The sequence below is a fragment of the Eutrigla gurnardus genome, assembly GCF_963514095.1.
Source record: "Eutrigla gurnardus genome assembly, chromosome: 17".
NCBI classification, from domain to species: Eukaryota; Metazoa; Chordata; class Actinopteri; order Perciformes; family Triglidae; genus Eutrigla; species Eutrigla gurnardus.
The window spans coordinates 20441727-20513815 of record NC_139928.1 but is presented as its reverse complement, the minus strand read 5'-3'; the positions used below and the strand labels follow the sequence as shown (position 1 = coordinate 20513815).

Sequence of the window (72089 nt, the reverse complement as noted above, 5' to 3'; positions counted from 1 at the left end):
CTGATTGTTCAGCTGTTTGAAACGTCTCTATATTCTGTATGTGTGTTTATTGTTTTCCTGCAGACGTCCAGCAGCTGTTGGTGACTAAAGAAGAGGTTCCCTTTGAGCAGCAGGACTGGAGCTCCAGTCTGGACCGGGAGGACCCAGACCCCCCACACATTAAAGAAGAACAGGAAGAACTCTGGACCAGTCAGCAAGGAGAGAAGCATCGAGTCCTGGATGAGGTTGGTATCAAGTTCCCGTTGACTGTTGTCCCTGTTAAGAGTGAAGAAGATGAAGAGAAACCTCAGTCCTCAGGGCTGGTTTCAGCTGCAGCCAGAGGCTCAACTGAACAGATGAAAACAGAAGCTGATGAAGAGGACTGTGGGGGACCAGAACCTGCCAGGAACTCAGATTCACATTTACAAACAGATACTGATGACAAGACTAGAGACTCTTCTGAACCTCAGACTGATGACAAGACTGGAGACTCTTCTGTACCTGAGACTGATGACGGTGCTGATTGGCAGGAGACCAGAGAACCTCCGTCCGTTTTAAAGGCTTTGAAAAATCATCCTGACAGTGATTTTAGATGTAGAACTGGTAAGAAACCATTTCACTGCTCTCAGTGTTGGAAACAATTCAACATCCGTGGAGCTCTAAAGAGACACATGAGAACTCATACAGGAGAAAAACCTTTCAGCTGCTCAGTGTGTGGTAAAGGTTTCACTCTAAATGGTACTCTGAAGACACACATGAGAACTCATACAGGAGAAAAACCTTTCATTTGCTCAGTGTGTGGTAAAGGTTTCATTAGAATGTATGATTTAAGGGGACACATGAGAACTCATACAGGAGAAAAACCTTTCAGCTGCTCAGTGTGTGGTAGACGTTTCACTGAAAATGGACATCTGAAAGGACACATGATGACTCATACAGGAGAAAAACCTTTCAGCTGTTCAGTGTGTGGTAAAGGTTTCACTGTGAATAGTTCTCTGAAGACACACATGAGAACTCATACAGGAGAAAAACCTTTCAGCTGCTCAGTGTGTGGTAAATGTTTCACTGTAAATGGAAATCTGAAGACACACATGAGAACTCATACAGGAGAAAAACCTTTCAGTTACATAAGAGTCCAGCCGTTGACGGTTAATCAACAATAGCAATGAAGTGACATTTGCACTGTGCTATCTAGATTTGCAGGAGAAGAAGATGGAAGTGACAGGTTTCACTCAATAAGAATTTATTCATTGTGTCATATAACAACAGAAGTTATCTCTGGATACTTAACACAGAGCAGGACTAGAACACGCTCATAATTGTGGTTAATATACACATAAACCAGCCTGGATTTCTAAAATGTTAGGCCAGTATTTTTGACTGATTCCTACATTTTCTATATATTTGTATAATTATTAGTTTTCATGACGTATTTTGGATGATTTATTTGATTTCTTAAATATTTTCTACTTCTGATGTTCGTATTTGTGCTATTATATGATCACATAATTGTTGTCTGATAGAAATGCATACTTATGCTTTTTGGATCTCTGTGAACACGGTCCTGTCAATATATTGTAAGTGTACATCTGCATTGATACAAATAAAGTGGATGAATGTCAGGTCTGTGTCTGCCCCATCATTACAGCACAACTTATTCTTTAATGTTTTTATTTACGTGTCTTATGGAAATGATCTTGCTGTGCATCACCTCTTCTGATACACAGAAATAAATCCAGAGAAATAATCCTTTGAGTCGTCTCTTTCCACGCCCTACCGTTAAATACAGGAAATATATTTGATCTCATTGATGAGATATCTATATCTTAACTTTAAACTTAAAGGCTTTTGATAAATACTATAGACACCGAGTCTCAGGGAAGTTAAGTTGGGAAATAATCCATGAGATATGGTGTTATTAATTTCTATCTCAGTGACGAATACGACTAATTTGATGGATAGCTTTTTTTAAATCATTTTCTTTATTATTAGAATTGGGGAATAGTAATCAGAATCATCAGCTGCATGGTGGTTCAGGTTCTTCTGTATGGAGTTTTTTTCCGGTATGGTGGCGGTTGTAGGATCCGTATGTAAGTCTGTGTGTGTTTGGTTGTGGATGTGGACACTGCATTGGTGCGTGGGTAGGGGTGTGTCACTGTGGGCGTGTGATCCGTGGTTACTTGTAATTGCACTCACCTGATTTCATCAGTTGGCGTCTGAACATGGCGTGGGGTGAGCCACGGGGGTGAAATTTTCTGTTGACCGCTACGCTGTCACATCACATTGTGCTTCACTTAGTCCTACCTTATTAACCTTGCACGGACGTTTGTAAACCATTGGAGCTCATGTACGCTGCCGTGATATGAAAATAAAGGTGCTTCGAGAGCAAGAATAAAACGAAGTGTGCTCGTCAACAATTTCTCCCGTGTTCAGCCCACCGCGGCTAGTAGTTTTTATATTTGGTCCAGCTTAGCCGTAATACAGGTCTCTAAAAGAAAAGTGGCAAAAGTCTTATATATAAGACTCATATTCTCAGTACAGGAAAGCATAAGTAAAGCCGAGTGCACTTACAGGTGCAGTAGGAAAGACTCTGTAGTAATCTCAAGACTGAGACTTGGACACTGTAGGCTAAGGAGTGGGTTGGCTCTGATTGGTAAACATCCTGATGGCAAATGTGAGTGTGGAGATAGTGAGACAGTGAAACATGTACTACTCCAGGGCAAAATATACTCCAGTCAGAGAAGGACTCTCTTCAAGAAACTTGGAGCAGATGGGGAAACTGTTTTTAACATGCGCACACATCTAAATCTCGATTCTTGGGTTAAAACAAAGAAATTGGTGGATTATCTTCACAAAACAGGATTGTACAAAAGGATTTGATGTAGTTGTTAATAACAAACTGTAGGGGGAGCATTACGCCAAAGCTGCGTCTAGTCTGCCTAACTAAAGAAGAAGAAGAAGAAGTCGCTGCGCACCCGGATGTTCTCTTTTCAACAATGGCGCCTGGTTTCAGTAGAAGAGTTCCTTCGTGGTTTTGAGAAAGTGTCTGTTAGCTTCACCAGTACTGATCCATCAGAGTCTCTGTGTGTCTGGATAAACCTGTCTGGATGGACTTTGTACTCTTCACCTTTTATTCTGAATGTTTTAACTCTGAATCATCGCCCGGGAGCCTACGAAGCTAAGCTAGTTAGCTTAGCATGCTAGCTGGAAACAGATTTTGACGGAGTTTGTGTGGAGTCAAAACGTCTCTCTCGTCGTGGGAAAATGAGTAAAGTCCAAGTGATGAGAGCTTTGGTGGAGCAGCGACTAAGTGCGGCTGTTGAAGAGATATTTGGGCTGTTTGAAAGAACGGTAGCAGAATACGAGGAGGAACTTTCTCGTTCTAAAGAGGAGAACGAGCGACAGCGGAAGCTACTGGACGCTGTTTTCCTGCCTGAAGTCCGGTTACACAGAGCAGGTTGGTGCTTACTTTTTATACGTTAGGTATGGCAGTGTTCTAATATGAGTTGCGTGAACGTGTGACAGGAGGTAACATGCAACACGCATAGGACCAAAACGTTTACTTTTGATGCATTATGCTGACCACAGGCTGCAGAAGTTAAACACAATTACAGTCAGTATGTGATGGTTTGATTTATCCAGAAGAATCAGAGGTTTTGTGAATGTAGTTTGAAAACTGGGTTTTGTGTTTACAGTTTAGATGAAAAGTTGGAAGGTTTCAAGTTATTAACAATTATGAAAAACTGTAACAAATGTATTCATCTCAAGCTGCTGATGACTGCATTACTGCTGGTGCATTGTATTTTTGCAGTTTGTCTGTCTGCCTGTTTGGTTTCAGAAAAAAAACAGTGTACTGGTGACTGATTGTTCAGCTGTTTGAAACGTCTCTATATTCTGTATGTGTGTTTATTGTTTTCCTGCAGACGTCCAGCAGCTGTTGGTGACTAAAGAAGAGGTTCCCTTTGAGCAGCAGGACTGGAGCTCCAGTCTGGACCGGGAGGACCCAGACCCCCTACACATTAAAGGAGAACAGGAAGAACTCTGGACCAGTCAGCAAGGAGAGAAGCATCGAGTCCTGGAGGAGGTTGGTATCAAGTTCCCGTTGACTGTTGTCCCTGTTAAGAGTGAAGAAGATGAAGAGAAACCTCAGTCCTCAGGGCTGGTTTCAGCTGCAGCCAGAGACTCAACTGAACAGATGGAAACAGAAGCTGATGAAGAGGACTGTGGGGGACCAGAACCAGCCAGGAACTCAGATTCACATTTACAAACAGATACTGATGACAAGACTGGAGACTCTTCTGAACCTGAGACTGATGACAAGACTGGAGACTCTTCTGAACCTGAGACTGATGACAAGACTGGAGACTCTTCTGAACCTCAGACTGATGACAGTGCTGATTGGCAGGAGACCAGAGAACCTCGGTCAGGTTTAACAGCTTTGAAAAATCATTCTGACAGTGATTTCAGATGTAGAACTGGTAAGAAACCATTTAACTGCTCTCAGTGTTGGAAACAATTCAGCATCCGTAGTACTCTGAAGAGACACATGAGAAGTCATACAGGAGAAAAACCTTTCAGCTGCTCAGTGTGTGGTAAACGTTTCATTGAAAATGGTACTCTGAAGAGACACACGATAACTCATACACGAGAAAAACCTTTCAGCTGCTCAGTGTGTGGTAAAGGTTTCACTATAAATGCACATCTGAAGAGACACATGAGAACTCATACAGGAGAAAAACCTTTCAGCTGCTCAGTGTGTGGTAAAGGTTTCACTGAAAATAGTACTCTGAAGACACACATGAGAACTCATACAGGAGAAAAACCTTTCAGCTGCTCAGTGTGTGGTAAAGGTTTCACTGTGAATGGCACTCTGACGAAACACATGAGAACTCATACAGGAGAAAAACTTTTCAGTTACATAGGAGTCCAGCCGTTGACGGTTAATCAACAATAGCAATGAAGTGACATTTGCACTGTGCTATCTAGATTTGCAGGAGAAGAAGATGGAAGTGCAGGTGCTCAGGGACACCAGGCACTCAGCTAGGAGGAGCTGGGGATCGAACCGGCAATCTTGCGATTGCCGTCCGAGCGCTCTACCTCCTGAGCTAAACCCCCCCAATAACATTTTATTCATTGTGTCATATCAAAACAGAAGTTATCTCTGGACACTTAACACAGAGCAGGACTAGAACACGCTCATGATTGTGGGTAATATACAGATAAACCAGGCTGGATTCCTAAAATGTTAGGCCAGTATTTTTGACTGATTCCTACTTTTTCTATGTATTTTTATAATTATTAGTTTTCATGACGTATTTTTGACGATTTATTTGATTTCTTAAATATTTTTGACTTCTGATGTTCTTATTTGTGCTATTATATGATCACATAATTGTTGTCTGGTAGAAATGCATACTTATGCTTTTTGGATCTCTGTGAACACGGTCCTGTCAATATATTGTAAGTGTACATCAGCATTGATACAAATAAAGTGGATGAATGTCAGGTCTGTGTCTGCCCCATCATTACAGCACAACTTATTCTTTAATGTTTTTATTTATGTTTCTTATGGAAATGATCTTGCTGTGCATCACCTCTTCTGATACACAGAAATAAATCCAGAGAATTAATCCTTTGAGTCGTCTCTTTCCACGCCCTATCGTTAAATACAGGAAATATATTTGATCTCATTGATGAGATATCTATATCTTAACTATAAGCTTAAAGGCTTTTGATAAATACTATAGACACCGAGTCTCAGGGAAGTTAAGTTGGGAAATAATCCATGGGATATGGTGTTATTAATTTCTGTCTCCGTGACGAATAGGACAAATATGATGGATAGCTTTTTTATCATTTTCTTTATTATTAGAATTGGGGAATAGTAATCAGAATCATCAGCTGCATGGTGGTTCAGGTTCTTCTGTGTGGAGTAAAGTTTAGACATGGACATAAAGAAAGCCATCGCAAATAAGGAAGCAGTTGTAGCAGTCTTTCTGGATATTGAAAAAGCATATGACATGCTTTGGAGGGAAGGGTTATTAATTGCACTTTATGATGTTGGAATCAGATGGAGAATGTTTAACTGGATCAAGAACTTTTTATGTAACCGGTCAATTCAAGTGAGGATTGGAAATGAACTATCAGATGAGTTTGAGGTGGAGAATGGAACTCCTCAAGGAAGCATGATAAGTCCACTTCTTTTTAATATTCTGGTTAACGGCATGTTTAGTAGAGTGGGGAAAGGATTTGGTTTTTCATTATTTGCAGATGATGGGGCTATCTGGAAGCGAGGGAGGAACCTCCCCTACCTGTTTGACCAAATTCAAGGTGCTTTAGAGAAAATGACTGAGTGGGCTAATGATTGGGGTTTTAAAATTTCTACAGATAAAACTAAATATATGGTGTTTGGAAATAAGAAAGGTATGCTGACACAGCAAATACAATTGTATAATAATAATCTTGAAACAGTCAAGTATTTTACATTTTTAGGAATGTGGCTGGACGAAAGGATGACAGGGAACAAACAAGTTGAAATGGTTTTGGTGAAGTGTGGGAAAATAATGAATGTCCTTAGGTGTGTGGCTGGTTCAGACTGGGGGGCTGATAGAGAATCAATGATGATGATTTACAGAGCAATGATAAGATCAGCTATTGACTATGGAAGTATGGTTTATGGATCAGCAGCTCCTTCTTTGATCAGTAAACTTGACATCGTCCAAGCAAAAGCCCTAAGAGTGTGCTGTGGAGCATTCAGTACAACTCCAATATCAGCATTACTTATAGAAATGGGGGAGATGCCGTTAGAAATCAGGAGACATAAACTTGGTTTGAGATATTTAATGAAGCTCAAAGGACAAAATACAATGTTACCAACAAAGAACCTTCTGAGTGAACATTGGGAGTTTATGGGAACGTCAAAAAGGACTAAAACTAATTTTGGAGAAAAATTCAAATCTGTGGCGCAGGAAATTGGAATTGTGGACATAAGTGTGTGTCGTCCCGCTGTGGCTTCATGGTTGGTTCCAGATCCCATTGTTGACCTAAAGCTTTTGAATAAAAGCAAATCAAGGATGTCAGAGGTCGTAGTAAAGGAGGTAACAGTCTGGCAGCAACTAAAATGGGGAAACCACCTACAAATTTATACAAAAGATCATGAGAGTGGGAAAGTGGCAGTTGGTATTAGCATACCTGAAATTGGATATAAAAAAGGATATAGAATATCAAATCATATGTCAGTCTTCACAGTAGAAATGGTGGCAGTTCTGTTGGCATTAAGATGGGTTGAGGACAATAAACAGGGAAATTCAATCATATGCAGTGATTCAACAGCAACCTTAAGGAGCTAAATCCAAGTCCAGACCTGATAAAAAGTGTGTAAATAAATTTGCAATATGGGGCACCAGAGTATAGTGAAAGAATAAACAGGTCTCTAAAAGAAAAGTGGCAAAAGTCTTAGGAGAAGGAAAGGAAAGGAAGGGCATATTTTTCAGTGCAGGAAAGCATAAGTAAAGACGAGTGCACTTACAGGTGCAGTAGGAAAGACTCTGTAGTAATCTCAAGACTGAGACTTGGACACTGTGGGCTGAGGAGTGGGTTGGCTCTGATTGGTAAACATCCTGATGGCAAATGTGAGTGTGGAGATAGTGAGACAGTGAAACATGTACTACTCCAGGGCAAAATATACTCCAGTCAGAGAAGGACTCTCTTCAAGAAACTTGGAGCAGATGGGGAAACTGTTTTTAACATGCGCACACATCTAAATCTCGATTCTTGGGTTAAAACAAAGAAATTGGTGGATTATCTTCACAAAACAGGATTGTACAAAAGGATTTGATGTAGTTGTTAATAACAAACTGTAGGGGGAGCATTACGCCAAAGCTGCGTCTAGTCTGCCTTAACTAAAGAAGTAGCAGAAGAAGAAGTCGCAGCGTACCCGGATGTTCCATCTTCAACAATGGCGCCTGGTTTCAGTAGAAGAGTTCCTTCGTGGTGTTGAAAAAGTGTCTGTTAGCTTCACCAGTACTGGTCCATCAGAGTCTCTGTATGTCTGGATAAACCTGTCTGGATGGACTTTGTACTCTTCACCTTTTATTCTGAATGTTTTAACTCTGAATCATCTCCCGAGAGCCTACGAAGCTAAGCTAGTTAGCTTAGCATGCTAGCTGGAAACAGATTTTGACGGAGTTTGTGTGGAGTCAAAACGTCTCTCTCGTCGTGGGAAAATGAGTAAAGTCCAAGTGATGAGAGCTTTGGTGGAGCAGCGACTAAGTGCGGCTGCTGAAGAGATATTTGGGCTGTTTGAAAGAACGGTAGCAGAATACGAGGAGGAACTTTCTCGTTCTAAAGAGGAGAACGAGCGACAGCGGAAGCTACTGGACGCTGTTTTCCTGCCTGAAGTCCGGTTACACAGAGCAGGTTGGTGCTTACTTTTTATACGTTAGGTATGGCAGTGTTCTAATATGAGTTGCGTGAACGTGTGACAGGAGGTAACATGCAACACGCATAGGACCAAAACGTTTACTTCTGATGCATTATGCTGACCACAGGCTGCAGAAGTTAAACACAATTACAGTCAGTATGTGATGGTTTGATTTATCCAGAAGAATCAGAGGTTTTGTGAATGTAGTTTGAAAACTGGGTTTTGTGTTTACAGTTTAGATGAAAAGTTGGAAGGTTTCAAGTTATTAACAATTATGAAAAACTGTAACAAATGTATTCATCTCAAGCTGCTGATGACTGCATTACTGCTGGTGCATTGTATTTTTGCAGTTTGTTTCTGTCTGCCTGTTTGGTTTCAGAAAAAAAACAGTGTACTGGTGACTGATTGTTCAGCTGTTTGAAACGTCTCTATATTCTGTATGTGTGTTTATTGTTTTCCTGCAGACGTCCAGCAGCTGTTGGTGACTAAAGAAGAGGTTCCCTTTGAGCAGCAGGACTGGAGCTCCAGTCTGGACCAGGAGGACCCAGACCCCCTACACATTAAAGGAGAACAGGAAGAACTCTGGACCAGTCAGCAAGGAGAGAAGCATCGAGTCCTGGAGGAGGTTGGTATCAAGTTCCCGTTGACTGTTGTCCCTGTTAAGAGTGAAGAAGATGAAGAGAAACCTCAGTCCTCAGGGCTGGTTTCAGCTGCAGCCAGAGACTCAACTGAACAGATGGAAACAGAAGCTGATGAAGAGGACTGTGGGGGACCAGAACCAGCCAGGAACTCAGATTCACATTTACAAACAGATACTGATGACAAGACTGGAGACTCTTCTGAACCTGAGACTGATGACAAGACTGGAGACTCTTCTGAACCTGAGACTGATGACAAGACTGGAGACTCTTCTGAACCTCAGACTGATGACAGTGCTGATTGGCAGGAGACCAGAGAACCTCGGTCAGGTTTAACAGCTTTGAAAAATCATTCTGACAGTGATTTCAGATGTAGAACTGGTAAGAAACCATTTAACTGCTCTCAGTGTTGGAAACAATTCAGCATCCGTAGTACTCTGAAGAGACACATGAGAAGTCATACAGGAGAAAAACCTTTCAGCTGCTCAGTGTGTGGTAAACGTTTCATTGAAAATGGTACTCTGAAGAGACACACGATAACTCATACACGAGAAAAACCTTTCAGCTGCTCAGTGTGTGGTAAAGGTTTCACTGAAAATAGTACTCTGAAGACACACATGAGAACTCATACAGGAGAAAAACCTTTCAGCTGCTCAGTGTGTGGTAAAGGTTTCACTGTGAATGGCACTCTGACGAAACACATGAGAACTCATACAGGAGAAAAACTTTTCAGTTACATAGGAGTCCAGCCGTTGACGGTTAATCAACAATAGCAATGAAGTGACATTTGCACTGTGCTATCTAGATTTGCAGGAGAAGAAGATGGAAGTGCAGGTGCTCAGGGACACCAGGCACTCAGCTAGGAGGAGCTGGGGATCGAACCGGCAATCTTGCGATTGCCATCCGAGCGCTCTACCTCCTGAGCTAAACCCCCCCAATAACATTTTATTCATTGTGTCATATCAAAACAGAAGTTATCTCTGGACACTTAACACAGAGCAGGACTAGAACACGCTCATGATTGTGGGTAATATACAGATAAACCAGGCTGGATTCCTAAAATGTTAGGCCAGTATTTTTGACTGATTCCTACTTTTTCTATGTATTTTTATAATTATTAGTTTTCATGACGTATTTTTGACGATTTATTTGATTTCTTAAATATTTTTGACTTCTGATGTTCTTATTTGTGCTATTATATGATCACATAATTGTTGTCTGGTAGAAATGCATACTTATGCTTTTTGGATCTCTGTGAACACGGTCCTGTCAAGATCTTGTAAGTGTACATCAGCATTGATACAAATAAAGTGGATGAATGTCAGGTCTGTGTCTGCCCCATCATTACAGCACAACTTATTCTTTAATGTTTTTATTTATGTTTCTTATGGAAATGATCTTGCTGTGCATCACCTCTTCTGATACACAGAAATAAATCCAGAGAATTAATCCTTTGAGTCGTCTCTTTCCACGCCCTATCGTTAAATACAGGAAATATATTTGATCTCATTGATGAGATATCTATATCTTAACTATAAGCTTAAAGGCTTTTGATAAATACTATAGACACCGAGTCTCAGGGAAGTTAAGTTGGGAAATAATCCATGAGATATGGTGTTATGAATTTCTATCTCAGTGACGAATAGGACAAATATGATGGATAGCTTTTTTATCATTTTCTTTATTATTAGAATTGGGGAATAGTAATCAGAATCATCAGCTGCATGGTGGTTCAGGTTCTTCTGTGTGGAGTAAAGTTTAGACATGGACATAAAGAAAGCCATCGCAAATAAGGAAGCAGTTGTAGCAGTCTTTCTGGATATTGAAAAAGCATATGACATGCTTTGGAGGGAAGGGTTATTAATTGCACTTTATGACGTTGGAATCAGATGGAGAATGTTTAACTGGATCAAGAACTTTTTATGTAACCGGTCAATTCAAGTGAGGATTGGAAATGAACTATCAGATGAGTTTGAGGTGGAGAATGGAACTCCTCAAGGAAGCATGATAAGTCCACTTCTTTTTAATATTCTGGTTAACGGCGTGTTTAGTAGAGTGGGGAAAGGATTTGGTTTTTCATTATTTGCAGATGATGGGGCTATCTGGAAGCGAGGGAGGAACCTCCCCTACCTGTTTGACCAAATTCAAGGTGCTTTAGAGAAAATGACTGAGTGGGCCAATGATTGGGGTTTTAAAATTTCTACAGATAAAACTAAATATATGGTGTTTGGAAATAAGAAAGGTATGCTGACACAGCAAATACAATTGTATAATAATAATCTTGAAACAGTCAAGTATTTTACATTTTTAGGAATGTGGCTGGACGAAAGAATGACAGGGAACAAACAAGTTGAAATGGTTTTGGTGAAGTGTGGGAAAATAATGAATGTCCTTAGGTGTGTGGCTGGTTCAGACTGGGGGGCTGATAGAGAATCAATGATGATGATTTACAGAGCAATGATAAGATCAGCTATTGACTATGGAAGTATGGTTTATGGATCAGCAGCTCCTTCTTTGATCAGTAAACTTGACATCGTCCAAGCAAAAGCCCTAAGAGTGTGCTGTGGAGCATTCAGTACAACTCCAATATCAGCATTACTTATAGAAATGGGGGAGATGCCGTTAGAAATCAGGAGACATAAACTTGGTTTGAGATATTTAATGAAGCTCAAAGGACAAAATACAATGTTACCAACAAAGAACCTTCTGAGTGAACATTGGGAGTTTATGGGAACGTCAAAAAGGACTAAAACTAATTTTGGAGAAAAATTCAAATCTGTGGCGCAGGAAATTGGAATTGTGGACATAAGTGTGTGTCGTCCCGCTGTGGCTTCATGGTTGGTTCCAGATCCCATTGTTGACCTAAAGCTTTTGAATAAAAGCAAATCAAGGATGTCAGAGGTCGTAGTAAAGGAGGTAACAGTCTGGCAGCAACTAAAATGGGGAAACCACCTACAAATTTATACAAAAGATCATGAGAGTGGGAAAGTGGCAGTTGGTATTAGCATACCTGAAATTGGATATAAAAAAGGATATAGAATATCAAATCATATGTCAGTCTTCACAGTAGAAATGGTGGCAGTTCTGTTGGCATTAAGATGGGTTGAGGACAATAAACAGGGAAATTCAATCATATGCAGTGATTCAACAGCAACCTTAAGGAGCTAAATCCAAGTCCAGACCTGATAAAAAGTGTGTAAATAAATTTGCAATATGGGGCACCAGAGTATAGTGAAAGAATAAACAGGTCTCTAAAAGAAAAGTGGCAAAAGTCTTAGGAGAAGGAAAGGAAAGGAAGGGCATATTTTTCAGTGCAGGAAAGCATAAGTAAAGACGAGTGGACTTACAGGTGCAGTAGGAAAGACTCTGTAGTAATCTCAAGACTGAGACTTGGACACTGTGGGCTGAGGAGTGGGTTGGCTCTGATTGGTAAACATCCTGATGGCAAATGTGAGTGTGGAGATAGTGAGACAGTGAAACATGTACTACTCCAGGGCAAAATATACTCCAGTCAGAGAAGGACTCTGTTCAAGAAACTTGGAGCAGATGGGGAAACTGTTTTTAACATGCGCACACATCTAAATCTCGATTCTTGGGTTAAAACAAAGAAATTGGTGGATTATCTTCACAAAACAGGATTATACAAAATGATTTGATGTAGTTCTTAATAACAAACTGTAGGGGCAGCAATTCGCCAAAGCTGCGTCTAGTCTGCCTTAACTAAAGAAGTAGCAGAAGAAGAAGTCGCAGCGTACCCGGATGTTCCATCTTCAACAATGGCGCCTGGTTTCAGTAGAAGAGTTCCTTCGTGGTGTTGAAAAAGTGTCTGTTAGCTTCACCAGTACTGGTCCATCAGAGTCTCTGTATGTCTGGATAAACCTGTCTGGATGGACTTTGTACTCTTCACCTTTTATTCTGAATGTTTTAACTCTGAATCATCTCCCGAGAGCCTACGAAGCTAAGCTAGTTAGCTTAGCATGCTAGCTGGAAACAGATTTTGACGGAGTTTGTGTGGAGTCAAAACGTCTCTCTCGTCGTGGGAAAATGAGTAAAGTCCAAGTGATGAGAGCTTTGGTGGAGCAGCGACTAAGTGCGGCTGTTGAAGAGATATTTGGGCTGTTTGAAAGAACGGTAGCAGAATACGAGGAGGAACTTTCTCGTTCTAAAGAGGAGAACGAGCGACAGCGGAAGCTACTGGACGCTGTTTTCCTGCCTGAAGTCCGGTTACACAGAGCAGGTTGGTGCTTACTTTTTATACGTCAGGTATGGCAGTGTTCTAATATGAGTTGCGTTAACGTGTGACAGGAGGTAACATGCAACACGCATAGGACCAAAACGTTTACTTCTGCATCCGTATTACAGTTGTTCACATTTGCTGAAAGACTAAATCCTATTCTGTGAACCTAAAGGACGGAGGTACGTTTTATTAGTCTGTTTTCTGTGAGTAATTGACACAAGCAGAAACCAGAGACGAGCCGTTTTTTGTTTTTTTTTTTCGTTTTTGGGAAAAAACCGAAAATCAGAATTTCACCTCATTTTCTTGTTTTTTGGTTCCTACTTACAAAACGAATTTATTTTGTTTCCGTCGGTGGGCGGGTCCTCTGATTGACTAGTGTGCTTCCTTGCCCTGTGCTCTTCAAAATAAAAGTTTTTCCGTTTGATAATGTCAACAAAAATATTACTGTATTGTAGACACTAGCAGACACAGAGGTCCCTAACACCCACAGTCAAGACTGACCCGGCTTCAAATAAAAATAATACTATTCATAATCATTTGAAAATGAGAACTTATGAAGTTATGATGACTTCAGGGCAGTTGATGTTTAGCCACAAGGTGGCGCAGTTGTTACATCAAGAGTAGACCTCGAGGCTCAACATCTCCAGGCTCTGTGTTCATAATCCGGCTCAACAAAACCTAAAGTCCCGGTCAGAGTTAACTGTATCACGACAGTGGTCATTGTCCGGCTCTGAGCTGAGATGAGGCTAGTTTTTAATTTCTGACAGCTGAACATTGCGCATCTGTTAACCTTTATCCATTTACAGTAAACAAATCTTTTTTTCTTGTTGAAAGATATTTTATATTGTTTTCATATTATTATTTAGACACTGACGGTGATTACAGAATATATTATTATTTACATATTATTATTTACTGACGGTGATTACAGAATGCGAGTGTGTTATATTGAAAGCGAGGCTGGGTGTGCCTATGAATATAATGTAGGCTACAGTAAGTTTTTTTAAGGTGCTGTACAAGCAAATCATACTGTCTACTCTGTACAATGACAAAGAGTGTAGCAGGCTACTGTTCACTATAAACAAATGATTTTGCTCTTTGCTCATGGCAGTTGTGACAGACATTTTTGTTTACATGTCGGCAGGCAAGCTTCACTCATTCCAGGGATGTATTATGCTTTGTCCTATAGCCTACTTAATTGTATCTCTTGGAACACATTATGAAATGGATCTATAGTATAGAAATTTGCTCATAACAGGCCGACTGGAATACAAAGCAAACTTACCTCTCTCAAATGCACATTCATGGAAGTCTTGTATTGACATCCCAGGACAAAACACAAACAATGCAGTAATGTAATAATATACCTCTTTAAATGCACAAGAATGTGTCATGCAGAGAGTTATTAAATGTTTTTATTATTTAATTACACAGGAACCACATGGCAGGTGCTATTTTCTCATCCATAGGCTACTCTAAGTACAGCAATGTGAGGGTTTCATACATGTTGGTTGGATCACTCTTCAGTAGAGAATGCTTTCCTGAAATAAGTGAGTGAGTAGCATACTTTCCCTGCTGCAAAATCTCTCTTTGCTTTTGTTTTTTTCTTTTCTTTAAAAATTACTTTTAATGGTGTTAACTAGATCTTATAAATGGCCAAACACATCAAATTTGTATACCCTATACCGTAAGACTATAAGACTTGAAGAATCTCCTCTGTGCAACTATTCATGTAGTCAGTCAATGATCAAACTAGTAGCATGAATATGAATTACAGTCCAAGCGGGTTAGGCAAGGCAAGGCAAAGCCATTTTATTTGTATAGCCTGTTTTTACAAACAGTTTGTCTGAAAGGGCCTTACATAGCATGAGCATCATAACGACATCCTCTTCCCTTAAACCCTCACATCCACTGAGGAAAAACTCCCAGGAAAACCCCTTTTAACTGGGCAAAAATTGGAGAAACATCAGGGTGAGCAACAGAGGAGGGATCCCTCACCCAGGACAGGCAGACGTGCAATAGATGTTGTATACGGACAAGAAAACAGTTTATAACAGAGAATATGGAAAAACATGGAAATGGTTGACAGGAGCTGACGAAGGCAACTTCTGGTGGGCAGGAAAGGCAGGGAGAGCAGGCCAGCTTAATGGGAGTAGTGGGTGGCAGACTGGGTCGTGAACAGGGAGGGCAGGCCAGTTTAACAGCGGGGGGAAGGGGGGCGATGCAGGCGGCGGTTGGTGCAGAGGGATGGAGCTGTGGAGAATCTGTGGAATCAGAGAGAGTGCGAGACGCCAAGGCCAAACTACAAGGTGCAAGAGGTAAGGAGAGGAGAGGGGGGGGGTCTCTCTACTTAAATGTAGTTAGAGTGTCTGCCTCTCTGACCCATGGAGAGAGCTGGTTCCACAGTAAATGAGCCCAGTATCTGAAGGTTCTACCTCCCAGTCTGTATTTAGAGATATTGGCAGTCAGGGCCGGTTCTAGCCCATTGGCTGCCTTAGGGGAGATTGATGCCCCCCCCATTCTATTATTGGCGGGGGAAGAATTATCCACTATATTTATATTTCATGCACTGGAATAGTTTCAGAACATTTTTACTAGTTAAAAAATATATAACATGTAATGGTACACAAACTGTGCAAACGATTAATTACACTGATGATTAATTACACTGTATTCTCAAACAAGCAAATATGATTAAATCAATGGATGGACTCCATAAAAAAGGTAAACAAAAGTGCTCTTTGTACTACCGGAAGGAATTTAAAATTATTAAATGGATGGATGAATGCCATAACATGTACAAACTAAAGTGCTCTTTGTACAGCAGGTAAGAACAAGTTGTAGATGATGGAGTGTCTGCAGGCTGTAGTGAAGCAGATGGTGTTGCCGTTGTTGTTTCTTCACCTGGGCAAATATACATACAAAATCAAGTGTTAAAGTTAAAGTGTTTATGCTTTCATTGGGATAAACGACGATGACAAGGCAATACACTTAGTACACACATTCTCTTAATTTTGTTCATATCTGTACTGTTAGTAGGCTACCAATTTCAGGGATTTATCAATGATCTTATAAGTCATTATACAACAATCAGTGTATAAAGCATGCATATGTCAATACTTGTACATTTCATTTTTTCAAGAATGTATTTGAAACTAATTTGGATCAAAATAGTCACACCATGAAGATTATTCAAAGGACTAACCTGCTGCTGCAGGCTCTGTGCCCGTGGTCTGTGTGGCAATGGTGTATTCAAGGAAAAACCCAACCAATGGTACATTTAAATGAATGAAAAATTATAAAATATATAGTTTTATGGTGGATAGATAACACTATTTGTTATTGTTTTATTTTCCGAATAGTTTATACTTTATCTTACCTGCTTCAGGCTGTGTAGCCCTGGTCTCAATGGTCTCCATTTCGACTTCACTGTCTGGACTGTTATAGGTGGTCCTGGATGGCCCTTTATCTGGAGCTGTTTTCAGGCACAGAATTTAGTGAGATCAGTTTTATAAACAATACAATGACCATAGTTAGTATAATAGTTTAAGTATGACATAATGTCTCACTTGCTATGGGCTCTGTTTCCCTGGTCTTCGTGGCACTGGTGCTTGGAGTGGTAGATATGGTCCCAGATGACCCATCATCTGCATCTGAAAGCATAGCATCCATTCATGCTGTTAGTTATCATTTCTTCTATCATCCCATTATACTTGCATTTTACTGTATAAATGAGGCTTATGTAACCAATACATTTACACTACTACTACTACTACTACTACTAATAATAATAATAATAATAATAACAACTATAATAATACTAATTATTATTATTAGAACTTCAAATGTTCAGATAAAGGCAAACCTGGAGCATCAGGAGTGCTCTGTCCAGCAGGTGAAGGTCTCTGAGTCAGCAAATATTTCCTGAGTGCATCTGTCCAGTTTAAAATATAGAGAAAAGTTTATAACACACATTATAGAACACCCCTACATTTACTAAATTACACACTGTATGTAAATGTAGTGTTTTCACATGCAGCTGCTTTTGATGAACTCACTGACATAATAGGAGATGTAGACAAATCGTTTGTAAGAATGTATGCATAAGCTCCAACTTAATGGATAACAGCTAACATTGCATGCTAAGCTTTGTCCTTACTAAATGTTTTAAAAGGCTACTAAAGTCACAATGGCACAACTACTATGAAAGTTTTCTTAGCTGGAAAGCTGGACAAAATGCTTAATGTCAAGAGGGAAACGAACCCTTGCCCTAGCATACTCCTGACAGGGTAATAGGCAAATAGGCTGCTATGTCAACTATACAACCAAAATCAGCCAATAATCACAGTTTACCTAGCTAGCCTACATAACATAACATACCCGAAAAATCCTACTGACATGCTTAGTTCCTTCTTACACTTAGCATCTTAGTTGGTGTTAGCTCTTGATCCCTACCACTGCTCTAGATGCTAGCGGCTAGCTGCTACCTCAAAGCCCTTTGGTGTTTTAGGATATTTGGGAACTATTTTGTATGTTTGTCATCAGTGATAATCGATGATGAGATGTCAACACCAGAGCACACGCTATCCAAATACTGGCCGTCTGTCGTGTATAATTTTGTATTGGTCTTGATAGCTTGACCAAGCTAGCTTACTACAACACTTTTAATCAATACTTTAATATTCAGGGTCAAATCAAAGTGGCACATACTGAGGGGCACCATATGTAGATATTTGTTTTTGTTTTTGTTTACAATGATGTTTAATTTCGTTGAGGTCATTGTGGTATTACGGTTTTACGTATGTATAGTTACAGAAAAATATAATGAAGGGCACCACTAGAGGGCGCCCCCGACTCATTTGGCGCCCTAGGCGAAGGCCTGATCTGCCTATCCCAGCCGCCGGCCCTGTTGGCAGTCACAACAGAACTGCATTCTGGGAGCCAAGTGGTCTGGTCAGAGTAGCCAGATTCTTTACTTGAGTAGAAGTAAAAGTACCTGTGTAAAAAATGACTTTGGTAAAAGTGAAAGTACTGATCCAAATATCTACTCAAGTAAAAGTAAAAAGTACAGGCTCTGACATGTACTCAAAAGTATTATTAAAAGTAAAAAGTATTTCATTGCACAATTCACTGCAAAGCAAATAACCACACGATAATTTATCTGGAATCCATTTCATCAATGTTATTGTTTGAACAAACATTGTTCACTTAAGTTTACCTGCCGAACACAAGATGTATCCTAATGTACTTCAGTATAGTCAATCGTAGGCATTTGTATTGTACACATCAGGTTTACACATCACACTTCTGAACATTAAATCTTGGACCAGGACTGGCTTCTAAACTGTGGTGTCACAAATCATGCTCATAGGCCCAACTCTTAACAACTTTTTTAATAGCACATCAGGCAACAGTTGCTTCTCACTGTACAGGTGGTGTGTCATTGTGAGTGGCACACCCAGGGACTACGTATGAAAATAACTAAGCTTCTCTAGCCATTATCTGGTACAAACAATAATGTGTCCCTGCAAAATAAAAAATAAAAATGAAACAAATTTGCACACTGTGCAGTCAGTGAAGCTCAACTGAAAAACCCTTCACAATTATGATGTGTGCTCCTCAGATAAAAGTAACTCACTGTTTACACTTACACGACACATACTCGACCCCCCTCTCCAAAATATATATGCAGTGTTTCCTCTAGGATTTTCCCCTAACCCTTTTTTAGTCTGTACTTCCAGGGAAAGTATGCTCTACTCACTCACTAATTTCAGGAAAGCATTCTCTACTGAAGAGTGATCCAACCAACATGTATGAAACCCTCACATTGCTGTACTTAGAGTAGCCTATGGATGAGAAAATAGCACCTGCCATGTGGTATCTGTGTAATTAAATAATAAAAACATTTAATAACTCTCTGCATGACACATTGTTGTGCATTTAAAGAGGTATATTATTACATTACTGCATTGTTTGTGTTTTGTCCTGGGATGTCAATACAAGACTTCCATGAATGTGCATTTGAGAGAGGTAAGTTTGCTTTGTATTCCAGTCGGCCTGTTATGAGCAAATTTCTATACTATAGATCCATTTCATAATGTGTTCCAAGAGATACAATTAAGTAGGCTATAGGACAAAGCATAATACATCCCTGGAATGAGTGAAGCTTGCCTGCCGACATGTAAACAAAAATGTCTGTCACAACTGCCATGAGCAAAGAGCAAAATAATTTGTTTATAGTGTACAGGAGCCTGCTACACTCTTTGTCATTGTACAGAGTAGACAGTATGATTTGCTTGTACAGCACCTTAAAAAACTTACTGTAGCCTACATTATATTCATAGGCACACCCAGCCTCGCTTTCAATATAACACACTCGCATTCTGTAATCACCGTCAGTAAATAATAATATGTAAATAATAATATATTCTGTAATCACCGTCAGTGTCTAAATAATAATATGAAAACAATATAAAATATCTTTCAACAAGAAAAAAAGGTTTTGTTTACTGTAAATGGATAAAGGTTAACAGATGCGCAATGTTCAGCTGTCAGAAATTAAAAACTAGCCTCATCTCAGCTCAGAGCCGGACAATGACCACTGTCGTGATACAGTTAACTCTGACCGGGACTTTAGGTTTTGTTGAGCCGGATTATGAACACAGAGCCTGGAGATGTTGAGCCTCGAGGTCTACTCTTGATGTAACAACTGCGCCACCTTGTGGCTAAACATCAACTGCCCTGAAGTCATCATAACTTCATAAGTTCTCATTTTCAAATGATTATGAATAGTATTATTTTTATTTGAAGCCGGGTCAGTCTTGACTGTGGGTGTTAGGGACCTCTGTGTCTGCTAGTGTCTACAATACAGTAATATTTTTGTCGACATTATCAAACGGAAAAACTTTTATTTTGAAGAGCACAGGGCAAGGAAGCACACTAGTCAATCAGAGGACCCGCCCACCGACGGAAACAAAATAATGAGTGGTAAATTAGTTTTGTAAGTAGGAACCAAAAAACAAGAAAGTGAGCTGAAATTCTGATTTTCTGTTTTTGCCCAAAAACGAAAAAACGGCTCGTTTCTGGTTTCTGCTTGTGTCAATTACTCACAGAAAACTGACTAATAAAACGTACCTCCGTCCTAAAGGTCGGTGGCCTAAACGCATGTTTTTAATTGAAGCTGAACACATTCTCACTTACAAAAACACATGTTTCTCTGGGATGTACTTTTGATGCATTATGCTGGCCACAGGTTGCAGAAGTTAAACACAATTACAGTCCGTATGTGATGGTTTGATTTATCCAGAAGAATCAGAGGTTTTGTGAATGTAGTTTGAAAACTGGGTTTTGTGTTTACAGTTTAGATGAAAGGTTGGAAGGTTTCAAGTTCTTAACAATTATGAAAAACTGTAACAAATGTATTCATCTCAAGATACTGATGACTGCATTACTGCTGGTGCATTTTATTTTTGCAGGTTGTCTGTCTGCCTGTTTTGTTTCAGAAAAAAACACAGTGTACTGGTGACTGATTGTTCCGCTGTTTGAAACGTCTCTATATTCTGTATGTGTGTTTATTGTTTTCCTGCAGACGTCCAGCAGCTGTTGGTGACTAAAGAAGAGGTTCCCTTTGAGCAGCAGGACTGGGGCTCCAGTCTGGACCAGGACCCAGATCCCCCACACATTAAAGAGGAACAGGAAGAACTCTGGACCAGTCAGCAAGGAGAGAAGCATCAAGGCCTGGAGGAGGTTGATATCAAGTTCCCATTGACTCTTGTCCCTGTAAAGAGTGAAGAATATGTAGACAACGATGAAGAGAAATCTCAGTCCTCGGGGCTGGTTTCAGCTGCAGCCAGAGGCTCAACTGAACAGATGGAAACAGAAGGTGATGAAGAGGACTGTGGGGGACCAGAACCAGCCAGGAACTCAGGTACACATTTACAAACAGATACGGACGACACGACTGGAGACTCTTCTGAACCTGAGACTGATGACAGTGCTGATTGGCAGGAGACCAGAGAACTTCGGTCAGGTTTAAAGGCTTTAAAAAATAATCCTGACAGTGATTCCAGAGGTAGAACTGATAAGAAACCATTTAACTGCTCTCAGGGTTGGAAAACATTTAGAATCAGTGGAAATCTTAAGAGTCACATGAGAACTCGTGCAGGAGAAAAACCTTTCAGCTGCTCAGTGTGTGGTAAACGTTTCACTGTGAATGGCACTCTGAACAGACACATGAGAACTCATACAGGAGAAAAACCCTTCAGCTGCTCAGTGTGTGGTAAACGTTTCACTGTGAATGGCACTCTGAAGACACACATGAGAACTCATACAGGAGAAAAACCTTTCAGTTGTTCCGTGTGTGGTAAAGGTTTCAATAAAATGTATGATTTAAGGGGACACATTAGAACTCACACAGGAGATAAACCTTTCAGCTGCTCAGTGTGTGGTAAATGTTTCACTGTAAATGATACTCTGAAGAGACACATGAAAACTCATACAGGAGAAAAACCTTTCAGCTGCTCAGTGTGTGGTAAATGTTTCACTGAAAATGGACATCTGAAGAGACACATGATAACTCATACAGGAGAAAAACCTTTCAGCTGCTCAGTGTGTGGTAAAGGTTTCACTGTAAATGGACAACTGAAGGGACACATGATGATTCATACAGGAGAAAAACCTTTCAGCTGCTCAGTGTGTGGTAAACGTTTCACTGAAAATGGACATCTGAAGAGACACATGAGAACTCATACAGGAGAAAAACCCTTCAGCTGCTCAGTGTGTGGTAAACGTTTCACTCTAAATGGAAATCTGAAGACACACATGAGAACTCATACAGGAGAAAAACCTTTCAGCTGCTCAGTGTGTGGTAAAGGTTTCATTGAAAATGGACATCTGAAGAAACACATGAGAACTCATACAGGAGAAAAACTTTCAGTTACATAAGAGTCCAGCTGCTGACGGTTAATCAACCATAGCAATGAAGTGAAGTTTGCACTGTGCTATCTAGATTTGCAGGAGAAGAAGATGGAAGTGACAGGTTTCACTCAATAACATTTTATTCATTATTATTATTATTATTATTATTATTATTATTATTCATTGTGTCATATCATAACAGAAGTTATCTCTGGACAGACAGCAGGACTAGAACACGCTCATGATGGTGGTTAATATACAGATAAACCAGGATGGATTCCTAAAATGTTAGGCCAGTATTTTTGACTGATTCCTACTTTTTCTATGTATTTTTATAATTATTAGTTTTCATGACGTATTTTGGATGATTTATTTGATTTCTTAAATATTTTTGGCTTCTCATGTTCGTATTTGTGCTATTATATGATCACATAATTGTTGTCTGCTAGAAATGCAGCATACTTATGCTTTTTGGATCTCTGTGAAAACGGTCCTGTCAAGATCTTGTACATCTGCATTGATACAAATAAAGTGGATGAATGTCAGGTCTGTGTCTGCCCCATCATGTTTTTATTTACGTTTCTTATGGAAATCATGTTGCTGTTCATCACCTCTTCTGATACACAGAAATAAATCCAGAAAAATAATCCTTTGAGTCGTCTCTTTCCACGCCCTATCGTTAAATACAGGAAATATATTTGATCTCATCTATGAGACATCTACAGTATATTAAAGGATTTTGATCAATACTATAGACACTGAGTCTCAGGGAAGTTAAGTTGGGAAATAATCCATGGGATATGGTGTTATTAATTTCTATCTCAGTGACGTATAGGACGAATTTGATGGATAGCTTTTTTATTATTTTCTTTATTAGAATTAGGGAATAGTAATCAGAATCATCAGCTGCATGGTGGTTCAGGTTCTTCTGTATGGAGTTTTTCTCCGGTTTGTGGCTCTGATGCACCACAACGTTGTTTGCCAACCGCCATAGAAAAGACCAAACGAAGAAGAAGTCGCTGCGCAAAAAGATTTGGAGTCTTGTACATACACTCAACAAAAATATAAAAGCAACACTTTTGTTTTTGCTCCCATTTTTCATGAGATGGACTTAAAGATCTAAAATTCATTCCAGATACACAATATTACCATTTCTCTCAAACATTGTTCACAAATCTGTCTAAATGTGTGATAGTGAGCACTTCTGCTTTGCTGAGATAATCCATCCCACCTCACAGGTGTGCCACATCAAGATGCTGATCTGACATCATGATTAGTGCAGGTGTGCCTTAGACTGTCCACAATAAAAGGCCACACTGAAATGTGCATTTTTTTGCTTTATTGGGGGTCTGGGGACTCAGAACCACACAGTATCTGGTGTGACCACCATTTGCCTCATGCAGTGCAACACATCTTCTTCGCATAGAGTTTATCAGATTGTCAATTGTGGCCTGTGGAATGTTGGTCCACTCCTCTTCAATGGCTGTGCGAAGTTGCTGGATATTAGTGGGAACTGGTACACGCTGTCGTATACGCCGGTCAAGCACATCCCAAACATGCTCAATGGGTGACATGTCCGGTGAGTATGCTGGCCATGCAAGAACTGGGACATTTTCAGCTTCCAAGAATTGTGTACAGATCCTTGCAACATGGGGCCGTGCATTATCTTGCTGAAACATGAGGTGATGTTCATGGATGTATGGCACAACAATGGGCCTCAGGATCTCATCACGGTATCTCTGTGCATTCAAAATGCCATCAATAAAATGCACCTGTGTTCTTCGTCCATAACAGATGCCTGCCCATACCATAACCCCACCACCACCATGGGCCACTCGATCCACAACATTGACATCAGCAAAGCGCTCACCCACACGACGCCACACACGCTGTCTGCCATCTGCCCTGAACAATGTAAACCGAGATTCATCCGTGAAGAGAACACCTCTCCAACGTGCCAGACGCCATCGAATGTGAGCATTTGCCCACTCAAGTCTGTTACGGCGACGAGCTGGAGTCAGGTCAAGACCCCGATGAGGACGACGAGCATGCAGTTGAGCTTCCCTGAGACGGTTTCTGACAGTTTGTGCAGAAATTGTTTGGTTATGCAAACCAATTGTTTCAGCAGCTGTCTGAGTGGCTGGTCTCAGACGATCTTGGAGGTGAACCTGCTGGATGTGGAGGTCCTGGGCTGGTGTGGTTACACATGGTCTGCGGTTGTGAGGCCGGTTGGATGTACTGCCATATTCTCTGAAACGCCTTTGGAGACGGCTTATGGTGGAGAAATGAACATTCAATGCACGAGCAACAGATCTGGTTGACATTCCTGCTGTCAGCATGCCAATTGCACGCTCCCTCAATGCTTGTGGCATCTGTGGCATTTTGCTGTGAGACAAAACTGCACATTTCAGAGTGACCTTTTATTGTGGACAGTCTAAGGTACACCTGTGCACTAATCATGATGTCAGATCAGCATCTTGATGTGGCACACCTGTGAGGTGGGATGGATTATCTCAGCAAAGCAGAAGTGCTCACTATCACACATTTAGACTGATTTGTGAACAATGTTTGAGAGAAATGGTAATATTGTGTATCTGGAATGAATTTTAGATCTTTAAGTCCATCTCATGAAAAATGGGAGCAAAAACAAAAGTGTTGCATTTATATTTTTGTTGAGTGTATATATATATATATATATATATATATATATATATATATTACACACACACATACATATATACATACACACACACACACTTTGCAGTCGGCTGCTAAGTCGGACACAATTCTAGCCATCATGCATCGCTTTCAACCCACAATACATCACGTAAGGTAGCGCGCTCCAGGCGGCTACATCAAGTCGAATTCGCCTAGTATGTGATGGTTCTATTTCGTCCCTACTGACCGCCAGAGGCGGTGCTTTAAGCACTGGATAACTCCGCCCGCTGTAGCGCATGTCGAGTACGAATAACAATAGGCTTGTTTCGAATCAAGCATGCGCATCCATTTGCCTCGCAAAACAAGGCATTCTGGGAAAAAAACGTCACAAATGCTGGTGATAACTTCCCTTTGCGACATGTCACATGACTTTAAAAACTTGCGGTATCTCCAGGGTACCTCCCTTCGCATGCTTTTCTCTGCAGATGGTCTGAAATAAGTGCGGACATAAGACACTCCCCTCAACATTGCCCTAGTTGGTTAGAATTATCACGTGGTATTTCCGACGTGAGAAAATTCCTCAGCCTCCGTCAACAACTGGACTTAATGCCTCGGCTCGAGTTCGTCAGCGACGAAGAAAGCCAGCGCCACTGGGCAGACCATATTCTTTATGCAAAGTCCGGGAAGTTTCCCCTGGCGCGATAATTTTTGTTATGTATACAATTATTAATAAAGTTTAAATAAATAAAAAAAAAAAAAGTCCGTGAATTGCACCTGTGTCCGACTTGACGTGGTGGGAACCTGACGTGTTTATGACGAGTTCCGGCGGATCCTCTCAAGTCTCGTGCATGCATCGGCTCAAATGCATGCGATCCGAAACGCAGCGAGTTTTTAAAGTCATGTGACATGTCGCAAAGGGAAGTTATCACCAGCATTTGTGACGTTTTTTTTCCCAGAATGCCTTGTTTTGCGAGGCAAATGCATGCGCATGCTTGATTCGAAACAAGCCTAGCGGCTGCGTTTCGGATCGCATGCATTTGCGCCGATGCATGCACGAGACTTGCGAGGATCCGCCAGAACTCATACATAACAAAAACTGTCGAGCCAGGGGAAACTTCTGTTCATATACTTTGCACAAAGAATATGAACTCGAGCCGAGGCATTTGAACTCCCCTTGTTGACGGAGGCTGAGGAATTTTCTCACATGGGAAATACCACGTGATAATTCTAACCAACTAAGGCAACGTTGAGGGGAGTGTCTTATGTCCGCACTTATTTGAGACCATCTGCACAGAAAAGCATGCGGAGGGTGGTACCCTGGAGATCCCGCAAGTTTTTAAAGTCATGTGACATGTCGCAAAGGGAAGTTATCACCAGCATTTGTGATGTTTTTTCCCCAGAATGCCTGGTTTTGCGAGGCAAATGCATGCGCATGCATGATTCGAAACGCGCCTACTGTCACCTGTGACTCCTGCATGACCCCCGGGAGGCTATATCTTCCGGTGTCAGCAGGCAATCGGCTCCTTCATTCTTCTCGCGACCGCGCGTTGAGGTGTACGTAAGTATAGCATGGCCGTTTAAATGGCCGGTACAATTATTATTGGTATGCTGCTGGCTTTGTGCAGCCTCGTGCCTCCGTGGCAGAAGTAACGGTCCTCGTCCTCCGAGAGGCCGTCGCCAGCGTTTTGCACATTGTATGTTGTGCTCTGGTGGCTTTGCTGGGTTGGTGGCGTTTCCGCCCCTCACCTTCCGGCGTTGCACACAGTTGCTGTGGGCTGTGTTACTAGCAGGTTGATGCTGCTTTGAATGCTAATAATTGTTTTTTGTTTCTCTGTTTAGTGTTCACAGTATTATTTAAGGATTCAACTGGGTTGAGGTAGGGTTTCAGTCCCTCTTCAAGCTTAGTTGTATTTGTGCTAAACTAATAAATCTTGTTGGTGAAGGTTGCGTACCTGCCCCCTCTCCCAACTTGGTATTGTGTTTCAAAGTGTTGGCGTTCCCGTCCCGGCGGCGTCACACTGTGTTGTTTGTTGTTACTTGGCTACCTCTCCACCTGGTTCCGGATGGAGCATGCCTGTGGCAGCTGTATGGCGTCCCTGGAGCCTGAGGATGGCCATGACCGGTGTGTGTCCTGTCTTGGCGTGGATCACCTGCAGGAGGCCATCACCGACAAAGCCTGCATAAATTGTAGCATTAAGCCGAGGTCAGTAAGGCTGGCCAGGTTGGCCCAAATGGATCCACTATCCTGCCTGTCTTCATTCCAGCCTGAGAGAGTGGATTCGTGTCAGGGTGCTGCAAAGGGGCGGTCTGCCACACAGGACAGGGACGGTGTCCCCACAGGAATCCCAGGCCCAGGGGTCACCACTGCCACCGGACGACGATCTCGCCATTGCAGCTTCATCTAGCCAGTTTAATGGTTCCCAGGTCAGGTTAACGACTCCGACTGCACCAGGCTCGTCACATTATTCAGCCTCAGATTCACGGCGAGGATCTGATGATTCCTCCATGGGGGCAATCATCCGGGCTTCCCTAGCACGCCTGCAGCTTTACGCTCCGAGTCAAGAAAAAGCTCCTAGCACTTTCTACAGGCGCAACCCCCCCACCGGCGAAGACCATGGTGCCGCAGTCTCCTGATTTTTTTGAAGGAGCTGCATTCCTGCTGGGGAGACACGTCAGCCCTCACCAGGCCTGGGTCGGATGAGCGAACCTTAGCTGCCATGGAGGGTGCTGAGGCAGTTGGTCTTCTCCGCATGCCAGCGGTGGAACCTGCAATTGCTTCCCTGATTGTTTCCTCAGAGGAGGCAATGAAGTCAGACCCCAGGTGCCCTTCTGCCCAGTGTAAGGTCACTGATGACTACGTCTGCAGAGCTTACAACATGGCAGCGCGCATCGGCCACCTTGGAAACACCCTCTCCCACTTCCTTTTGGCCCTCTCATCTTCCCTGCTGGATGCTCAGGTGGATGACTCCATCCGTGACATTTGCGATGCCTCACTGCAGACTTTTGCCTGTCAGTCGAGAGAGTTGGGTCGACTTATGTCGACGCTTGTCCACACTCGTCGTCACCTGTGGCTGGCCCAGTCACCCCTGACAGAGGCGACTCGTAGGGTCCTTCGCAGGGTGCCGGCGGAACCTGGTGAGCTGTTTGGATCTGCAGGCATTGGACCGCACAGCAGAAGCCGATGAGACCAGGCGGCGGCTGGCAGGCCTTCACAGGAGGGCGCCTATCTCCAGCGGGCAGAGAGCCTTTCCATCTGCCCCTGCACATCCTCCACAGCTGCCTCCCCAGGTTGGTCGGCGGCCGTCGCGACGGGATCCTAAGAACCCGGCAGGCGACTTTCGCTCCACCGTGCGCCGCTCACCACGTCAGCCCCAGGCCTCCAAGCCTGACCGCCGTCCTTCCGGTTCCTTCGGGGGCCGGGGGAAACGGCGCTAGGACCACGGGGCCGGTCGTCGGCTGCTTTTACCAGCAGCAGCTTGGTCACTGGGCTGCCTGCTGTCCAGACCCCTGGGTAGTGTCCACCTTGACCCGGGGCTACGAATTGCAGTTTCGATGCCGGCCCCCAGCCTTCGACCGGGTAAGAGTGACATCCATCGGTGACCCGGCCAAGGCCCAAACCTTAGCCCAGGAGCTGTCCACCCTCCTGGACAAGGGTGACTGGTTACCGGTGGACCCCCTCCTTCATCCCGGGGGCTTCTACTCAACCTACTTTCTCGTCAGTAAGAAGGATGGCGGACTACGGCCCATCCTGGACCTGCGAGGCCTGAACAGGTATTTAAAAGTTCTGCCATTCCACATGCTGACTGCAGCAGATGTTCAGCGTGTGGTCAGTCCCAACGAATGGTTCACCTCCATAGATTTGAAGATGCCTACTTTCATGTCCCGATCGCTGCTCATCATCAGCCCTTTCTGAGGTTTGCCTTCCAGGGTCACCATTACCAGTTCAGGGTGCTCCCCTTTGGACTCTCCCTGTCCCCAAGAGTGTTCACCCGTTGTGCTGCGGCAGCCTTGGCGCCTCTGCAGGCGGGAGGCATGAAGGTCCTGCCCTATCGACGACTGGTTGGTGTGCGCGCATTCCCGTGCCCAGGTGGTCAGGGATAACAACCGTCTTCTGCTGCATGTGGCCCGACTGGGCCTCACTGTCAACATTGCAAAAAGTTGCCTGGTCCCCACTCAGCGGATTGCCTATTTGGGTCTGGATCTGGACTTGGTCGCCATGAAGGCCTATCTGTCGGAGAAACGTGTGAGCAACATCCTCCAACTCCTCCCTTTCTTCAAGAGGGGCAGTCGGCTACCTTACATTAATTTGTGCAGTCTGGCGTGGCAGGTACGCCCAGGGACGGTGGTCTCTTCGGGACCGCACGCAGCACAGGAGCTGCGGGCTGTCCAACTGGCTCTCCGACATTTGTTACCACACCTGCAGGGGAAACATGTGCTGGTGCGTTCAGGCAACAAGGCAGTGGTCTCCCAGGTCAATCATCAAGGGGGCACCAAGTCGGCGCAACTGCTGCAGGTGTCCCAGCGCCTGCTGACATGGGCCGCTCCCCGTATGTTGAGCTTGCGAGCAATGTGGCTCCCGGGGGACCAGAATCAGGTGGCAGGTTTCCTTTCTCGGCAGAAGCCTCCGCTGGGGGAGTGGAGGCTACACCCAGAGGTAGTCCAGCTGATCTGGGGTGTTTTCGGCAGGGCGGGGGTGGATCTCTTGCCTCCAGGGAGTCAACTCATTGTCCCCTATGGTTTTCCTGGATGGAGGAGGACAGTCCTCTGGGGCAGGATGCCTTGGGGAACAAGTGGCCCAGCATGTTCCTGTACGCCTTCCCACCGCTGCCTCTGATCCTCCCGATGCTGCAGCGGGTCCTTCATCGGGGCCACCGCCTCCTCCTGGTAGCCCCGTTCTGGCCAGGAAGGCCCTGGTTTCCACTGCTGCGGCAGCTCTGCTGCAGCTCGCCATGGCGTCTCCCAGGGAGGAAAGATCTCCTGTCAAAGCTAGGGGGGTGGATTTGGCACCCCAACCCCTACCGTCTCCAGCTTTGGGCCTGGCCACTGCAGGGCCCGACACGCTTCTGACCGGTTGCACTGAGCCTGTCCGACAAACCATCTCGCATGCTCGTGCATCGTCCACCCGTCTCCAGTATGAGAGCAAGTGGAGGAGGTTCTCTGCCTGATGCGCTGACAGGGGGGACGACCCCACTTCTTGCCCGGTGGCCACCGTTCTGCACCGTTCACCGTTCTTCTGGCCATTACCTCAGCGAAACGGGTGGGGGAGTTGCATGCTTTGTCTGTCAGCGAGCCCTGCCTGCGTTGGGGGCCTGATGGTTCAGGGGTGACCCTATGGCCTAATGTTGCGTTTCTGCCAGAGAACCTGCCCCGTGGCCATATCAACCGCCCTATTCACCTGGCGCGGTTTGATCCCCCAGCGGCTGATGATGAGTTGCATGCTTTGTGTCCTGTGCGGGCCCTGGTTGCCTATATCAGTGCCAATGCACATCTGCGGCAGTCAGACCAATTGTTTGTTTGCTATGGGGGTCGGTTGTGCCCTCTCCAAACAGCGCCTTTCTCATTGGATTGTGGACACCATCTCTTGTGCTTACAGGGTCAATGGTCGAGCATTGCCGACGGGGATCAGATGCCACTCAACGCGGTGTGTCTCCACGTCCTGGGCTGCCCTGAGAGGCGTACCCCTGGGTGACATCTGTGCTAGGGATGTCCCGATCCAGCTTTTTGCACTTCCGATCCGATACCGATATTGTAGCTTTTAGTATCGGCCGATACCGGCCGATCCAAGCATGTATTAAAGATTAAAGATATTTACTTAATTTGTTGTCAGACTCATGTTGAAAAGGGTTTTACTCTTAAGAACAACTAGCCAACTTAATTAGGTTAGTTTGAATAATCCACAATGGTTGGTAATGAGAAGCTGACCTCTTTATTCTTAACAGGGTTAAATAAACACAAAATACACTAAATAATAAATAACCACCACGCTTGACTTTATTGTGGCAAGTATTGCACTCCGCATCTTCGTCTTTTTCGTCTTTTAGGGTAAAATAATCCCACACAGCTGACATTTTTATCGATAACTTTAAATTCTTAGTGGGACATCAGTGTTTCCACTAGAATTTTTTTCAGGCCCGGTGGTACCCACCGAAAAAAACCCTAAACAGACGAGACGCGTAGGATGGTGTTTTGGTGCAGTTGGATTAAGTCAGGTGGCACAGCAAGCAGTCTGCAATTCTGCAATTATTATATTTGCATTCAACATTTTTGTTCAACCAGAGTGTATTCAAGGTTTTCAAGGATTCAAGGAGAGAATGACTTATTAAGGTGCCAGAAAAATATGGCTGGAAAATGATGAGCATCACATTAATAGCTACAGATACTGTAAAACACTAACGACATATGAGTGCATATATTGTCTTATTTTATCAAGTAGATATATAAATAATATAAAAATATATATAAAGTAAATATAAGTTATAGGTTTATTCAACAGCTTAATAGTTCATAGAAATTCAGGTAGAAATAGGTTAACTCAGAGTTCCACATCTTATCAAAAACAATCCTCCCCCACAGACGTCATCACGTCCTACACACAATATGGCTTGATGCTGTTTTGAAGGAGTGCATATATTTATCGACAACACTCGACCTGCATCAGCGCATGTGCGCACGAGCGGATCTGTGCGAGCAGGCACCGCGGAAGCCGGTCCGGTTCCGCTCACACCACGAGTCTGAAGAGTGCAACAGCTTATCAAAATACAGTGTCAACTCCGTGTTTTCAAAGTAGAAAGCGACATCGTGGTGGTTTAACGAGGCAAAGCGGCATCAGAACAACATCAAGCGCGTAAAATACACGAAGAAGAACGTAGCGGGAGCGCGCGGCTAGGATTGTTGCGGCCGCGCGTATTGCGGAGCAAGTCTACTGTGCTGTGCGGAGGCGCTCCTAATGGACAGGTCGCGAGGTGTGCGCTAGGTGTGCTGGAAAACGCGGACCGGACTTTGGGGAAAAACAGAAAAAAACTGGAATGGATTACCTACGTCAGTGCGCTGGAAAACACGGGCCGGAGTTTTGAAAAAAAAACTGGATCGGGAGTCCGGATCGGGATTTTCCCGTGCAGGCCGATCCGATATCGATATGCATTTTTTGCTAATATCGGTGGCCGATCCGATCCAAATATCGGATCGGGACAACCCTAATCTCCTGCAGCCTCTTGGTCGTCGCCGGGTACGTTCCATCGGTTTTACCGGCTTAATGTTGCTGCTCCCCACCCGTTGGGCGTAGTCCTTTGCCCTGGGTCTTCAAACTCTCATCAATAAGGTGGGTTAGGGGATTCTTCATGACACTGTTGGTATATGTCATCCAGTGCTTAAAGCACCGCCTCTGGCGGTCAGTAGGGACAAAATTGAACGAAGAGTTACAGTTGTAACTACGGTTCTATGAGTCCAGGATGACCGGCAGAGCATTCAGTCACTCAGAATCCTTGCGCGTTCGCGAGAATATTTTGGGAGCCGATTGCCTGCTGACACCGGAAGATATAGCCTCCCGGGGGTCATGCAGGAGTCACAGGTGACATTGTTGTTATTCGTACTCGACATGCGCTACCATGGGCGGAGTTATCCAGTGCTTAAAGCACCGCCTCTGGCGGTCATCCGGGACTTATAGAACCGTGGTTACAACTGTAACTCTTAGTTTGATTTATCCAGAAGAATCAGAGGTTTTGTGAATGTAGTTTGAAAACTGGGTTTTGTGTTTACAGTTTAGATGAAAGGTTGGAATGTTTCAAGTTATTAACAATTATGAAAAACTGTAACAAATGGATTCATCTCAAGCTACTTATGACTGCATTACTTCTGGTGCATTTTATTTTTGCAGTTTGTGTCCGTCCGCCTGTTTTGTTTCAGAAAAAACAGTGTACTGGTGACTGATTGTTCAGCTGTTTGAAACGTCTCTATATTCTGTATGTGTGTTTATTGTTTTCTTGCAGACGTCCAGCAGCTGTTGGTGACTAAAGACGAGGTTCCCTTTGAGCAGCAGGACTGGAGCTCCAGTCTGGACCAGGAGGACCCAGACCCCCCACACATTAAAGAAGAACAGGAAGAACTCTGGACCAGTCAGCAAGGAGAGAAGCATCGAGGCCTGGAGGAGGTTGGTATCAAGTTCCCATTGACTCTTGTCCCTGTTAAGAGTGAAAAAGACAACGATGAAGAGAAACCTCAGTCCTCAGGGCTGGTTTCAGCTGCAGCCAGAGGCTCAACTGAACAGATGGAAACCGAAGGTGATGAAGAGGACTGTGGGGGACCAGAACCAGCAAGGAACTCAGATTCACATTTACGAACAGATACGGACAACACGACTGGAGACTCTTCTGAACCTGAGACTGATGACAGTGCTGATTGGCAGGAGACCAGAGAACCTCGGTCAGTTTTAAAGGCTTTGAAAAATTATCCTGACAGTGAATTTATATGTAGAACTGGTAAGAAACCATTTAACTGCTCTCAGTGTTGGAAACAATTCAACTTCCGTGGAAATCTGAAGACACACATGAGATCTCATACAGGAGAAAAACCTTTTAGCTGCTCAGTGTGTGGTAAAGGTTTCAGTGAAAATGGCACTCTGACGAAACACATGAGAACACATACAGGAGAGAAACTTTTCAGCTGCTCAGTTTGTATGATATCTTTCAAAAGAAGTCAACATTTACAGAAACACATTAGAACTCACACAGGATAAAAACCTTTCAGTTACACAACAGTCTGGCAGCTGACTGTTTTCACTCTTACATTTTATTACCGGTACCATATTACAATAATGTGATCTCTGGACACGTTAAACAGAGCAGGACTAGAACACGTTCATGATTTTCAGAGTCGATGAATTTCAAAGTCTCTACAGCACCTAGGATTTATTTTTGGGGGGGGGGATTAAAGCTGAGATTCAAGCATTCAGTAAATATCTTCTGTTAGTCAGTCTGGTGACCGGTTGCTTTTTCCAATTCATAACTAAATTTATAAATATCTTTTGAAATGAGCTTATAACCAAACCTGTTCATATCTGTATCCCCAACAACTTTTTGTACGTTTTACAGACTCTGCATATCGACATGTTTGGGACACATTCATGGATTTTTTTTTCTTTTCTTTGTTACATATTGATGAATGTTTATTGAATTGTGTTGAGATACAAAGAGGCCTCGGTGTACAGATCTCATCAACTGTCATTTAAAAACATGAACATGAAACCTTCACACAACAATGTTGAAGCAACAAAAACATGAAATATTAGATTTTCACTCAGAGGAACATTTCGATCTTTTATTTAAGACTTAAACTAAAAGGAAACGAGCTTCTGTTGAATTTGGTTCACTGTTCCCTCAAAGCTCTGAAAATGTAATAACATATTTGTCTTTCTTCAAACTGAGTTGGACAAAAAGTAGAAAGAAGCCAGTGTTTCCCAAATTGAACACAACTGTGACAGACCTTCCTCTCCACTTATACATGTCTTCATCAACACAAGTACAGGAGAAAAACTTTTCAGCTGCCCAGTGTGTAGTAAACCTTACACTGCAAATGGAGCTTTGGAGAGACACATGAGAACTCACAGGAGAAAAACCTTTCAGCTGCTCTGTTTGTAAGAAATGTTTGCACATGCAAAATCACACAGAAGCGCAAACTTTCAGCTGCTCAGTGGGTTCTTTCTGTGTACTCCGGCTTCCTCCCACAGTCCAAAGACATGCAGGATAGGTTCATTAAATGGTTGTCTGTCTATGTTTTTGCTCTGGTCTATCGGCCTGTGTGAGAGCTTGCCTTTTACCATTATTATCTTGTGAATGAATGTTTTTGGAACATACATGCTGGTCTATTTGAGTTAATGCTGCCATACATAGCTATGTAAACTATTGATACGGTGATATTTGGTTGTATTTCTTAACTCGATTATTTATCAGAAGTCCATGTTGATCGTTTAGTATATTCTTCAACATAATTAATCATGATCATTCCTAATTAGTTACGATAGGCATTGAGTCCCTGTTATGAGCTACTGCACCTATGTCATTTGTGGCCCATTATTATAATGTCTGTTCTTGATTTAAATGAATATTTGTGTTGATGTTCATCATTTTACTACTGGACTATGCATGCACTATAATAAACCGTGAACTATTAAACATGTACTAATGTATGATCAAGAGGAGGGACTTAATGTCGGGACAAAATAAGGAAAAAAGCAATGTTACAATGGAGAATATGCTCGGAAAGACATCAAAGAAAATCTGAAATCATCCAATTAATTTCTTAACAGGAATAATAGCGAATTTTGTTTAATTGTCATTTAAATTTTCTGCTACTCTACTGATCAACACTTCCATCCTGTAGGTGGCAGTAATGTACCGTCAACTGCCATTAAACTCACAGAAGAAGAAGAATTCATCACCGCCTCGGCGAACATGAACAATGCCGTGTCTGGCTGAAAAGGTCTGTTCTCCATATTCGTTCCCCTCCAATCGTTTGTATCAAGTTAGTCCGGCTCTTTACGCCACGTAGTTAATCGGACACACCCGAACAGGACCCGTATGTTTGGATAAACTTATTTAAGCGGATTTTGCGCAGTTTCAACTCAGACTTGTCTATCTTTTAGCCACAAATGCTAAATGAAGTTAGCGTAGCTGCTAGCGTTACATCGACGGAGACGCAACTCGGCCAAACTGAGCTGCAATCCGATAGTGACCACATTTTTTTTATAGAGCCAAGATGTCCGGATAAACTTCCCTGAGTTGACTCTGTGCTATTTCACTTTTTTTGTTGTTGAAAACGTCTGGGTTATCTCCCGATGGCCCTACGAAGCTAATAAAGTTAGCATGCTAGTTGAAATTGGACGAGCTCGAACGCTTATGCTGCATTCATTCGTGCTTGCCGGAAGATCCCACTTCATACTTGAGAATGTCATAGATAGCTTACTTTAGTCATCTCCCCAAGGGGAAATTGCAGTGTTACAGCAGCAATGAAACATTTAGACATTAATTACAACAGATGCACTTCACGCAAGACAAACATGAGGTAGTTTAAAAGAACACACTTACAGATACACGTACATAATGATACTAATAATACTAATAATAATACTACTACTAATAATAACAATCATATCAACAAAATAAAGTTAAAGAAATATACATGTGGAGAATCCTACTCTATTACTGTATAGATAATAAATGGCATGGAAAGTGTATATAGAGATAAGAACTCTCCAGTTGTGCAATTAGATGTCATGTTCAAGTGCTTAGTTAAAAGTGTGTACACAAGCAACTTGTTGCTTCTCCGACCATGTTGAAAGGTTCTGGTCACCCCACGTCAGGAACTCGTGTATCAAAATTATGAGTTGGCATCCTTGTGCAATTCAGCGTTAACAACTCATATTTACCATACTTCCGAGAACCCCGTGAAGGCAGCAACGTCACAGCACACGACAAAGTGACCAAACTGTTTTTTTTTTAACAGAGGTTTTGTTGTGATTTGAAATGCCCCAATTTCAGATGCAGTTGGTGAAGCAGCGACTAACTGCGGCTGTTGAAGAGATATTTGGGCTGTTTGAAAGAACGGTAGCAGAATACGAAGAGGAGCTTTCTCGTTCTAAAGAGGAGAACGAGCGACAACACAAACTACTTGACGCTGTTTTCATCCCTGAAGTCCGGTTACACAGAGCAGGTTTGTTCATTAAACATGCAGGGAATCTTCTTCTCAGTCAGATCTGTTTTTCAGCATCCATATGACAGAAAGTGTTTCTACTTTAAGTTTGTTCTCTCTGATAACACTGACATGGATTTTGCAGCTCAGATGTTTGCTGACTCATGACTTAGTTTACCCCAAAGATGAGAAAATGCACACAGTGCATCGCAGTTTGTTGCGTATGTGGCTGTGTAGCCGTAGACCAATCAATCTATTACATTATTTTCCTGATGTCTTAGATTTGTTTACCCTGGTATAATTTTAGTGTCTGTATCAAGGTAATTAAGTTTTATGAAAAATCGTGACATCACTAGTGGTAGACAGATTGGTTTCATCCTCAGTGGATCTGTTGCTGGGTGTTGAGACTGACTGGAATGCAGTTTTTATGACGACATCATGACAAGGGTGGATAGTGTCACAGGGCCACAGTCATTCAGGCAGGACACTAGGGACTTTTTAGTTACATGGTTGATGGTTGTTTGGAAGTAGGTGTTCTGAGGGCTGTTTTGTTCAAATCACCAGCTACAAACATCCGGTTGTTTTGCTACATGATTACTGATGACCTCATTACTCCTGGTGCTTTGTATTTTTACACTTTGTGCCAGTCTGCCTGTTTGATAACTGTAAACAGGGAGTGTAAGACAGAATGATGTCAGAAAAATAGTGTATGTACAGGTTCAGCTGTTTTACTGAAAGTGTGTTTACTGTTTTCCTGCAGACGTCCAGCAGCTGCTGGTGAGTGAAGAAGAGGTTCCCTTTGAGCAGCAGGACTGGAGCTCCAGTCTGGACCAGGAGGACCCAGAGCCCCCAAACATTAAAGAGGAACATGAGCAATTCTGGAGGGAGGGAGAGCAGCTTCAATGGCAGTTCCCATTGACTCTTGTCCCAGTGAAAAATGAAGAAGATGAAGACAGCAATGAAGAGAGTCATCAGTCATCAGGGCTGGCTTCAGCTGCAGCCAGAGGCTCAACTGAACATATGGAAACAGAAGCTGATGAAGAGGACTGTGGGGGACCAGAACCAGCCAGGAACTCAGATTCACATGTACAAACAGATACTGATGACAAGACTGGAGACTATTCTGCACCTCAGACTGATGACGGTGGTGATTGGATGGAGGGTTTTAAGGCTTTGAAGAATGGTGAAGTCCCTGACAGTGATTTGAGATGTAGTACTGCTGAGAAAGCATTCAGATGCGTTGAGTGTAGGAAAACATTTGGTACCTGTGTAAATCTGAAGAAACACATGAGAACTCATATAGGAGATAAACCTTTCAGCTACTCGGTTTGTAAGAAATATTTAGCAAAACGAGTAACTTTACAAAAAAGTATGAGAATTCAAACAGGAGAAAAACTTCCCAGCTGCTCAGTTTGTAAGAAATCTTTTACAGTAAGTAGAGCTTTAAAGAGACACATGCAGACTCATACAGGAGAAAAACCTTTCAGCTGCTCAGTTTGTAAGAAATCTTTTACAGTACGTAGAACTTTAAAGAGACACATGATGACTCATACGGGAGAAAAACCTTTCAGCTGCTCAGTTTGTAATAAATCTTTTACAGCAAATGAAACTTTAAAGAGACACATGAGAACTCATACAGGAGAAAAACCTTTCAACTGCTCGGTTTGTAAGAAATATTTTACAGAAAGTGGACATTTACAGAAACACATGAGAACTCATACAGGAGAAAAACCTTTCAGCTGCTTAGTTTGTAAGAAATCTTTTACAGTAAGTTTCACTTTGAAAAGACACATGAGAACTCATACAGGAGAAAAACCCTTCAGCTGCTCGGTTTGTAAAAAACCTTTTACACAGAGTCAACATTTACAAAAACACATGAGAACTCACACAGAAGAAAGATCTTTCAGTTACGACACAGTCTGCCCACTGACGATAAAACTGGAGCAATGAAGCCACGTTAGCGCCGTGGTGGACTCTGCAGGAGAACTGAAGACTGAAGTTAACGGTTTCACTCAATTTACACCATCAGAACACAACAGCAAAGACTGCATTTAACACTCAGAGCCACAACTCTTGTCTTTGACTCTTTACGGACTGTTAACCAAATGGTAACTTGACATTAGCATAGCATAACAGTACAGAGCCAAGAACAGGACTGTTCAGCTTTGCCATTGTACATGTATTGATTTGATTCATGTTTTCACTGAGCTTTGTTTGGACTGTTTGTTGTAGTCACGATATTTGGGTAGTTGGCTTGAGGGTAATGCCGATAGATGAGGATCTCGGGGATCGATGATGGTCAGAGCAATGGCCAATGTCAAGATATTTGTCTAATTTTCCCATTAAAGGTCATATTGATAACATTTTTATTCAAACGAATAATTAAAAAATAACATCCACAGAGCCTTTAGAAAGGTGCAGTTCAGGATCACTTGTTAAACATTTTTTTGATTGTGAATTAATCATTTAATTTTTTTTATGACGGGTCCATTTACCTTATCCTTTAGCATATCATACAATGGGACCTTATATGAAAGGAAAGGAGATCACGCCGACCCACAATTCTTTGCCAGAGCAACATTTAAAGTGCCCAGACCTCGGCAGTTCATGAAAACAAAAGATATGCTTATTTGCATATTTAACAATTACTTTCACGCAGACATATAGTAATTGGAATTGTGTTGATAAATGCGTGTGGACCGTGATAATATTTAATGGTATTTTTATTTATTTAAATAATGTTTGACAGAAACTAAACTAAAACCACAAATGAAATGTAAATACAGCAAACGGTCAAACAGGAAGGAGGAGCTGCTGGACCTGAAGCCGGTCAGTGAACCAGGGGTGCAGTCGAATAGTCTTTTTTGCTTAGGAAGGTTCCTAACTGAAGAAGTGACCCGGAAGTAAACAAGTGGCCGCCATGATAAGAGCCGTTCGGATTCTCAGGGTGCAGTCGAATAGTCAAAAAATAAGGTCCTAACTCCTATTCCTATCTCCTATTCCTTGACCTCTGGGGAAAACGTCACGGGGTTAAGGAAAGGCGATAGGAGAACTCAAAAGGACTTAGGAATAGTCGACCGCGGTGTTCAGAGAATCCGACCGGACTTTCACTAAGCTACGTCATTATATCGCGGCCGCTGATGATTGACAGCTGATGATCGGCACCGGCGATTGACGTGCGTCTGCGCTGGAGAAACTACAATAATGGACTACAAAAAGCGCATCTTCCACTTCTCCACATGTTGGTTTTATAAACAGCTGGTTCACTGACCGGCTTCAGGTCCAGCAGCTCCTCCTTTCTGTTTGACCGTTGTTTTATTTACTTTTCATTTGTGGTTTTAGTTTCGTTTTTGTCAAACATTTGTAACATGATTGAAATAAATAAAAAAAAAACATTAAATTATTATCACTGTCCACACATTTATCATCACTATTCCAATTACTCTGTCTGCATGAAAGTCATTGTTAAATATGTAAATGCACCTATCGTTTGTTTTCATGAACGGCTGAGGTGTGCGGCACTTTAAATGTTGCTCTCGCAAAGAATTGTGGGTCGGCGTAATCTCCTTTCCTATGGCATAGGAAGGTCCGTTGCATCCTATGCTAAAGGAGCTCTGAAAGGAAGCATTGGAGCTCCTTTCCTATGCATTTAGAGAATTCGAACAGCTCTTATCATGGCGGCCACTTGTTTACTTCCGGGTCACTTCTTCAGTTAGGAACCTTCCTAAGCAAAAAAGACTATTCGACTGCACCCTCAAAATGCAAAGGAAAGGAGCTCCAATGCTTCCTTTCAGACCTCCTTTAGCATAGGATGCAACGGACCTTCCTATGCGAAAGGAAAGGAGATCACGCCGACCCACAATTCTTTGCGAGAGCAACATTAGGCGAATTCGACTTGATGTAGCCGCCTGCAGCGCGCTACCTAACGTGATGTATTGTGGGTTGAAAGCGATGCATGATGGCTAGAATTGTGTCCGACTTAGCAGCCGACTGCAAGGACGTCACAGGGTCGCGACCATATCACGTGACCCAAAACATCGCGGGAACAAGTTTTTAAGAGGCGCTTCTTGCAGCGCTTGGCAGCGCGGTCCACGGTGGCTGCAACTGGCTTGTCCACACCTCCGCTACAGCGGAATGGTTCTCATTGGTTAAAAGTTCAATGACGTGTGTTCAGGTCCGCACTCGGCGGCCACCTTGTGGTGAAATGATTTAATGATTTGCCTTTTTATTTTGGTCGCATTGATCTCATGGCTTGATCTAAAGTTCCGTGCATTGTGTTGTGAGTAGGCCTATTATATGTGAGGTCTGGTTAATACAAACATAGAATGATAATACAAATATACTGGAAAAAATAATGCCTTCCACATGTTGCCTTGCGTGTGTGTGTGTGTACATACACACACACACACACACACACACACACACATACAGTATGTGTGTGTGTGTGTGTGTGTGTGTGTGTGTGTATATATATATATAGGCATTTATAAAAAATAACATATCTCTTTGGTTTGCTGCTGTGTTCTATCGCCTGAGCACCATAGTCACGTTGACTTTGTTGTCCGCCTTGACAGCGTTTGGCTACAGTCTCTTTTAGAGCCCGCCCCCTCAGACACCTGCAGCTCTCGTCGGCGTGGTAAGTCAAGCCAAGCCAAGCCAAGACCATCCCGAACAAGCCTATTTAAAGTGCCGCACACCTCGGCCGTTAATGAAAACAAACGATGTGCATTTACATATTTAACAATGACTTTCATGCAGACATAGTAATTGGAATAGTGATAATACATGTGTGTGGACAGTGATAATAATTGAATGTTTTTTATTTTATTTATTTCAATCATGTTACAAATGTTTGACAAAAACGAAACTAAAACCACAAATGAAAAGTAAATAAAACGGTCAAACAGGAAGGAGGAGCTGCTGGACCTGAAGCCGGTCAGTGAACCAGCTGTTGATAAAACCAACATGTGGAGAAGTGGACGATGCGCTTTTTGTAGTCCATTATTGTAGTTTCTCCAGTGCAGACGCACGTCAATCACCGGTGCCGATCATCAGCTGTCAATCATCAGCGGCCGCGTTATAATGACGTAGCCTAGTGAAAGTCCGGTCGGATTCTCTGAGCACCGCGGTCGACTATTCCTAAATCCTTTTGAGTTCTCCTATCGCCTTTCCTTAACCCCGTGACGTTTTCCCCAGAGGTCAAGGAATAGGAGTTAGGAATAGGAGTTAGGACCTTATTTTTTTGACTATTCGACTGCACCCCAGCTGTTTATAAAACCAACAACATGGGGAAAGTGCATGACGCGTTTTTTGTAGTCCATTATTGTAGTTTCTCCAGCGCAGACGCACGTCAATCAACTGTGTGGATCATCAGCTGTCAATCATCAGCAGCATTGTAATGACGTAGCTTAGTGAAAGTCCGGTCGGATTCTCTGAGCCATGACGTCATTGCTATGCGCTCTTATTTTGAAGACACAATCACGACTTCCGGTTTGATCTTAATCGTCTTTCCGGAAGCGAGACAGTCGGCGCGGTTACATCATTTACTTTGAGAGAGACACGCTTCCCAGCCATCAGCTCTAAACGTCTGCAGAACAAAGTAAGTGTTTCACCTGCTTACATTCTCGTAACGTAACATTCGACACAACTTTGGTGTTTTATTTAATGTATTTATTCATTTAATTTGACATGTCGTGCAATAGCCTATCAATAAAAAGTATACACACATTTGGAGCATGAATAAATACATATATATGAGTGTGTGTGTGTATAATCACTGTCGCCCATAAAGTTGAAATATTTTGTTTTGAGACACAATCCTCTGTTTATTCGTATTTAAAAACATCAGTAATCACTTTTGACCATCCATCCATCCATCCATCCATCCATCCATCCATCCATCCATCCATCCATCCATTTTCTACCGCTTATCCTGTATTCAGGGTCACTTTTGACCAATGCAATGAATTACATTATGTGTCCCAATCACCCAGGTGAAATGAATTCATGCATATATATGTATTTGTTTGGTGCTTTAAAAGATAAGACATTTGCAAATTATTGCAACATTATTTCGTTTTCGTGTTTGGTGCTCCTGATACACGAGAAGACATTGTGTCTTTCTTAATGTACACTTTCATGGAACAGTGAGTGCAGACTGAATTAGTAAACCTGGATCAGCAGGTCCACAGATCAAACTGTAATGAACAAATATCTGCTGATTTGCATTGAATGTTCGTTGGCTGCACCTATAGCCGGATCAAAACATGACAATAAACTACAGCAAAGTCAACAAAATATGAAACTAAAAGACATTTGCAACAGAAATCAGTGGATTTAATGCTTCAATCTGCGGCACGACACTCATAAGTCAGTGGCGTAAAAGGAAAATGTCAGTTTCTAAGGCAAAATGCACTTGCTTGCCCAGTATCCTGCACATTTGCACAGCTGCACAGTGATATTCTAGCAGTGGTTTGAATTCCCATTCCTTATATTCTTCCGTATATTGTTTGTATGTGAACCTCCGGCTACAAAACTATCTCTCCTGGTGGGATAACAAAAATGGCTGTAACCCTAAACTATACACTTTGTGAGGCAACAAAAGAGGGCGACACTGAGGGGCGTTTTCACACCTGAAAGTCCTGACCTTAACAGTGATTGGTTTGTAGACGGGCATGCATCTGCAGTTAATAAGTCTTCATTTTATAATTTGGTTTACAGCACTTTAAGGAAAAAGACATTTTCGACCTTTGAACAAACATTTCTCAAAAATCTAAAACACATGACTGGGAATCATTGCATTACTTTTTTCAAGAATGATTAAACATTTTTTTTTTTTTAAAACAAGCTGTTGTTCATTCTGGACTCGGTTTAATTGGTATCCTGCAGTTATTCAACATTGCAGATGATTAGTATTTGACTGTGATGTTATAAACTGCACACTAATGGACACTCTTCTTTTTTGTCCTCCACAGCAGTGAAATGTGTGGAATCTGGGCTTTGTTTGGCAGCGATGAGTGTCTGTCAGTCCAGTGCACCAGTGCCATGAAGATCGCTCACCGGGGCCCCGATGCCTTCCGCTTTGAGAACGTCAATGGCTTCACCAACTGCTGTTTTGGCTTCCACCGGTTGGCTATAGTGGACCAGCTGCATGGTATGCAACCGCTACGCATCAAGAAGTTTCCCTTCTTGTGGCTCTGCTACAATGGAGAGATTTACAACCATCAAACGGTAAGGCCTGCTAGCTTCTCTGGCATTAGCGGTGCTTTGAGGAGATATATCGACTGTGGATAACTTAACGGTCCAGTGTGTAGAATTCAGTGTAATCTAACGTCTCGAGGTTGCAGATTGCAAATAACTGAAACTTCGACCGCGTTGCCCAACCTTGGACGCAAAAACAGAAATGGCGCCATCTAGTACTACTGCATAGTATCACAATTTTTTGAATGGCAATGTTGTATCAATCTTTTATCAAAGAGGCTTTCTATTAACAGGACTATGTAGAGGACCTTGTAGAGGACTACAATGACCAAGAAACCTTTTAGTGACTTTTATACAAAGAAAGCGTGAAAACTAAAATAACCCACTCTCTGTCCCGTTTTCTTTCAGCTAAAGAAGCAGTTTGACTTTGATCACCAGACTAATGTGGATGGGGAGATTTTGCTCCATCTGTATGATCGCTTCGGCATCCAGAAGATGGCCTCCCTTCTGGACGGTGTCTTTGCTTTCATCCTGCTGGACACGGCCAACAGAAAAGTCTTTCTGGGAAGAGATACCTATGGTGTCCGGCCTTTGTTCAAATTCCTCACGGATGATGGATTTCTCGCAGTCTGCTCTGAAGCCAAGGGTAACGTGTGATGTGTTTACTGCCCCTCCTTGAATCTGGGTCTTTTACAGCTTTACAGCGTTGCTTAACTTATTCTGATCACAGGACTTACGAGCATCACCCATGCAACGGGGTCCGCTGCCAACATCGTGACCCTTCTCCCTGGGCACTTTGAGGCCTTTGATTTGAAGCTGAATGGCAAAGTTCAGTCCATTCAAATGGAGCAGTTTCACTGCTGCACAAAAGAGCCTGCTCATGCCGTCTACGACACTGTGGAGAGACTGCCTACAAGTATGGAACTCTTCATTGTTAACTAGTGTTTGATTTAGTCAATTTCCGATGCATTTTTTGTTGTATAAACCTGATGTTCTCCACAGGTTCTGAGGAGGAAATGGTGAAAAGCAACATCAGAGCGCTGTTTGAGAATGCTGTCCGGAAACGTCTCATGGCTCACAGGAGAATTGGCTGTTGTCTGTCGGGTAATTTAAAATTCTGTGGACCCAGTCACGCTTTTATTCATCAAAATAGGGAACCCCTGTTACTTTTATGCTGAAACGACGTCCTGGTGTCTCTTCTTCAGGTGGTCTGGACTCCAGTTTGGTTGCGGCTACACTGGTGAAGCTGGCCAAGGAGGAGAAGCTGCGGTATCCCATCCAGACCTTTTCAATCGGGTCAGAGGACAGTCCAGACGTCATAGCGGCTCGTAAGGTCGGTTTCTCTGGCAGAAGGCTCTACATAATGTGTTCCCTGGCAGCATTGTTGAAGGTTCCTATAGCCTGGCCTTTTAGTGGATGTTCTGCTCTGCTAAAATATGTGTATAAAAATAGTGTTACTAATACTTAAATAATAATGAACTATTTCCATTATTTGTTAACAGTAGAATATATTAACTTTACATTGATTTGACATTATTAAGGATGGTTATTATGAAGTGTTAATCCTCAGTAACATAGTACTGTATATGCAGTTAGTATGCGGCCATTATAGAGTGGCGTTACATGGAGCTTACAGGATGTGTGTTTTTCGTGAGTTTGTGGTTTGCGTTTGTCAGGTTGCAGCTCACATTGGCAGCGAACACCACGAGGTGAACTTCACTGCAGAAGAAGGCATCCAAGCTATCGAGGAGGTCATCTATCACCTGGAGACCTATGACATCACCAACATCCGGGCCTCTGTTGGTGAGTGGAGCGTACCAGGAAAACTTTTTATTTGAATTTATTTGTATTTTATGAAAACTCATCAAAACTACAACAAAATCAATGATTTAGGATGATTTAAAGGTCAGGATTTATTTCTCTGGTCTGATTTACGAGACCAGAGAGTCTTCTTTTTGCCCTTTAGGTGAATGTGCAGAAATAAAAAAAAAAGCATCAATCAGGTCCACCAGACAGCACTTATTGAAAAAGAAAAGATGTGGCATTTAAAGCTGGCTGATGACCGTTTGCTGACAATCAATTTAACATCCATCCATCCATTCATCCATCCATCCATCCATTCATCCATCCATCCATCCATCCATTGTCCTCCACTTATCCGGGGGCCAAGGTCAGCAGGCTTAGGAGGACATTCCAGATGTCTCTCTCCCCAGCAACGCTTTCCAGCTCCTTCTGGGGGACCCCGAGGCGTTCCCAGCCTATAGGTGGGCTATAATCCCTTCAGCGTTGGCTATTGTTGGGTCTAGCCTAGGGCCGCTTCCCAGTTGGACTTGCCTGGAGCTCTACTCCAAGGATGTCTGAGCTCCTTCCACTCTCTCTAAGGTCGCCACCCTACGGAGGAAGCTCATTTCAGCCTCTTGTATCCGAGATCTCATCCTACCCAAAGCTCGGGACCACAGGTGAGGGTTGGAATGTTGATGGAATGGTAAATCCAGAGCTTTGTCTTCTCGACTCGGCTCCCCCTTCACTACAACGCTCCGGTGCAACAGCCGCGTCATCATATTTCTGCTCATTGTTGTGACATAAATGTCACGCATCGGCGCCCCTTTTCCTCCTGATTGGCTTGTTGGAATCACAGTGCAATCCAGTGAGATTAACGGTGCAAGAGTTCAGTGGAGGCAACATACGGGACGTGTTTCATGATAAAACCTGAATAAACTCAACGACTCGTACATAGGTATGACATGTCAGAAGCATGTATTTATTTATAATGTCTTCAATGCTCTCTAATTATTTAATTTAAATTAAACATATGTTTCTTAATGTGGTCATGTGTTGTTTTGAGTCAATGCCATCATTCATTGTTGAATTGTGTTCCAGAAGAAGTTAGCGTGAGCTTCAATAGATACTCGATCATCAAGGCAGTAGGAATCATCCTTTATATTTGTATTATCCATTTTTTGGGACTGTCATTGTTCGTATCAGGACACCTTCATTATTGAGTTATGGACATTTTATTGTGATTTGAGAATCGTTTGCAGTGAAAGCCTTCTCTCTGTGCCGTAGGGATGTACTTGATTTCCAAGTATATCAAGGAGAAGTCCGACAGTGTGGTGATCTTCTCCGGAGAGGGCTCCGATGAGCTGACTCAGGGATACATTTACTTCCACAAGGCAAGTCCACCCGTTTCCTCATGCACGGGAAACGTATTCAATCGCAGTCATTCGTTAAATATTTAACAGGTAATATTTAGCAGTGTATATATCAAATTACAAATAAAAAGACATTCCTGCATATTTAGGTGCAATTTGATTAAGGTGCACGATAATAATGCAACTTTGAGAGTTTGGAAGTAATTGTTTTTGTACCAATAAACACATTAGTTTAGTAAACTCTGAAAGCATAAACAGGAGCTGAACATCTAGTCATCGCTGACCTCTAGTGGCTGAAAAGCTTACCTGGCTGCTGTGGCCTTTTTTTCTTTTTCTAGAATTCTTTTATTTGACAGACAACGGACAAGGGACATATATCAAATGTCCCCTTTTTTGACGACTGAGATTAAGACACAGTTTAGAAACGTCTTCTGAAAATGTACAATATGATTAAATATGAAAATGAGGAATGTGTTCATTTGCATACATTTCCAAACCAGAGATCTGAACATTCTTGTTTTATTTTGTTGACTTATGAGTCGGTTTTTACTGAGGGAATTTCAGATATGTTATTGTCGCCTGAGTAAGAACAATAAGAAGAATATAGATCGGAATGAAAGTGGGAAGTGAGAAAACAGCCTTTATAGATATGTGTTGTAAAATGAAAAACATTTTGAAGAGACTACAGGTGAACATTGTAAAAAACATCCCCACTGCATTAAATTAAGACGATTATTTATTGTATTTCAAGCCTTCCTATAACTGTGTGTTTAAATGTGCAAATGAGGCTTGACCTAACTAACTTTTGTTGAATTTAGGAGAATTCTATAGATGCAAAAAGACAAAGTAGTAAAACAAACACCTAAATGTGTGTGCTGTTTTTTTTCTTTTTGATTTTTACCAAAATAGTTGGTTTAGGTTAAGGTTTTGTCAGATGTGGAACACATAACATTGTTAGCTTCGTCTGTCTTTCCATTCATTCAGGCGTCTTTATATGCTGATGACATGGTCATTTGGCCGTCCCGCTGCATATGATGTGTTTTGCTCGATATTCATGTATTTGTTCATGCAGTTGTAAAGAATCGAACCTACGTGGCTGTTAGCTGTTCAGGCTTGGTGGTATCATGGTATATGTAGAAATCCTGACGGGTACAACTGCGGTCCACAAAGACTCCCGAAACCTAATTTCTCACTCTGCATACTATTAATATGACAATTATTACAATGAGCTCTTTCCTCCAGGCTCCAAATCCCAAAGCAGCTGCAGAGGACAGCGTTCGGCTGATGAAGGAACTCTACCTGTTTGACGTCCTCCGTGCCGACCGCACCACCGCCGCACACGGGTAAAACCTTCCACCGCCTTCAGCAGCGTCACTCGAGGGTTCAGGCTGGGATTATAATCCAGAAACAAGATCACAATGAGTCTCGTTGTCAGCCTGGTACAGGCAACTATTATACAACTACAAGATATTTGCCTGATTAAACAACTTTAAAACAATCAACGATAACCTCTCATCATCATCATCATTGTCTAAATTCATGACATTGATATATTACAGTAGGTGTGCTTTTCTGTTGTGTGTCTGATTGTAATCACCTGCCTTTTGGGCCATCATAACTGATGGTTATTACATATTAAGCCAAAACAATTATCGTCTACTACATTGTTAGTAGCCTTGAAACGCCTGTAAGGTTTAAAGATGTCATCTATAATGTAACCAGGCCAACAGAAATCCTTCATGAAATGCACAATGAATAATGCATTGTAATAAAGAGCAAAATGTGATTAATTGAGCTTTAATAATGATACTAAAATATTTGCAGCAATGAAGCCATCTAAGCCAATCGGGTCATAAGGTTTTGATATAAGTAACTGAGTTAAAAAGCAACGTAGCCCCATGAAACACAGTGATAATTGATAGTAAAAAAGTGATCAACCTTTTATACACAGCACCACTGCAATTCTTCTGCCTCTGGATTATTTATTGGTTGTTTTCTGTCCGTCAGCCTGGAGCTCAGAGTGCCTTTCCTGGACCACAGGTTCACAGCGTACTACCTTTCTCTGCCTGAGGAGATGAGGACTGCAAAGGTCAGTTAAATCTGAGCAGGAAGTGATCCCTGGCGTGGCTTCGTGATAACGGTGTCCTCCTTCCTGTCTGAGCAGCACGGTGTGGAGAAGCATCTTCTCAGGGACTCCTTTAAAGATCTCAACTTGATCCCGGATGAGATCCTGTGGAGGCGTAAAGAGGCCTTCAGTGATGGTATGATGTCCGTGAAGAAGTCCTGGTACGTCTTCCTGCAGGAGCACCTGGTGTCCATGGTAACTGATCCACTTTGACCTTTTAGATTTAAGACCTTCACTCTCCGAGGCGTGACGAATTAACAACACGAAAAATTGTGTCTAGGTGAATGACGACGAGATGGAGAAGGCTCACAAGACGTTCCCTCACCTCCCTCCACCCACCAAAGAGGCCTATTACTACAGAAAGGTGTTCGAGAAGCACTTTCCGGGCCGCGGTGAGTGGCTGTCCCACTACTGGATGCCACGCTGGACCACCGCCACCGACCCATCCGCCCGGACCCTGGCTATCTACAAACCCGATAAAGACCAGTGATTCAGCGGAACAGCTGTGTGCCTGTCGGTCAGTTAGCAAATACACCGTATAATACTTTATTTCATTAAAGAGTGACTAAACCCAACGGTTTATATACCAGCTCATTTACCATAACCAGTGTAGGTTTAACAGGCTTTTATTCTATTTTACTCTTTTAGGTGCTTTAACATGTAGCCGGACTTAAGGATTTTTTTTAAAAATGAATTTATTTATTGCAAAAATTCGTTATAATGTCAAAATGTTTTGGATTTTGGATGTTTGTAGCCCTACGGTGGCTCGGAGTGGTCGATCAACTCTCTAAAAGCTTTTCGCGGATGCGGAAAAACTTTTTTTCAGAGTGCAAACATGATCGAAACAAAGTGAAGTCATTTTTAAAGTGCAAACATTTCGGACCAAAAAAAACCTGTTGCTTTCAATTTCAATAATCACTAGCGCTAATTGCTAAAGTTAATTGCAAATGCTAATTGCTAACGCTAATCGAAAATGCTAATCGCTAATGCTAATCGCTAATGCTGGCTATTGTTATCAAATGACAGTTTTAACAGTTTAGCTGGAAAAAAGTGGTTTGTGGGTTTAGTTGCTCTTACTTAACTTTTAATCTAATTTCTCTGATGTGTCTTACCTGACATTGTGATGGAGTTTGTCAGACGTAGCTCTATCCAGGCCTTCTATTTTTGGGCTTCCCGTTATTCATAAATGAACGGTAAGTTTCTCATGTCGTGTTCCACAGCTGCTTGTCGGCTCACAGCTTTGTAACCATTTGAGAGCAGTAAAGCTAATATTAGCTCCAGCCTATCAGTTCAGGATTGATGTGTATTTCTAAGCATTGTGAGCACTTGCTACAATCTGAAAATAAAATGGATTTGAAGCATAAAAAAGACACCTTGCCTGACAGAAGTACAGGTGAATTGTGACCCGTTACCGGCCTGGTAACAATACGTAGATTGATCAAAACACAAGCAAAAAAGGCTTATATTTGACCCTTAATGGACCATAATTTACTAAATGAACATCATGTTATATTAAAGAAGACTTGAAACTAGAGATTGAGTCGATAAAATCATGTTAAATGAGAAAGAAGTAGGGTCATTTTCTCGCCCCCTGATGGACATTAGAAAGAATGCAGCTTGAAGGCACTTCAGCATTGGCTTCACTCTCTGACAGCTAAATCTGACAAACTCCATCAAAGTCTGACATAAGAGAGGGCTTTTTTTTTTTACATGTTTTAGACCATTTATTACAAGTTCAGTCCTTTTTTTTGTCATCACCCATTTTCCAAAGCATCCAATTAATCATGAGTTCTTCCTTCCAAACTGCCGTTGGTTTCTGTTTAATTAATTAATCTTAAGAAATGAAAATGAACTTGCAGAGATGTGAAAGTTGCTTGACATCGGTGATCCATCACAGTAAACACCCGCCATCTTCCGGGTGCTGTACGATTTATTACGGCACTACAAGATGACGGGGCGTTTACTGTGCTTTAGTGAGCCAACAGGATGGGTCACATGCTGTTATAGCTTTTTCAAGAATTAAATACGTCTTTAAAAAAAAGCACTAATCTGGTTTAAAGTCAGTTTCTGAGTGGGTGTTTCTTTGCATCCTGCTGGTTTTTAGATACCGTAGAGTCATTAATGACCAGACATGATGATGAATAGATTTTAATGGCTTCAGACTAATGCTGTGTTCACACCAGATGTGAAGCGAAATATCGCCTCGTTACTCAAACCAAAATGGGACATTAAAAAGGCTTTATTTAGAGCTGCTAACACGAAAAAGGCTGTTAACTAGTATGTTTGTGTGAAGGTTCTTAAGGGTGCAGGAAATGTAGTTAATTTTGTCCTCCTAACATCAGCATTATCTGTCTGAATATATCTCTCTGCTTATTTCCTACTAATTGCTGCTGAAATAAATTCACCTCACAGCACCGACATCTGCAGTCTTGTGCTTCCTGCAGTGCCTCTGTCGTCCACCAGAGGGCGCTGTTACCCCGCCTCCTAACAATGCTATGTACCATTTTCACAAGGAATTCACAACTTGCAAGCCGAAGGTTGAACCAGTAAAGAAAATAATTTTAATATTTCTTGAACCACAAACACACAGGCATCCCGTCGTATCGTGTCCCGGCTGGAGAACCTCGCAGCTTTTTCTGGAGCCAAAATCAGAACCGGTCCCGGGGTGTCGTATTTATAGAACAATCAGTTGCAATTAAAACAGTTATGAGGCACTATACAGTGACTTTGGCAGTGCACTTTTCAGCATACCCCGGGGATGAGTGGGGGGGTATAGCCTTGCTCTGATGGTCCACAACAACATTTAGTCTTTGTAGCATGGCAGATGGTGGGGGGGAAAAAAAACGCTCACAAAAAGCACTGACATTGATCATGACACCGTTTCCCCCTCGGCTCGCCCCGTCGACTCCTGCTGGGGAATGAAAGGTACAGCACGGCTACATCACTACAATGTGGAAACAGAATCGTTTTATTCGACTAACAGCTATACACATGTCTGGAGGAAAACAAAACCAGCGTGGGGTTTCCCTCCCTACGGATGAGGGGTGACCGGATGAGGTGCAGTCTAGCGACGCTTGTCATACGTCTGTCTTGTGCTCCACTCGTAGGACTCTGTGGGGGGGAAGAGAGGCCAGTTAGCTTCATCTGGACCTGTTCTCACTTTGAGATCCAAACCACGTGTTTCAGTTGAACTTACCTGGCTCCTCTTGGCTCCTTTTCCCCATCAGTCCAACAAAAGAGTTGACTTTATGCCCTTCAAAGTAAGACGGTTTGATTTGAAACAATCCTCTTAAACCATTTTTTCCTTGCAAACAAACAGAACATGTATCTTTTAGCCAACTGCAATCAGAATTTTAGAAATACTGAGGTTAAAAAGTTAAAATTCCTCCTGTGCACCCCCCCCCCCCCCTTCAGCTACTGTTAATAACCATTTATATCATGATATCCTTTATTAGTTATTAATTTAACAGGTTCCTGCATATTGGCCTTCTCCACACATTTGAGTTTAATCTTTTTTTTTTTTTAAATCACTCGTCATTTAGTCTAGTGATTATTTGTGACTCATTGAAGCAAATCTGTGGTTAATATTGTGCATGTTGGGACCAATCAAACGAATGATTACTCCTCATTAAGTCTGAAGAAGTTAACTTTGTGCAGCATAAATGTTTTTTTCCTGCTCCCCTCAACTATTAATTTTTATTGTCTTTCAGATAAAGATGCTGGCTTTTGAATCTGAACGATATTACAGTAGATGTGATCTTTAAATTTTATTTAGGGGACCTTATAATAACCTAATTTTAGATTTCTCACAAGTGTATTCTATACAAAATATCAGTTTCTTTAACCGATGTAAGTGATTCCAGTATGTCTTCGTGCCGTTTTAAGGGCAGCTTATGGTTGATGATTAGTGTGACAGGATGAAGTTCCTCTCGTTCTGCCTCGTCCTGTCAGGTTTGGTGTAAATGTGATGGACGTCTGCATCAGGCTGGCTGGGCCTCCTGTCAATCACAGTAATGGACTCTAATATGATCACAAGGAGGAGGAGGAGGGGGGGGAGGTTATGAAACTATAAAGAGCTCTGAGGGAATATCTGACACTACAGACATCGATATTTGCATTAGACTGATGAGAGTTGCAGGTAAATGTATAAAATCTGCCCTCAGACGCTCAGAAGTGAATCTTGAAGCGGGCGGAGTGACGGAGGGGAGAAGACATCCTCGTATAACACACGGGGAGGAACGTGAAGCCCCCCCTCCATCCATCACAAGCGTAAACAATCCAATTTAACTCCCAGATGTCCTTGGGGCATCGATCCCAGCACTCCCTAACGATGACGGACTTCTCGACCAATGCATACGACGAATAAATTAGACGCGTACTTACTTATACTGCCTTACAGAGTGGGTGACTAATTTAAACCAAAAGCCTGACAGAGAAGAGAGAAAATCCCCTCCTCCTCATTCCTCTTCATCTCTTCCCGTCTTTGTCACACGACGCAGACGTCTGCTCCGGACAAATGAATGTGGTCCGGCATTCAAAACAATCTTCTGTGGTCGTCGTCAACTAATTAAACGCTCCTGCTGCTTCCAAGCTACCCACGCTTTCTTAACCGCTGGCAGGAATATACATATTCAACTCAGTTATTTACCAGCGTTGGGGGTGAAATACGAAAGGCTTTTTCTAAGGATCATCTCAAACCAGAATTCATGTCTGGGATGATTAAATTTATTTGTTTTACTGCTGTTTAAAACTCACAGGTTCTTCTGATTTTGACAAATATAGTTCTTCTCATATCTAGCGTTTTTTTTAAATAATTCACTGGGTTTTATTTTAAGCCAGAAGACACTCGGAGGTGTTTTAATGTTGGACATGTGGGAGTTTTAGGAAGATTTCATTCTACATTTACATATTTAAATGGAATCACTGTTACAAATTTAAATTTAATGTCCAGAGGTAAATCAGAAACAACACATTAATCAATAACTAACTAATTTTATTAAAATATTAAAGGTGATGTTTTGGTGTGTGTGTGTGTGTGTGTGTGTGTGTGTGTGTGTGTGTGTGGTGCTCAGTATCTCTAAAATGCTTAACAGGAGTATTTCCTGCAGCCAGAGAGAATCCCCTTCTCACAGACTCTGGAGGAAATTAAAGTAGTGAATGTGATATTTTACGTACTTTTGCGGGTGATCTGTGAATTTGCTGTAAAAAAAAAAAAAAAAAAGAGAACAAAGTTAGAAAAACAAAGAAAGGAGACCCATTAAAGGTGCAGTGAGAGTGAGCTCGTACCCATGGAGCGTTTTCCCATCAGGCCGATGAACTGATGCGGCCGCGGCTTTCTTGTCATCCTCAGGAGGATTTCTCTGAATGGGTCGTTGGAAAGCCAGCCGTCCTGAGAGGGAAAAAAACCATCAATGACTGTCAAAGTAGAAGACTGTAGTAAGTGCATCGTCCCTGAAGCTAATTTATAACAAGTGAACCATCAGTGAAAAGGTTATTAATATTATTTTTAAATCTAGATATGATGAATTGATCCTGAATGCATCTTCAGTGACATTTTCTGTCTGCTATACAACACTGGCCACCACCCTGCCACACACCCACACATACGCTAGAGTGGAATAACCCATAAACTTCCCTTAAGCTGCACTGATTTATGGAGGCCTACACTGATGGAGCCGCTTGGCTCGTCTCCAACTCACAATGTCAAACACAGGACGTGTGTTTCATGTCAATGGAGGCGTTTGGGGCTTCTGCACTACGGCTTTTATTTCATCTTCCTGTTGGCTGCAGACTCTCCATCTTCACGGAGCCCTGAAATCTTATTTTCCCTCAGAACTCGTTCCCAGAATTTTCTATAAGCAGGAGTGAAATAGCTAATTGATAGACATTGACACTTATAAGTCTAATTACTTAGTACTGATTAATCATATTCTACTCACATTTATGCCTGAGAGAGAAGACTGAGTCAAAATAAATGACATCTTTAAAAAAGAAATCACAGGTGTGGTACTTTCTGACTCCCCTGAGTTCATCCCCCCTCATAAAAACACAAGCTTTCATATTCGGTTCCGGACTTTCAGGTTCCGACAATAGAAGTTTAGAATGATGCTGCACGCTGTACCTGGATGTCGTTGCTGCTCGTCCAGTAATCAGCCTCTTTGGGCTCGTTGTCCTCGCAAAAAACTTGGGCGACGGCGAAAAAAGCCATTAAAAGAGGCAAAAGCAGCATCTTCATCGTGCCGTAAGTCGGGATCTGTGTTGAATTCAAACCCGTCAGTAAAAAAAACAACAACTACAGAAGTCTTTTGGAGGCACGAGCAGCAGCTGTTGTGTGCGCGCACTGCTTCTTCCTCAGAGCTCAACAGTAGTCCATAGTGGGATCCCGAAGCTCTCCGCGCGCTCAGCTCTGCAGTGTGTGGCTCGTGCGTCCTCTGGTCCGCGGAGCTTTTGCACGCGCTCCTATATAGCAGCCTTTAACCCCCCATTCCGGTAGTGTGATTACTGGCGCCCGAGTCACGAGTACTCCCGTTCAGTTGATGAAGAAGTGCGTCACCGCCTCAAACCGGATCCAAACGCGGTCTGCTTGTCACCGGGAAATATTCCGAAATTCATGGTGACGCCATGTTTGATCATTTATGTGATAATAAAAGTCAACGAGTGATGAACGGGCCTATGTGGGGTCATCCCCGCCATTTCTACGAAAGGGTTAAGATGTAAGGGCGAGGGTGTTAGGGGGTTAGATTAAGGGTGTTAGGGGGTTAGATTAAGGGTTTTAGGGGGTTAGAGTAAGGGTGTTAGGGGGTTAGATTCAGGGTGTTAGGGGTTAGATCAAGGATAAGGGGGTTAGATTAAGGGTTTTAGTGGGTTAGATTAAGGGTGTTAGGGGTTAGAGTAACAGGGTTAGGGTTAGGGGGTTAGATTAAGGGTTTTAGGGGGTTAGAGTAAGGGTGTTAGGGGGTTAGATTTAGGGTGTTAGGGGTTAGAGTAAGGGTGTTAGGGGGCTAGGGTTAGGGGGTTAGATTAAGGGTGTTAGGGGGTTAGATTAAGGGTTTAGGGGGTTAGAGTAAGGGTGTTAGGGGGTTAGATTCAGGGTGTTAGGGGTTAGATCAAGGATAAGGGGGTTAGATTAAGGGTTTTAGGGGGTTAGATTAAGGGTGTTAGGGGTTAGAGTAAGGGTGTTAGAGGTTAGAGTAAGGGTGTTAGGGGGCTAGGGTTAGGGGGTTAGATTAAGGGTGTTAGGGGGTTAGAGTAAGGGTGTTAGAGGTTAGAGTAAGGGTGTTAGGGGGCTAGGGTTAGGGGGTTAGATTAAGGGTGTTAGGGGGTTAGATTAAGGGTTTAGGGGGTTAGAGTAAGGGTGTTAGGGGGTTAGATTCAGGGTGTTAGGGGTTAGATCAAGGATAAGGGGGTTAGATTAAGGGTTTTAGGGGGTTAGATTAAGGGTGTTAGGGGTTAGAGTAACAGGGTTAGGGGGTTAGATTAAGGGTTTTAGGGGGTTAGAGTAAGGGTGTTAGAGGTTAGAGTAAGGGTGTTAGGGGGCTAGGGTTAGGGGGTTAGATTAAGGGTGTTAGGGGGTTAGATTTAGGGTGTTAGGGTTTAGGGTTAGGGGGTTATTATTATTCAGGGTAGATTACAGATCAGAGCGGATTGTGAAGTCCCTTTGACCTTGACCTTTGACCACCAAAGTCTAATTACAGACGTACAGTAGGCCTACTTACGAACAGCAAATCCAAAAACATAACGCCTCAGCCGCTGTCACAGGCTTGAAACGGTTTTTGTAGGCTCATTTTTCTAAGCTATTTTTTTCTTGTGTAAAAACGCATGAATCATAAAGACATTAGTCTTAATCAAACTATTAATTCACACGCTGGAAAACTGAAGTGGAGGGAGCTCAGTGTTGCAGGTTCGTTACTAACGTAGTGATTGGTGCATTGGACCAGCGTGGAGCTTACATTAGGAATCACCAGTGAGCGTATCCTTCGCTTCGTATCGTCTTATGACATTTGTGCTTTCAAACAGGCTTTAGATTTGAAATTTGAAATGTAGCAAGCATTAATACTTTTAAAAAAAGAAACTTTTTGACTTTTTGAATTGAACCCCCACATTATTATGTGGAGTGCACATTCTATTACATTATTGGGTTCTGCAAGGTTTTCAAATCCATTTTTATCCTATAAATATATTGCGATTGTATAATTTTTGTATTGACTTTGGCAACACTCGCAACCAATGCCTCATACTTTATGTAATACTGTTCCTACAGCTCGAGGAAGATACTGTATACACAGCTCTCGTATCAAAGCGTGAATGGAAGGAGGAGGCCGTGTGACCTGAGGGCGCCGCTGATTTCCATGAGAAAAGCTGTTTTTTAAAGAGTAGAATGTTCAGGATGAAAAGAGGTCCACGCTGCCTCACCAAGTTCAGCGTCCACGCACCTCAACGAGTACTTGATTTACCCAAGTGCCTTTATTCCAGTAACAATGAGGTCCATTTTATTTACCCATGTGCTTTTGACGAATGCAAATGTTTTCCCTGAGGTGGGACGGACCTCGGCCCGTCGTCTATGGCGAGTGTTGTTCATCCATTTGTTCAATTAATCCCACGTGTAATTCCCATTATGTGGTTTTGAAGGATGCTTTTGCATTGACTGGCTCTGTTTAACCTCAATGTTCTATTTATTTTGTGATTATTTCTGAGAATTCAGTTCAAACCATGAACATGATTTACTTCTTATCTCAAAATTCCCGTTGTGCCTGGCTGTGGGACACAGAGTCTTGTTGAACACCTGTGCAGGTAAAGTGTTTACATCCAGACCATTAGACTTATAAGAAGTGAACGTTGTCATAGTGACGTCACCCAACTGGATTAACACGACAGAGCGGCAACCTTACTGGATCTGGCTCCATCTGGATCCTGGTGTGAAGCTGTTAACAAAGTTAGCTTCATAATTCAAGACTTTAACTTTACAGCTACGTGTTGAAGTCATCTTAGTAGCTAACCTGTCAATCACAAGGTAGCCCCGCCCCTAAAGCATCCCCTGCTTAATGGCCTATTGACTCTAAATAATGTACTAAATGAACATCATGCTGGATTGAAGAAGACTTGAAACCAGAGATTGAGGACATAAACTCATGTTTACAATGTTTACTGAGATTTATCTTTTTTTTTCTCATTGACTTTAATGCAATCAGACAACCAGAGGAGTCGCCCCCTGATGGCCAGCAGAGAGAATGCAAGTTTACGCCACTTTTCCAGAACTGGAGGTTCTGTGGTCACGAGCCACTCCGGCCTGGAATTTAATCGTCCTCACAACTGTGACAGCTCATCCAATTAACAGACGGAAGGGGGAGGCGAGGAGAGAGGTGATGGAGCTGTTGGAGGGAGCCATGGGAGGGAGTTACCGTGGAGGAGGATTAAGAAGCAGCAGGTAAAGAGAGCAGGGGGCCGCTGAGGCTGGGCCACTGAGATGAACAGATATGTGGGGCGATATGTGGACATCAGTCCAGAGAGACTGGGGAGGTGTTTGCTGTCATTATCGCTGCATAGGTAATACGACGGGGGCGACCGCCTCGTCGGTCACGGCGGACAATCCTCTCCACTTTGATAAGGCATCTGGCAACAAATGGGACTCTGAGATGCATGAATACATTAGAGCGTAAGATGATTTTGTGCATTGGAAATAATCCAGAGCAGATCATTTGTTGGATGAGACGACTGAGTCGCAGCAACAGTGCCAATAGTTGATGCATGAGCGACTTGAATAAGGAACTCCCTGCTGTAAACAGGAATCCCATCAACCATTCCATTTATATTTCAATTAAAAACCAGCCGAGAATATGATAAATACATGGAAATGCACAGGGAAGATATGTGTGGATTTCAGTGAAGTGTAATGCCCGCCTTGTGCGTGACATAAGACGTTGTCAAATGAGGAAGGGAGGTAATTCATTTTACTCTAATTACACTGTCTAACAATTAATGTGGTTATAATTTATTGATGTTAAAATGATACATGTGGAACCCTTACCGACTCTTCGTACAGACAGACTGTCAAAGAGCGCCGCAATGCTTTCACCCTTCTCAAATTAAAAATGTGGCGATAACTTGAACTACCACATGTTCATTTCTCTGTGGTTATAATACGCTCACCAGATATTTCACAACGGGAGCTAGTGCACTTCATTTTCCAGCGTGAGAACATGATGACAGATATGAGCCTGCTGCACAAGATTAAGATAAAAAATAAAACTAAACGACCATACTTCCTTGCCATCGCCTCGCAAAACGGGATGCAGTGCCACCATCGCCACGACAACATTGTTTGCCAGCGATTTTTAATTCAGCGAGGCGACATTAACACGAGAGGTTGCTTACAGTGTTTGAAATAGAACAAAAAAACCCTGAATATGGCTTTTAACATAATACTACTGAACATCTTCTGTATGAAAATACATGAATATTGACAGGGAGCAATAACAATAATACACAATTTTAATGAGACTGCAACTAAAGACAATTTCATAATGTTTGGGAAATATCTTTTTGGCATTGTGAATTCATCTCAACCAGGCAGCAACCTCCGATTCTGGAAAAGTGCCATAAACTTGCATTCTCTCTGCTGGCCACCAGGGGGCGACTCCTCTCTGGTTGTATAGAAGTCTATGAGAAAATGGTCCTACTTCTCTCTTGATGTATTCTCTCAGTAAACATTGTAAACATGAGTTTATGGTCTCAATCTCTAGTTTCAAGTCTTCTTCAATCCAGCATGATGTTCATTTAGTACATTATGGTCCATTTAGAGTCCACCAGACCAGAAAGCAGGGGATGCTTTAGGGGCGGGGCTTATCTGCTGATTGACAGGTCGCTACCACGCTACGCTTACTTTAACACTTAGCCGTATTTGACCTTGAATGATGAAGCTCAGTTTGTAGATCTGGAATGGATGGATCTGACGAACACAAGCAGCAGAGCAGCATCCATCTGACTCCTCCTTGTTTCTGGTGTGAAGCACGTGCCATTTAGTAATTATTATAAACGTGTCTTTAATAGATTATTTTCCGCAGTAATCCAAAATACACCATCCATGCCTCACTCTCTTTGGCACTCAATTAGAGTGATGGACATTGTTTTATCAGCGCTCATCATTGAGAATTATATAAACCAGCTCTGCCCCAGAATTCAACTGATAGATGGTTCACCCGTAAATATTGATCAATTAGAGAACTTGTTCTGTGGAGAAATATAAAAAGCAGTAATTTCTGACCATTTTCTGCAATCTGACGTGACTGAATCCTAATATTATAGAACCTAATATTCATGATGTGTTATTGAAAAGGTTGCTGTTCCAACATCATCTCCTCTCACGATGCTCTTATTTTGGTGTTGCCCTGTCTAATCCATCTCCTGCTGTTTTCCACTAAGTGCTTTGATTAAAACAACTGGTGATGTGGTTTACGCTTGTGGTTCTCACACTGGCGTCCAGGGGTCACCATGGGGTCACCAAGGGGCCATTAATAAGCTTTACAATGATTCGATCTCGCCACTCTTTACTTCCTGGGATGCTTGATTGTATTTCATGGAACACAAATATCAGATAAAGTCCAGGTTTGACCCGGTTCAGGGCCTCGATGTGAGAATGTGTCGGGTTTACTGTGCTGATCTAATTTAAGCGCTGCTACCTGGGAGTCCTGAGGATGGAATTGTTGGCCTTTCCAACACGTTTGTTCTGATATCTTGAGAATTACTGCCAATAAAACCTCCCAAAGACAGATTCATTGGATTCATTATAAATCTCCACTCAGTTTCACTAGAATAATTGGACAGATTGCTCAAGAAATTTAAGTTCACAACACACACAAAGTCTGTACCAACTAATGTGTAAATGCTTCAGATACCCAAATATGTGCAGAAGCACTGAAAATGTGATCTCTTTATCCGGCACAGACACATGAATCTAAGATGAGGAAGATTGGGATCACAGGTGATCAGGAGCTGCACCTGTGATGATCTCCCTCAGCTGCAACCAATCAGTCAGAGGTTATATAAGGGAGCTGCAGATCCCAGATCTGTGTGTGTGTGCATCCGGAGGGTCAACACCTTCAGTTGGCTCTCTGGGTTGTGTGTTGGAGTGTGTTGGAGTGTGTGTTTTTTTTGTTTTTAGCCTGTTGTTCCACCTGTCAAGTGACATTTTATTGTTTCTCGGTCATTTTCATAGAATCAGTGTGTGACTGAGTTTTTATTTCTCCAGTCATCCTTTTGAACCATCCTTTTGTTGTTTTGTTAGTTTCCCAACCTGCAAGTTCTTCAGGCTTTTACATCTGGGAACGAAACACTATATATATATATATATATATATATATATAGATATAGATATAGATATAGATAGATAGATAGATAGATAGATAGATAGATAGATAGAGATATAATATTATAGTAACTGTAAAATAAAAAAGTAACCCAGTACTCCCAAAAGCCGTCTCACCCACCATCCGCTTCACAGCTTTCAATGACAATCAGAGACACGTTCCTGTCTGACTCACCTTTTTTTCCCTCCTCTGAATATTCTCAGTGGATTAATGTCAAAACTCCAGAATTTGAATGCTTGCTTCTGTCGAGTTTTGCAGCTAAAAAATCTCAAAAGTAATGGGCAGAATTTGTAAATGTTGCTCATTCAATATATCAGTTGTCAAGAAAATGTAAAAAGACAAGACTTGCATTTTTAATGGGATATCTTAAATTCTCTGGGGAAGATTTGTCCTCAAAGATATTTCAAACTTGACAAGGACTCCACTCCTCCGCTTTTTTAATGGGAGCACCATGAATTAAAAATTGCAATATAATGGGCACACTCTGTCCTCACAAGATGCTTAATCCCATCACTTGGCTTTTTAATGTGGAGTTGTTTTTGGATAAGAAATGTCCCCATGTGAGTGTAGTTTGCAGGGTTGTGTACTGTTGCTTCCACCCAGTATGGAAACAGTAGAGCATCCCACCCTTTTGCTTGTTTTGACCTGCAGTTGGATGGTTAACAGTTGGGAGATGCATCGCTTTGAATTTAAAATGTCTTCCCGTCGGTTTTTTGTTACATCTCCAAGATTCCAAGGCTTTTTGTGCGTCTCCATGTGTATTTTGTGTTGTTTACTGGGATCAGAATAAAGCCGAGCACTAAGAAATGAAGCGCCTCAACTCTGAACTTCACTCAAGTGGGCGAATGCTGACACGGTGGGATGGAATAGAACATTTCACTTCATTAACAACTCGTAGATTGTGAGTCCCTCACACCGTCTCCATTTAAAAAGCTCCGTATTGTGAGCGCATGGCCAAGGCTGTGCTCCTTCCAGCGGCGTGACCTTGAAGCGTCCTCACTTCCATTGTCGATTCCCCCCCCCCCCCCCCCCCTCACACACACACACCTTGAATAACACACCACGCTGGCGTTTCACCACCGTGCAGCCTTGATCCTTGCTTTTGCAAAATAAAATGGGTTGACGTATCGGGGGGGGGGGGACAAAAAAACATTCATCTTTTCACGTTGCTTAGCCGCATGTTTTCTATCAGAAATATGTTTTTAGTTCAGTCGATGCGTGCGGAAATGAGCTTTTAGTAATGCAACAAAAACATTTGGTGAAAAGCTGACAAAAACCATGTCCGGTACATTGTGTACCGGACATGGTTCTTCAAAGATGCACAAAGCATAAAAATAACCAAATATTCTGGACATGAAGGTCAATCAGAGACGTGACTCGTGGGATGGAACAGTCTGTGAAGACTCATTGGAAAATATGGTCAATTCTCCATCAATGCTTTTTGCCTTTTTTAGAAGGCTCAGTCAACTGTTGGCCCTGATCTAGATCTTCCTCAGCAGAGCCTGATACCTGCTGGAGATATTTAATGAAAGGTCAATACATCAAGACTTTTTTTAATGTAGTGTGAATCACCAGAGGCCCCACGCTTCAATATTAAAGTCCCACTCTGACGTGGATGGGTTTACATCGGAGCTCCTAGAAAGCCCCGTAGGTCTCATGCTGACACTAAAGGGGGGCCAGTTTGCCCCATGGGTCCCGGTTGCGGGGCCCCAGCAGGCTTACTTGAACCTGCTTGGGGAACTGAAATGAGGGAATTTATCCTTCTGCTTGACGCACATTCAATGTCAACCATTTATTCCTCAAGTTAAAACTTCACATTCTACAGCTCTTCACTCTGATGAAGCATGTGAAGACTCTCAGTTATGTAGGAGAATTAAAAGGCCTTACAAGAGGTTGAATACCTGAACTCCCCACTAGACAGTAAGAGCTGACGAATCCGAAACGTCTTCAAAACCCGAAAGCGAAGCCAGTTGCCTACGATAATGCTTTAGAAGACTGAGGGAGCATATTGAACATATTGAAATGTCTTAATCAAGAATTGAATTGAGGTCTGATACTGTCCAATATCCTCTACATCACCAGCTGAGTGCACGTTGTGATGCTTACCGTTCTGGCTGTTGTCATTCATTTGTACAGCTCAACAAATTTGCATATCTAATGTATTCCCTCGGCTCCTGGTGAATATCATCAGAAAAGGCTTTCAGCGTCTGTATGAGATACACGGGGAAGTCTGTCAACACAGACTTCAGGGTATCTGAGTTATTTTCTTACTTATGGCAAGTCTGTAGCATTTCATTATTTGAACCCAAAGCACTAACCTTTGCTGAGGCTAACAAAGTACCTAAAAACTATGTGTGAACCAAAGTTGGAAGTTTATTTTGAAAAAACATGCAAGTAACGGGCAGAAACAATAAGTTTCCAGTGAACGCGGAAGTTTATTTTGAAAAGAAACCTGCCATGCTGTCCCTGAAACATGAAACTGAGGGAAGAACGTTATAGTTTTCAAATTATGTTCTTAAAGAAGAAACTCATCATATATATATATATATATATATATATATATATATATATATATACACTCAACAAAAATATAAACGCAACACTTTTGTTTTTGCTCCCATTTTTCATGAGATGGACTTAAAGATCTAAAATTCATTCCAGATACACAATATTACCATTTCTCTCAAACATTGTTCACAAATCAGTCTAAATGTGTGATAGTGAGCACTTCTGCTTTGCTGAGATAATCCATCCCACCTCACAGGTGTGCCACATCAAGATGCTGATCTGACATCATGATTAGTGCAGGTGTGCCTTAGACTGTCCACAATAAAAGGCCACCCTGAAATGTGCATTTTTTTTGCTTTATTGGGGGTCTGGGGACTCAGAACCAGTCAGTATCTGGTGTGACCACCATTTGCCTCATGCAGTGCAACACATCTTCTTCGCATCTGAGTTTATCAGATTGTCAATTGTGGCCTGTGGAATGTTGGTCCACTCCTCTTCAATGGCTGTGCGAAGTTGCTGGATATAAGTGGGAACTGGTACATGCTGTCGTATACGCCGGTCAAGCACATCCCAAACATGCTCAATGGGTGACATGTCTGGTGAGTATGCTGGCCATGCAAGAACTGGGACATTTTCAGCTTCCAAGAATTGTGTACAGATCCTTGCAACATGGGGCCGTGCATTGTCTTGCTGAAACATGAGGTGATGTTCATGGATGTATGGCACAACAATGGGCCTCAGGATCTCATCACGGTATCTCTGTGCATTCTTGGAGGTTGCATTCTTCGATCTTGGAGGTGAACCTGCTGGATGTGGAGGTCCTGGGCTGGTGTGGTTACACGTGGTCTGCGGTTGTGAGGCCGGTTGGATGTACTGCCATATTCTCTGAAACGCCTTTGGAGACGGCTTATGGTGGAGAAATGAACATTCAATGCACGAGCAACAGATCTGGTTTACATACCTGTTGTCAGCATGCCAATTGCACGCTCCCTCAATGCTTGTGGCATCTGTGGCATTTTGCTGTGAGACAAAACTGCACATTTCAGAGTGGCCTTTTATTGTGGGCAGTATAAGGTACACCTGTGCACTAATCATGATGTCAGATCAGCATCTTGATGTGGCACACCTGTGAGGTGGGATGGATTATCTCAGCAAAGCAGAAGTGCTCACTATCACACATTTAGACAGATTTGTGAACAATGTTTGAGAGAAATGGTAATATTTTGTATCTGGAATGAATTTTAGATCTTTAAGTCCATCTCATGAAAAATGGGAGCAAAAACAAAAGTGTTGCGTTTATATTTTTGTTGTGTAGGCTATATATATAAATAAACAAACAAATATCTGTTCGGATGTGAGCTATCACACATTTTAGAACCTCAGCAGATAAAACCAAAAACAATCTGCCCTGCTTGCTGCTCGGCTGACATGAGCGCATCTTTTTAAGTAAAACGTTTTCATTTAGCATTCTGATAAAAGGATTTACATTAGATTAAATCACATCAGCCCATAATGGTCTTTGGAAGGGAAGTGGGTCATAAGGAAAATAGTAATTGGATTTTTTATAATGAATGGAAGGATGTTACTGTTTTTCATAAGAATTAAATAAAAAAAGGAACATTTAAAAGGTGTTTTGCTGCTGGTTCACGTTCCAGTTTCCTTAAAATAGCAGGGAGTCCCGTATGTTTTCTTGTCCCAGTAATTACGGCGTTGAGGAGAGAGCGTGGCTCTTATCTGCTCTTTTACTGTCAGCACATAATGTACCACTCCGTGAGGGCTGTAATTGTAATACATTTAGTGGAGTCCAACAGCAGAAATTACAGTTTATTTGCTCTTAACATAATCTCAAAGACAAGAACGTGCCGGTGCAAACAATCTACTTGTCTTTATAATAGCTGTGAATTGTTTGATTTCTATAGAAATGGTGAGTCTCAGTTTGTGATTTGAACGAACAGCATTATGGAATGGATTAAAAAGCTGCTCCTTTTGTCAGAAATGACAACAGAGATGGAGGTGCACTTCAGAGACCAGTGAGTCATTGAGCTCGACGCCACCAGAAAGCCCAGGGTGCATTAAGTAATGAATACTCGGGCTTGCTCGCCCAAATGGCAGGGATTATGGGATCCCACATGGCCGTCGTGATTAACATGGTCAGCTTTGATTTCTGATATAATGTGGATGGTTAAATGTAAAATGTTGGGAGGGAGATCTAATGGTAAATTGGCCACAAACTGGATTAGAGGTGGAGGGGCTAATTGGCTGTGTGGCTAACAAGCTACATTACTAAGACATACAACATTGACTGGAGGGATCTGTTGAACAATAACCATGAAAGGCAAATCCCTTCAACTGTTCCTCATCAGGCCTTATTTGGGGGAAAAATGAATTAATTGTAACACAAATTACAAATGTTTCCCAGTTTAATTGTTTGAGTCAAGAAAGTATGTTTGTGTAACTGATTATACAAAGTACAAAGTCACCAATGATGTAGCCAGCTGGCTAATTCAGCTACGTTCCATCACACGTATAACTGTAGGTGGATGTGGCTGCAGGAGAGAGCGGTGCAACAAGGAAAACATTGAAAATATCTGCAGAACCAACAACAGTAGCTATAGTTGTGGGAGCAAATAACCAAACGAAATCTAATATGATAATATATACATGTAGAGTTGAAGGATGATGTCAGATTTGTACGTAAATCAACTCCGGATTCATGAACGTAAACCTCTGAGATTAAGATGAATTACATTTCCAGAGGATTTCATTGGCTGTTAAGTACTTTTTATTTCACTTTCTTTTTTTTATTGTCCTTAATAAATATTTACATGCACAGACTAAATGACTGGCCACTATTTCATGTGCTGAATCTAAGCTTAAATGGAAGCGTGAGCACTTAAGCCGACGCTGTAAATTATTTCGCTGACACCACTTGCATTAGTGGCGGTTGGTATTAAATGTATTTAATGAGTAGAAGAAGAAGAAGCTGTGGATATTGTGACGTCTGCATCTGCAGGTGTATTTGTCTTGCTTCTGGTCCAGTAAATGAAGGCACATAGACCTGGTGAGGGTTCAACATCCATGGATGGTAAATCTAAACCCCAACGGCCATAATGACCAATCGAATGCTAAATACATAATTGAACAAGGGCAGTAATTTCCGTTCAGCAATAAAATTCCTCATTATGGTCATAAGACGACATCATCGCTCGGCCGTCCATCTCTCAGGGAAATCATCCTGCAGGTTCCACACTCCATGATAGAGCTGTATTTGGTTAGTAGACGTGTGCAGCCATCATTCAACCAGGAAATTAACTTTTTTACAACATTGTCAACATGGAGGAGGAAATGCCCCGAGAGCCCACGACGGAGCAGACTGGATGTCTGGGTGGAAACAATTCACAACGACTTAAAATTACTACAACAATTTCCCATTGATACTATCCAATGAATAGCTGAGTCCTGGAATCATCATGTCAAAGTGATGATTATTATTATTGTTATTACTATTATAAATCATGCAAGGGCTATCCTGTCTCTTCCCAATTACGTTCCCATACGATTGAACTGCACTCACAAACGTTTCCAGGAAATAAACTGTTTTATTTTCAAACCATGGTTGTTAGAGAACAAACATCATGGTTTGCCTTAATGTCTACAAAATTGAAACAAAACGGAAATGTGACAAATGCACTTGGTTATATTTAGGCAACGAAATAACTTGTTTCAAATGGGACACAGCAGTCTCCTGGGTGAAAGTCGTGTGTTTGTTGATCCACCACCTCGACCTCCTCACTATATGGATCTCAATGGATTCATTTGAAACCAGGCAGCAACTTCTGGTTCTGAAAAGTGAAGCAAACTTGCATTCTCTCTGCTGACCATCAGGGGGCGATTCCTCTGGTTGTAAAAAGAAGTCTGATTGTATGAGAAAAAGATCCTACTTCTCTCGATGTATTTCCCCAGATGGATAACGATGGTAATATGCCGAGAGCAAATGTAATGCACTTTTAGGAGATGAGGCTGCTCCAGAAAGTTGCCAATCTGTTAACCTGTAAATAAAATAATAATTCAACCTCCCCACATAGAATATGATGATACAGGTCGTTCATCTAAGACCCCTAATGAGAAGACAGGAAATATTTAAAAACTGCCACAGCGAATAGAAACTTCACACATTCAGTTGCCTGCCGATCGCTGGCAGGTATTTCTGCAATGACGACTGCGGTTATGTTCGGTGGAAAGATTACAACATAATTGGCTAAACCTCCGTCTAGATACTAATGGTTGTAAGGTGCTGTAAAACACATTTCATTCAAACTCCAAAACAAGCAGTCGTCGTTTAAGACACTTGAAACAATCGTGCCAAGAGCAGGATTAAGAGTGGTGGGTGAGGAGTCAGCAGGCAGTCAATAGCGGTATAAATCAGACAACAAAAGGTGTTTTTGAGAAAGTGTGAGTCACCACAACAACGAGGGGGTCCTTGTGCACGGAGCCATAACTTACCACTCCAAATATCATGCTGCAGAATAAGAGATTAGCTGTGGACAGACACAGAGACGCACTCATGTATGCATGATCTTCATGAGATAAAACTGTCAATGGATACAGTATAGTAAGATGTTTAAAACAGTCACTAACATGCTGTTCCCACTACAGTGTGTGGAATCCAACCTGCAGGCATGTTGTGGCCTCCAGCTGATGCTATTTTTCTTTGAATGTGAACATGAGGCCTTCACAGAAATCCTTTAAGGTGGACTGGCAGATATTGACAGAAATCTATTGTCTACTCAAGGCGAATCACTCCAGAGGGCAACCTTGTGCTGTGCACACATAAAGAGATGGAGAGTACATAATAATCCTGCCAAAAAAGAAAAAATAGAAAACCATAAAGTACTTGTAGTGATGGGTGGGTGGATGTCAATGAAGGGCCAAGGGCAGCAGGCTATAAATGGATTTCTGATGCATATGGTGTGTGTAATTACAGAATAATCATTTCTAATTTCTTCGGAATTATTAGTTAGCATGAATTGATCTCGGTAAGGCCAAGAAAAACATCGCCGTCACATCCTCACCTCATAGAAGTGGAGGTATACCCAGGCTACAACCGCCGAAAAGTGAAGCCAAAGCTGAAGTGCCTTCAACTTGCATTCTCTCTGCTGGCCATCAGGGGGCGTCTCTTCTGGTTGCATGGAAGTCAATGAGAAAATGACCCTACTTGACTACATATTTTTTCCAAAATAAGGGAATACTGGAAGGGGCATTATTTAGCGTCTCTATATTCATATTATGGATATTGATCACATTCATGTCAGATTTAAAGCTAATCCTTTAAACATTCATAAACAGTTTCCCATTAGATTATAAGCCACTGATCCCAGTTCAGTGCCGATGCAGCTGCACTCACGACCACAACGACGTACTGAATGAATAAATGGATGAATGAATGAAATGCGAGTAAGTGGTGCTTCCGTATCTAAAAGCCCATTCAAGTCATGACCATTCTGAGAAAAAGCATTGGCACCGCCAAGGAAAACCATCCATCCTGAACGGGCCCGCAGCCAACGGCAGCAGTATTATTGAATTCATTACCCAGATTGGACACAGTCTTCCCATGCAGCAGTATTTCATCCTGACCTGGCGGGGCTCCAAAGCGGCAGGAGCTCAAACGGCTTCCTCCTTAAGAACGAAGAGGGATTTAAGTATAAACCGCGGTTGTCACAAACTGTTATAGAAACACTTAGACGTTCTGACGCTGGAGGTTTCTTGTTCATCGAGTTGAAGCCTGCGTCGGTGAACGAGGACCACGCCCTCTTCCTCACGGTATGGTCGTAGTGCCAGGGGAGCTCCTGCGTATTTCCCTGTCTGAGTGGGATTGATAACGTCTGGACTCCGTCCTCTTTGTCATTGGCGGTGGAATGACTTCATTCAGCGGTTCAGTCCAGGGAGTCACGCACGCATTTCTTCAGTTCGTGTGATTTATTCGCACGGAAATATATATTTTTTGAGGCGTTTCTTCTTTCTGTCTGTGCTTTCAGACCATCAACATTCACACTGTGTGAAATGGACATATTCAAAACCAACACTTTAGTGTACAATGACATGGTTCTGTAGTCTGAATCAAGACAGGAAACTTAACTGCTCCTTTCTTTCTTTCACAATAAAAGCCTTTCAGTATCAAATTCAGCCTGGTCTCTTAAAAATGACTTTCCCACACAGAAAAAATGCATCGTCAAGGAAAACATATTTTGATCTTGGATTAATGATTCACAAATTAGAGTCCACATCGGTCCGAACACACAGGACTTCACCAGGAGTCTGCTATTGTGTGAAGCAAGAACTTTTGATGCATTAGTGTAGTTTAAATTTCATAATTTAAATCTAAACCATTGGTTTTTAACTGAACAGTTTTGCTGCATAAAATACTACTCTTAATAAAAATAATAATAATAATTAATAATAATAATAATAATAATAATAATAATAATAATAATACTCTGTTTGGTTTCCTTGGAAACGGGATAGGCGGTTTATCTCAGACTGTCAGACTCTGTTCTGGGTCAATAGGATCCTGGTAGTTTGATCTTCTGCCAAATCTATTCAAACCTTTTATTGATAATTTACAATTTATTGAAAGAGTGTGACCCAACCCCCCCCCCCCCCCCTCCCCACCCGTGCATAAAGGCTTTTAGGCTGATATGTTTGCAAAGTCATGGGGTCATGATCATATGATTTAGTCACAAAGGTGTCAAATCGAACCGAAAAGAACCGGTCGTTGCCCTCTCGCTTAATGCCGAGAAGGCATTCGACCGAGTTCAATGGGAATTTTTATTTGCAGCCTTGTCACATTTTGGTTTCGGACCAACCTTTATTAAATGGATTAGAACTATATACCAAAACCCTAAGGCAGCGGTGATAACAAACGGTGTAATCTCGCCCTCTTTCAACCTCACCAGAGCCACTCGACAGGGTTGCGCTTTGTCGCCATTGCTGTTTAATATTGTACTGGAACCATTGGCTATTGCCATCAGAGCTAATGCAGCTATTAGAGGGGTGGAAGGAGGAGGGAAAGAGCACAAACTATTATTATATGCGGACGATATTTTGATGCTGATAAAAGACCCATTAAACTCGATACCACACCTGATGAACACGATGCAATCTTACTCTAAATTATCAGGATATAAAATTAACTGGACAAAGTCGGAAGCTATGCCTATATCTGGTTTATGCAATTCCAATGTACTGACAAATTTCGGCTTTAAATGGATGTCAAAAGGGATGAAATACTTGGGAATCAAACTCAGTAGTGAAGTGGAGGAAATACCTTCACTCAATTTAGAACCTTTATTGCAAAAAATTAGAACTAATTTGGATAAATGGGGGAAACTTAATCTTACATTATGGGGAAAGGTCAATGTGATAAAGATGGTGGTCTCTCCGCAAATTAATTATGTGCTTATGATGTTACCAGTAAATGTATCACCTCAGATCTTTAAACAGTATGATACAATAATTAAAGAATTTTTATGGGACAGGAAAAGACCCAGAATTAAATTCAGTAAAATGTGCTCTCCTAGAGACAGAGGAGGCCTTGGGTTGCCAGACCTGAGATTATATTATGTCTCCTTTGAAATGGCCAAATTAGCCAAACACTGGAATAAGGACAACCAGCTAGAGTGGGTTACTATTGAAAATAAGATATCATCCCCTTTCACTCCTATTGATAGATTATCCCAGTCTACTCGTAATGTAGTGAACCCTATTATGGCTCACTCCAAAGAGATCTGGATCAAAATACATAAAATGCATAAATTATCACATTGTAAACAGAGATATTCTTCTCTGTGGCATAACCCCATGATAAGCATTGGGAAGAAATCAGTATATTGGAAGGAATGGCACCTCAATGGACTATGTCATGTTGCTGATCTATATGAGGAAGGTGTGTTTATGTCTTTCCTTGATATAAAAACGAAATACAATCTTAAGGGAAAGGAGCATTTTTGGAAATATCTACAGATCAGAGACTGTATTACATCCAAGATTCAGTATAAAGATGGAAACCACATCATGGACTATTTCATGCTGCCTGTGGAGCATCGCCGAGCCTCTATATTTTATAGAACAACAAACCAACTGCTCAGCGATAGCTGTCAGGGCTTGAAAACGATATGGGAGAGGGACCTGGGATGTCTGATGGATGAGGAGGA

General features: G+C 42.1%; 4 protein-coding genes across 5 annotated transcripts; 3 read left to right on the top strand and 1 right to left on the bottom strand.

The window, feature by feature from the left end:
• Window positions 1-8204: 8204 nt before the first annotated feature.
• Window positions 8205-10363, top strand: LOC311027485 (uncharacterized protein; the record flags this gene model as incomplete). Its single annotated transcript, XM_084031507.1, has 2 exons — window positions 8205-8397; window positions 8968-10363. 2 exons carry the CDS (start codon window positions 8205-8207, stop codon window positions 9810-9812), a joined length of 1038 nt encoding a protein of 345 aa, XP_083887633.1. The 3' UTR covers window positions 9813-10363.
• A 24914-nt stretch (window positions 10364-35277) lies between these two features.
• LOC311028057 (uncharacterized protein) lies at window positions 35278-39173 on the top strand. The gene is made up of 3 exons (XM_084032330.1): window positions 35278-35323; window positions 36382-36553; window positions 37293-39173. Exons 1-3 carry the CDS (start codon window positions 35303-35305, stop codon window positions 38480-38482), a joined length of 1383 nt encoding a protein of 460 aa, XP_083888456.1. The 5' UTR covers window positions 35278-35302; the 3' UTR covers window positions 38483-39173.
• Window positions 39174-42054: 2881 nt separating this feature from the next.
• asns (asparagine synthetase) lies at window positions 42055-49666 on the top strand. The gene is made up of 12 exons (XM_084032353.1): window positions 42055-42131; window positions 43507-43762; window positions 44141-44378; window positions 44463-44648; window positions 44735-44836; window positions 44938-45065; window positions 45409-45535; window positions 46799-46905; window positions 48127-48227; window positions 48892-48973; window positions 49049-49204; window positions 49290-49666. Exons 2-12 carry the CDS (start codon window positions 43514-43516, stop codon window positions 49497-49499), a joined length of 1686 nt encoding a protein of 561 aa, XP_083888479.1. The 5' UTR covers window positions 42055-42131; window positions 43507-43513; the 3' UTR covers window positions 49500-49666.
• Window positions 49667-50706: 1040 nt separating this feature from the next.
• On the bottom strand, window positions 50707-55471 carry tac1 (tachykinin precursor 1). 2 transcript variants are annotated; one of them, XM_084032351.1, is made up of 5 exons: window positions 55131-55471; window positions 54296-54398; window positions 54185-54208; window positions 52206-52313; window positions 50707-52120 (listed from the first exon to the last, which is right to left on the bottom strand). In XM_084032351.1, exons 1-5 carry the CDS (start codon window positions 55242-55244, stop codon window positions 52074-52076), a joined length of 396 nt encoding a protein of 131 aa, XP_083888477.1. In that variant the 5' UTR covers window positions 55245-55471; the 3' UTR covers window positions 50707-52073. The 2 variants fall into 2 exon arrangements, with proteins under 2 accessions (XP_083888477.1, XP_083888478.1); XM_084032352.1 differs by having other exon boundaries at window positions 52206-52262; window positions 55131-55464.
• Between the last annotated feature and the right edge of the window lie 16618 nt (window positions 55472-72089).

Excerpts from the sequence above, each read along its gene's own strand:
- tac1 (XM_084032351.1), bottom strand. The coding sequence starts at position 55,244 with ATGAAGATGCTGCTTTTGCCTCTTTTAATGGCTTTTTTCGCCGTCGCC. Across the intron at positions 54,209-54,295 it reads GATGGGAAAACGCTCCATGG|CAAATTCACAGATCACCCGC; the intron begins GTACGAGCTCAC and ends TTTTTTTTACAG. Across the intron at positions 52,314-54,184 it reads TTCACAGATCACCCGCAAAA|GAAAAAATGGTTTAAGAGGA; the intron begins GTACGTAAAATA and ends TTTGTTTGCAAG.
- asns (XM_084032353.1), top strand. The coding sequence starts at position 43,514 with ATGTGTGGAATCTGGGCTTTGTTTGGCAGCGATGAGTGTCTGTCAGTC. Across the intron at positions 43,763-44,140 it reads AGATTTACAACCATCAAACG|CTAAAGAAGCAGTTTGACTT; the intron begins GTAAGGCCTGCT and ends GTTTTCTTTCAG. Across the intron at positions 44,837-44,937 it reads AATTGGCTGTTGTCTGTCGG|GTGGTCTGGACTCCAGTTTG; the intron begins GTAATTTAAAAT and ends TCTCTTCTTCAG.
- LOC311028057 (XM_084032330.1), top strand. The coding sequence starts at position 35,303 with ATGCCGTGTCTGGCTGAAAAG. Across the intron at positions 35,324-36,381 it reads TGCCGTGTCTGGCTGAAAAG|ATGCAGTTGGTGAAGCAGCG; the intron begins GTCTGTTCTCCA and ends CCCCAATTTCAG. Across the intron at positions 36,554-37,292 it reads AGTCCGGTTACACAGAGCAG|ACGTCCAGCAGCTGCTGGTG; the intron begins GTTTGTTCATTA and ends GTTTTCCTGCAG.